Below are 60,921 nucleotides of genomic sequence, written 5' to 3'. Positions count from 1 at the left end.
AGTTAAGGGGACCCTCAGCTTAGTTATATGTATATATATATATACATTTTTTTAAAAAAGGATTATTTTTTTTAAATTTATCCTCCCCCCTCCCACCCATCCCCCGGTGTCTACTCTGTGTCCACTCACTGTCTGTTCTTCTGTGTCTGCTTGTATTCACATTAGTCAGCTCCAAGAACCCATCCTGAGACCTTCTGGAGTAGGAGAGAGGCAATTATTCTCTTGCGCCACCTCAGCTCCCCTGCTATGTCTTAATGTCTCTCCTCTGTGTCACCTTGTTACTTCAGATTTCCGAGTTGGCTGGCACTCCTGTGCGTGGTGGCTTTTTCCCACACAAGGCAGCCTTCCCATGCAGGGCGGCACTCCTGAGCAGGGCCGCATTCCGCATGGGTTGGCACCCCATGTGGGCCTACTTGCTGCGTGGGCCAGCTTGCCCTCACCAGGAGGGCCTGGGCATCGAACCCTGGACCTCCTACATAGTAGATCCAGCCCAGTTGGTTGTGCCACATCTGTTTCCCTATGTAGATATGCTTTGTATTTTTAAAAAAGATACTTAGATTATATAAATGTTACAATAAACATGTAGGGGACTCCCATATGCCCCCTCCCTACCCTTCCACACTTTCCCACATTAACAACGTCCTTCATTAGTGTGGTGTATTTGTTATAATAAATGTTTATTGGAGCATTGCCACTAAGCATGGATTATAGTTTACTTTGTAGTTTACACTCTCCTGTACAATTTTGTAAGTTATAACAAGATATCTAATGGCCCGTATCTGTCATTGCAATGTCATTCAGGACAGTTCCCAAGTCCCAGAAATGTCCCCATGTTCCACCTATTGTTCCCACTCCCTACCCTCAGAACCTCCAGTGGCCGCTGTCTGCACATCAATGATAATAGTTCCTCCATTGCTAGAATTACAATAAATCTACAGTAGAATTTCAGTAAGTCTACTCGAGTCCATTCACCTTAGCTAAGGAGGGTGGGCCTTCATCCATTATGGCCAAAGTCCTTACAATCAAAGGAAATTGGATGCAAAAAGAGAAGCCATGAGGAGCTGCCAGAATTTGGCATTAAGGAGACACCACCATGAGCATTGCCATGTGATGGAAAAGCTTTGGAATCCCAAAGACTAAAAGATACCGACGGGGCGAGGAAGCCCGCCTTGCAGCCTCTGAAACTGTGAGCCAATGCATTCCTGTCGGTAAGCCAGCTCATCGCATGGTCTAGGTTTCAGCAGCCAGGAAACAAGACAGGGGAGCTAGAGCCCTCCTTGCTGGGAGTCCACCAACAGACCCTGGCCTGCGCGGGTGTTTACTTGGGATCGTTTCTCTGAAGTTGGGATCAGGTCTCGTCTCCCTTACCCAGCTGCCTGTGACCCCAGCACAGAGGAGTCAACAACTGCTGACCAGGGGCAGCTGTGCCCTCTGCGGGAGGAATGCCGGCTGAGGGACGCCGTCCCCCTTCAGGGCATGGGCTCCCGAGCTGCAGCCCCTGTCAGCGGCATCTGGTTCCGTGATTCTCTAAGCAACACTTGGACTGGGACTCAGGACTCCATATCAGCTGCTGAACTTAGAACGTTTTATGTTAAAAAACTGCGTCTGTACGTCAGTCAAGCTGTGATGCTAACGGAGAATCAAAGAACTGAATTTCACCCATCTATCCTCCTGCACCTGCCATTCCCAGGTCATCAAGGAAGCCACTTCTCAATGAACACAGGGACTAAACATTCCACGCCTTCCATTGCCACAGGGCCCTAAAAGTCTCTGAACTATTGGCCTCCATCTGGTAAAAGGACAGGGGAAAAGAAACAAGGAGCGCCCCGAGGCCAAGTCCCCTTTGCAGACGGGGAAGCCTGGGGTGGGGCCCATGGCCCGCGGCATCAGAAGGGAGTCTCTGTGGCAGGAGTCGCTGGCATGTGAGGCCCAGCCTCTGTTATTTCTTCTTTCTTCTCCGGGAGAAACTCCAGCCCATTTCTCTTGGCAAAAACTCGGTTTATCTCCACAAATGTCTGGCCTTTGGTTTCAGGAATGACCATATAGATGTAAACAGCAGTGAGGAGGCAGATTCCGGCAAAGATGATGAAACAGTAGGGGCCGATGGCCTCCTAGACCAGGAAACAAAGAACACGGGCAGAAAATGGAGAGGAAATGGCAGGGGCGCTCCTGGGGGGGCCTCTGTAAGAAAGAGGCATCCAAGGCCGCCAGTTTAGCTTTACTCCTGGAGTTGTGGCAGATCTAGGAAATGGGGTCCCGCCTCAGAGGTCAGAAAGGACCCCCCATCCCTTTGGCCTTAGGGACGTGATGTCCTCTGGGCCGCGAGAGCCCTGAGCAGGTGTGCCCAGCGTCCAGGAAGAGAGGAAGGAGGCGGCAGGAGGGGGTCTGCTGCCCTCGGCACCTCCAGACCAGAGCCCACGTTTTGGCCCTTCCGCTTGGAGGCCTGGACTCCAGGCAGCCAGGGGGAAACTAGCACGTGGAGCCCAGCCCCACCGGGCAGGCCCTAGGGAGGTCTGAGAGGCCACCCGTGGTGACCTAGGAGGAAGGCACCCACTGCCCATTGCCTGGACCCCTTCCTGGGCACGGGTGGGGCAGCGTGTGGCACTCACTTGCACGGAAGGGAAGACCAGGCCGACAAGGAAGTTGGTGAGCCAGTGCACCGCCCCGTCCACCGTGAGCGCGGCCGGCCGCGAGGACTGCAGGAAGATCTCAGTCCTGACCACGGAGGGGACGGGACCTCGGGGCAAGGGCAAGGGACTGGGCTCAGGGGACACTGGCGGTCCACAGCTACCCTAGGCTCGAGGAAAGCAGCAGACACGCTAAGCAGGCTGCAGGAAGGAAGCCGGTGCCCTCCACGCCCTCGGGGCTCCTGGGCACCTCTGCAGCAGGTGCAGGGGTGGCAGCCACCACCTCAGAGGCCACCAAGGTCATCTCTGCCTGTGGATGTCCCTCAAGACGCCATTGGGTACCAGGAAGGCAGCCCACCCCTCCCCACGAGTTAGGGCCTTTGGGATAGAAGGCTGAGAGGTCCCTTTGGCAAAGCCTGGATGGAGAAACTTGAGCCTGATTCCCCTTGCTAAGTTCCTCCAAGGTCACGGGTGCTAAAAAGCCTTGTAGAAATGAAACGCTTTGGGAGCGGTGGGTCGCTGCATGCATGGGGCAAATGGACCTTCCCTTATAGGGACAGAGCATTTCCTCAAAGCCCCTCCTCTAGGCTGGTGTCCCCGAAATTCCTGGGGAGGCAGCTCGGGGTTAGAGCGCCGTGAGCTCCCGTGCCTGGCAGGTGCTGCCCCAGGGGCGGGTCTGGGAAAGGGCGGGCGCCGGGGCCACGCCGCCCGGGGGTCTGCCAATGCTTCTCTATATTTTCATTATCGTCCCCCAAGGAGCCTGCTCAAATGTCTGCAGACTTCTTCCCTAATCGCTGGCCCCCTCTGACATCTCACCCCCCCAGAAGCGCCGTCTGCGTACCCCACGGTCTCTGTGGCTTTGTACGAAGAGCAAGCTTGCCTGCCGTCCCCCAGGCGGAGATGGACTCCACCCCCTGGAGGTGCCCTGCCCTACTGGGAATGCGGGTTCCAGAGTGCGGGATGCACAGGGAGGGTGAGGCTGCCCTTGGATGGCCAGGCCTTTGGTAGAGGGCGAAGTCCCCGGACCCTGGGGAGGGGCATCCGTCAGGCTCTGCCCACCCGAGGGGCATCGGCCAGGGAAGTTCTGTCCTGCCTCCCTCCACTCACAAGGGGACCGGCAGCCAAGCAGCCCCTTGGGACCTGCTCAAATGCCACACATCCCGGGGCGCACCCACGGGCGGCGAGGGGCGCCCAGGCCCCTTCCCTCCGGGGATGTGCACCTCGGCGCCTGAGGCGCACCAGCGAGGCTTCCTGCGCACGGCCCCGATTCCTCAGCACCCTTAAACACGGCTGGGCCGGTCGTCGACACGTCCCTGGGCCCCGCACAGGACTAACGAAGCGGTTCCCGTCTGTGCGTGTGGAATGGGCCAGCCCCTTTATTTCCGGGCGCGCACGGCCTTCCCCAAAGAAGATTCCACGGGGAAGGGGGCACTGGAGGCACCTGCCCCGGCAGTGAGATCAAGGTTTGGAGGTTTGAGTCTCACTCAGTGGGGACAGGTGGCCTCAGGTCCCACGGGCTGCCTTCACCTGTAGCCCAGGTGAAGCCCCGGAGCGCTCGGCAAGGAGTGGCAGCTGGAGGTGAGGGCGGCAGTGTAACCTCAGGTGGCCCTGGGCGTGGAGGCTAAATCCACCTGCGGGTGGGGTGGAAGTAGCCCAGGTGCCCCAGGTGTTCTGTACGGGGCTCATCCTGCTGGGCTCTGCACCCGCTTTGCCAGGCCCCAGCAGCCACACCAGGCAGGGGCACAGGTACTCACTGGGCCCGATGGAATGTCCCGCGATGTAGGCGAAGACACAGATGACGCCAAGGTACGACAGCTCCGGGACCGTGCTCTGCGGACAGAAGCAGGGCTGCCTGAGTCAGGGGCCTGGCCTGGGAACTCCTAGTGCAGGTGGGCCCCTTCCTGCTCCAGGAAAGAACCGCCTGGAGCCTCGAGGCTCCGTGGGTGAGACAGGAAGGTGAGAGTCTGCAAGGAGCTTTCTCAGCCCTTCCCTAAGGAGAGCGCTTGTCTTGGACCAGTCCCTGTTCACCTCATGGTAATTCATTTCATCACAGCCCCCCGAGCCAGGACGCTGCTTTTCCCTCCTATGGATGAGGAAACGGAGCACAGAGGACCCTGGGCACAGGTCAGGCTCCATCCTCAGGGTCAAGCCATGGCCTGAGCCTGCCACCAACAGGTGCCAGAGTTGGGATCTGGACTCACTGGGGAGAGAAACTTCTAGGCACCGCCGTCTAGGGGGACTGGCTGACCTCCGTTCTCCCAAAGCGGGCATCTGCTCTGCTCCCAGCAGCCAGGGGCACAGCTCACCAGAAGCCAGGCTGGCAGACTGAGACCAGGCCAAACGGTGAGACCCAGATTGCCCACACAGTCCCCTCTGGAAGACAATGACGATAAATGCTGCACAGGGGCTGGCATAGGGTGGGTGGGAAAGTCGTATCCAAGCTGCCAGTGGAAGATGAACCAGGAGAAAGATGTGCTCCTGGGCAGAAGGGAATGGGAACCTGGGCGGCTGGAAAAGGAAAGCCACCGGAAGCTTCTGAGTAGAGGGACAACCTCTGAGTCATGTTTCGACGGAGGTAACGGGGGAAGCCAGGGTGGAAGCGGGCAGGATGGGGTGCATTTCAATACTTCAAGGAGAGAGGAGACGGCTGAGGCAAGTAGGTGGGTGGGTGCCAGGGAAAGCTTCAGGGAGAGCCGCCGGGACCCCCGGCCCATGGGACGTGGGAGCGAGAGAAAGAGAGTCGCCGGGAATGCCACTGGGGTCTTCAAAATGCCACCAGCAGTTGCCCCTGGAGTGAAGGATGCTCACTTTTATTTACTTCTTGTTGCAGGTGTATTGTCCCTGAATTTTCTACTAAGAATTTATATTCATTTTAAAGTAAAAAAAAAAAACGAATTTTCACAAGAAAACTCCAATTGGAGCAAAAATGAACCTTGGGCCTCTCCGCCGGCCTGGCCCTCGCCGGGCCCTGGCCTGCCTCTTCCTCGATGGTGACAACCAGTCCTCCCCACAGTGCCCGTGCCCCGCCCAGTGCTTAGGCCGACGTCGCTGTGAAGAGCTTGGAAAAGAAGGAAGGACAAGGCACGACCCTCATCCCAGGCCGCCCTCCCGTGTCCCGTGTCCTCGTGGGCGGGCGGGGTCCCGATGAGGTCTTTTAAATTGAAAGGGGTTGGGGGTCGTTGACTGCGGCTGAGCAGGGACACAGCGGTTTAAAACCACTTCGTAGTCCGGCCACCCTTGGCATTTTCAAAACTTTCCCAGAACGCGGGCCGTAACCCCTGGGGACACGGCGTGCTCAGGAGCGGGTTTGGGGTGCTGGGGCTGGAAAGCGCCTCGTTTCGCTGCTTCTCCCTCCAGGTCAGCCGCTCCTGGTCGCTGGGGTATTTTCAGTGTCAGGGAGGGACGAGTCTCTCCTGACCTGAGCTGGGGCTTCTGGAGGAGAGCGCTGCCGCGGGTTATAGCGCAGGGGGTGGGTTGTAACCCCCATCCAGAGGTCACCTGCCCTGCTGGCTCATCCCACCCCTGATCCGCCCGGGGCCTGTGCTCTCCTCCTTCAGGCAGGGCTCTTTCCCGGGCAAACGCGCTCTTTTGCATTATTTCTTATCCTAACTCCACTTTCTTCTGTTCTCGCACTTCTTGAATAGACTGACTTCGGATCTTCTCTTGGCCCTGAAATGCCCTGAATTCATCCGAGGCAGGGATCTCCTGGTGCAGTCATGCCACAGTTTACCCAGCGAGAGGTGCTTTCCCTGGGCAGCGCTGCCCTGGCTTCTTCCCCCACAGCTCGGGCTCTCCCGCGCCCACCACAGGCTGCGATGCGACAGGTGAGGGGTGCAAAATGTTTGTGCATAAAGGGGACATGGGGCCAGAGGTCGGGGACCAGCCCCCGGGTGTAGACGTGCTTGGGTCCCTACATGGCCATCCCCCGGCTCCCCCCCAGTGGCAGGAAAATGCGGTACAAACTTGGAAGAGCAGAGCCAGCGTGAGCACCAGGCAGGCCGAGCCGCAGATGCCGTAGCCGATCAGCAGCAGGAGGCGACGCCCCAGGAGCTCCACGATGCCCGCCTGCAGAGAGGGACAGGGGCAGGGCAGGGGCAGGGGCCGGGGGTGAGGGGCAAAGGTGGGGGTGGGGTTCAGGGACAAAGGCAGAGGGGCATGGGCAGGCACAGGGGACAGTGGCAGGGGCATGAGCAGCCTGTGGAAACCCGCGGCTGCCCCCGCCCCTCAGTCTCCCTTTCTGAGCCCCGCTGGCTGCACCCCCGGGCTGCTGCCCCTCCCCGCTGTGCCCCCACCCCTGCTTCAGTGGACGTTTGTGCCTGCCATGGGTCCCTGGCCTCACAGCGGGAGGTTCCCCCTCCCCACGTCCTTTGCACCCCTCTTCTTCTCGAGCGCACCTTCTTCTCAGCCACCTTCTCCGCTGCAGGCTCGGCCCTGCTCCCTCTTCTCAGCCTGGCCGGGACCTCTATGTGGGGAGCTGGCGCTCAACTAGCTGCATCGGGGGCCCCCCTGAGTTGGGTTTTTCTGCTTGTTGTCTGTTTTTCTGTTGTTCTGTTCTGGGGACCGAGCCTGGGGCCTCCCGTGTGGGAAGAGACGCTCAATGCTGAGCCACGTCTGCTCCTTCCCACCTTCTTTCCTCTCCTTGGACTTGCAGTATCTCCACTCGGCCCCACCCGACCACATCAGCACCCACCCCCCTCACCCCACCTCCCAACACCCTGCACCCCGGGATTCTCTCGGGCACTCAGGGGGCGCCGACAGGAGCAAAGCGGCCAGGCGGGCGTTTTCTACACAATAGCGGAGGGGTGGGCTCCATCTGCCTCGCCTGGAGCCTGCGGCTGCTCCTCGGGGCGTGGGGGGAGGGCCTGGGGATCCTGCCGGCAGGCCGGGGACTGAGGGAATTCGGGGGGGGGGGGGGTGGGCAGAGGAGGCCCTGCTCGCTACGCCTTGGCCGCCTCCTCCTCCTCAGCGTCCTGGCCACCCTGGCCTGCTGAGCCCCCAACTCTCCCCCTCAACCTTTCCAAATCCTCCGGAAGCCAGTCAGCCCATGTGGGGCCCAGACTGAAAATGCAGACGAGCAGCACGCAAACCTCTGAAAGGAGCTGAGCCCCCAGGCGAGCTGAGGAGCTGGGCTGAAGGTGGAAACAACGCAGCCATTCCCGACAGGAGCGCTGCTCAGGGGGTGTGCACACGGGCTGCCCCTCTGTGACGCAGCGGACGCCAGGGCAGGGGGCTTCAGATCGGGTGCGAAACTCCGAAATAACAGAATTACCCCAACAGAAAACAGCACCTACATCCGAGCTCTGCTGCTGCCACCGCCATGAAGGAGGCACTTGAGTGACTGCTCAAGGCCACGTCCCTGCCAGGCAGGCCCAGAGCCCCCGCGCGTCTAAGGGGCCTCGGGGGCCCCCATGTGCCTGCGGGAGCACCTGCTCCGAGACCCCCACTCACCGAGACGACCGTCATCACCACGTTGACCACGCCCGCGCCCACCGACACGTACTGGGAGTGGGTGGCCGCGACGCCAGCGGCCGTGTAGATGGTGTCAGCGTAGTAGTTGATCTGCAACAAAAGCACAGCGGCCGTGAGCGGGCAAGGCCCAGCGACAGCCGGACAGGAGACCACCAGGGCTGGAAGGGGGCAGCAGCCTGTGGGAAGAGCAGGCACCTGGAGGCAGCAGGCGTGGGGGGTGCCCGCAGCCCCCTACGGCTCCCCCCCTCTCCCAGCTGCAGTCTGTGCACCTGGGAAGTGGCGTCTGGACCGGATGTGGGAGGAGCCCTTAGGCTCGGACGCTCTGCTGGTCTGAGGTCTCAGGCCCCGCAGGGTGATTTCTCGCCTCATGCTGGGCCCAGGCGACCCCTAGCTCAGCTTCTCTTCTGGCCCAAACCCCAAGGTTGTTCTCACATACGGCACCTCCAAAATCCCCACGTGGGGGTCCAGGCCGGGTGGCCCACCTCCCTGGGATGAATTTTCACAAACCTTCAAAGGCTCAGAAGCCTCCTCCTTCCTGACACTGTCCTCAGCCTCAACTGGGTCAAGCGGTGGGAGCAAAAGTCACGGTGAGAGCAGAAGTCCCCACGTCAAAGGGGTCCCAGGTGGGCCCCTGACCCACGCTGGAGCAGGAACTGCCCTCCCCGGGAAAGCTGAAGTGGGACCAGGAGCCCCTGTCCCCATTGCAGAGGAGTGGGCTCTTAGGTAGAGGGGAAGGAATGAAGGGGGAGACGTTTCTTGTCCTGGACTGGGAAGCAAAGAGAAATGCTCTTGAGAGAGAACAATGCGAGCCCACGGGGCGCACAGAGGTGAGACAGCGCGGCTTTCCAGGAGGCCTCTGCCATCCTGTCGTGGTTCTGGGCTTTCCAGAAGCCCCCCTGCCCCCTTGGCCTTGAACTGATTCTGCAAATTAAGTCCGGTTTTGCTCAGGCTACTTGCATGCACGCTCTGGCACCTGCAGACAAATGCGCCCTTGGAACAAAGTGCCACTGCCCCTCGCCTCCAGCGCCTGGGCCCCAGGCGTCCCACCGCGTGCAGGCCAGCCCGCAGCTCCGCGGTCCTTCTACAGAGCGGGGCTTTGTGCTCAGCCATGATTTGGATCCTATTCGCAGTCGTCTGGCAAAACATCTGTGGAGTTTAGTTTCATCCCAACCACTTCCAAGTGGACCCTGAGTCCTGCGCGAGGACGGCCTCGGCCTCGCCCACCCCCGCCCGCCGTGCCCCGCGCCCCGCGCCCCTGCCTACCGCGTTGATGCCGGAAAGCTGCTGGCCGCCCATGAGCACGATGATGGAGAGGAGCTGCCAGCGCAGACCCCGGAAGGTGAGGAGGTTGAGCACCGACAGGCGGCCCTCGGCCTCCTCGGCCTGGTGCTCCAGGCGCATCTCCTCCACCTCCTCCTCCAGGTGCGCCCCGCCTCGCAGGCGCTGTAGGGCTGCGGGGGAGAGACCGTCACCACCGAGGCCCACTTGTTCTGCCAGGGCTGGGGGCTCCCCAGTGCTGGGCCCCGCGCCCCATCGCAGCCCCACCTCCCCTGAGCAGCTTCTCCGCTCAACGCGCCCATCAGCCCTGACCCCGACTCTGCTTTGGATCGTGTTCCAGCTGGCCCACCCCCCACAGGGCCCGGAATTGCCCCGGGGATGCCCCCGGGCCCTGTGGCACTTCTGTCCTTTAGGGCATCTCTGATCCCCTCACCTGTCCAGTTTGAGAAGCGTGGGGTGGAGGGCGAGGGGAGAAGGGGCAGCGAGGGGGCGGGAAGGCTTTGATGTGTGCTCGTACCTTGACGCGCGGCTGCTTCGTTTCCTTTCTGAATCAGAGTGTACCGCGGGCTCTCGGGGAAAAAGGGCAGGGAGAGGAGCTGGAGCAGGGCAGGAATCCCTGTGATGGCCAAGAGCACGGGCCAGCCTGGAAGGAACCAACGCCGTGACCCTGGGGCCCTGCCCCCCGCCCCGCCCTGCCGAGCACCTCCTCTCAGGGGGCCATTCGCCCCTGTTGTTCTGGCCCTCGGCAGGCACCAAGGACAGTAGGGACAACATGAGGCTGCCCAAGACCCATCCACAAAGGGGTTCGCCATTGATAGTGGAGAAAATAATTATCATCTACAGAATGTGCCATTAATTCGTTATTCAGGAAGAGCATTGCTCTTAGGAAGAGCAGATGATTTACAAGTTTGCTCCCAGCCTGCCTGGTTCAAGGTGGTGGAGTGAGCTGCTTCGGGGCTCCACCCCCACAGACACTTTGAATGACAAACAAGAACTGGCCGAAACATCTTTCTGAGAGCTTCAGGAAACAGGTAAAGGACTGCAGGAAGAGGGCGAACACAGAATCAAGAAAAAGGCCACTTCATAGCAGTGGGGTCTTATGGTGCCTTGAGTGCATGCCTTCTCCCCCACCAGCCAACACGCACTCCCAGTACAGATCCCGGGTCCCCGTTCTGCCAGTTCTAGAGGGAGCAGAGTAACCCTTGTGTACATGCTATTGGTATGAATACCAGGCACAGTCTTTCTGGGCGTGGCCTGAGGGTCTTACTACCCCAAACTTGCCCTCTGCCTACTAGTGGGGAGCAGAGTGCAGTGGGAGAGAAGTTCAGTGGCTGCTGGGGCAGGAGATGTCTGGCTGTCGGACATTCATCGCAGTACCTGGACCCTGACGAAACTGATTCCTAGGGAAGAGGGGAGCTGTGGGTAGTTGGGGGAATTCCTAGGGCCACACACACACATGCCTAAGACCAGACCCATGAGCAGAAAGGATCAGGGCAGCCCCTACTGGGATGTTTGGAGGGATTCTCCAAACTCATTGCCTGGATAAAATGGAAGGAGCACACTCCTACAGGCCAAACTGCAAAGACAGGGAAGGTATTTTCTTTTTTTCCTTCTCCTTTTCTCCCTTCTACTCTTCCTCCTCCTTTTCTTTCCTATATTTTTTGTTGTTGTTAGCTCCAGGCATTCAAGGAAAGCTCTGTCAAAACACTACCTGGAGGGGAACAAACAGCAAGATGGCAGAGGAGTCAGCTAGATAGCTAGAGTCAGCTCCTGCTACAGGGTAGTTAGTAATCACCCACAGCTCTCTGGAGCTAGCTGAAACAATGTTTGGGGGCTCCAGGAGACCAGAAGAGCATCTCACCACATCCTTGAAGGACTGTCCATCTGCAGAGAAGATTCATAAGTAGAATGCTCCATGCCATGGAGGTCAGTGCCCATCCTCCACTTGAGGTACAAGCTGCCTCAGGAGCTGTTCCGTGGCTGGAATTGAAAGCTCCACTTCCCAAAAACGGGGGAGGAAGAGACAGTTGGTCACCAACTTCAGTTACTGATGAGGAAGTTCAGTGGGCAAAATTATAATCCTGAGAATAGCTAAAGTTTGAGCCTGTCCAAGTCAGAAAGAGGCTGGTAACTGCCATCTTAACTCTCACCTGGCATAAGGGGAAGTGGGGCGGACTGAAAATTACAGTGCTGGTAGGGACAGGCTTCTTTCCATCCAGGTCAGATTGCAGGTCTAGCCTAAGCCCCAGCCCCACCTCTGGGAAGGAGGAAGCTGGGGGTACCTGTGCCAGCCTCTCCAGGAAGTTACTGGCCAAGCCGTGCAGGCCACTCTGGCAGTGCAAGCTGCCCCAGAACTATTCTGTGGCAGGAATTGGAAGCTCCATTTCCCAAGACTGGGAGAGGAGGAGAGAGTTGGATGCTGATTTTGGCTGCTGATTGGTTGACTCAGCTGGCTAGGGTGTAACCCTGGGAAGCTAGGGTGTGAGTGTCCAAGTCGGAAAGAGGCCAGGGGCTGCCATTTTTACTCTGCCCCCAGCCTGAGGGGAAGCCAGGACTGAAAATCGCAGTGATGGTAGGAGCTGGTTTCTTTCACCCAGATTGGCCTGTGGCCCTAGGCTAGCCTTTGGCAGGGAGAAAGCTAAGGAGACCTGTACCAGCCTATCCAGGTAACTACAGGTACCATTGGCTAGCACAGACTGAATAATTGGAAGTCTACCAGGGTAACTGCGGTCATCTTGGACCCGCACTGTAGAGATTGCTGCCCACACCTGCAGCTCCATCCCTGCCCCAAGCAGGGGAGAAAGGGGCATGAAGCCTCATCAGTCTCTCTGGGCAACTACAGTCTAGGCCTGCGCCACTTGGATTATTCCACACAGCTGTGACTCTGTCCTACCTCTGGCAAAGGAGAAAGGTGGGAGAAGTTTCATCAGTTCCTGGGGCAATGAGGGCAGCTTGAGCTTCCACAGCTTATAGCACCAACTACATCCTTGGCTCCTACACACAACCAGCAAGGGAGAATGGGTAGGAAGCCCTAAGCTAAAGAGAAAAAAAACTGCACCCAGAATAAATACTCTAGTACGCCAATGTCAAGACACCAACCAAAAATTACAATCCACACCAAGAAACAGGAGGCTATGGCCCATTAAAGGAACAAGATAAGCCTCCAGATGACATAAAGAAATTGAGACAACTAATCATAGATGTTCAAACAAATCTCCTTAGTAAATTCAATGAGATGGCTAAAGAGATTAAGGATATTGAGATAACGTTGGATAAACATGAAGAAGAATTTGAAAGCATACATAGAAAAATAGCTGGTAATATGGGAATGAAAGGCACAATAAATTTTAAAAACATTGGAATCATAAAATAGCAGATTTGAGGAGGTAGAAGAAAAGATTGGTGAGCTTGAAGAAATGGCCTCTGAAAGCGAACATACAAAAGAACAGATGAAGAATAGAATGCAAAAAATTGAAGAAGTCCTCAGGGAACTTAAAGACAGCAAAAGATGTGCAAATCTACATGTCATGTGTGTCCCAGAAGGAGGAGAGAAAAGGGGCAGAAGGAATATTTGAAGAAATAATGGTAGAAAATTTCCCAACCCTGTTGAAGGACATAGATATTGATGTCCAAGAAGCACAACATCCTCCCATCCGAAAAAAAATCTGAACAGACCAACTCTGAGACACATACTCATCAGAATGTCAAATGCCAAAGGCAAAGAGAGAATTCTGAGGACATGATTAACATATAAGGAATACCCAATAAGATGAAGTGCTGATTTCTCACCAGAAACCATGGAGGCAAGAAGACAGTGGTATGCTATATTTAAGATACTGTAAGAGAAAAACTTCCAGCCAATAATCTTATATTCAGCAAGATTTTCTTTAAAAAATGAGGGCGAGATTAGAATATTCACTGATAAACAGAAACTGAGAGAATTTCTAACCAAGAGACCAGATTTTCAGGAAATGCTAAAGGGTATGCTAGAGCCTGAAAGGAAAAGACAGGAGAGAAAGGCCTAGAAGAGAATTTAGAAATGAAGATTATATCAATAAAAGTAACCAAAAGTGTCAAAAGAGTGGTGAAAATAAAATATGAGGCATAAAACTCAAATAGTAACAAACCAATCATGTAAAGCACTTGTATTCAGAAAACTGCTACACAATGTCAAAAGAAATAAAAAAAGGCCTAAAATATGGAAGAACATTCCATGCTCATGGATTGGAAGACTAAATATCATAAAGAAGTCAATTCTACTCAAATTGATATACAGATTCAATGCAATCCTGATAAAAATTCCACAAGCATTTTTTAAAATTGAAAACATGATTATCAAATTTATTTGAAAGGGTAAGGGATCCTAAGCCAGAAACATCTTAAAAAGGAAAAGTAAACACTCATATCCAGACTTTATATTACCTAGCTATAGTGGTAAAAACAGCATGGTACTGGCATAAAGACAGACACATAGACCAACGGAACCAAATTTATGGTTCAGAAACAGGCCCTCACATGTATGGCCAAGTGATTTTTGACTAGCCTGTCAAGCCCACACAACTCAGGCAGAACAGTCCATTCAACAGATGGTGCTGAAATAACTGGATATCCATAGCCAAAAGAAGGAAAGAGAACCCTGTCTCACACCTTATCCAGAAATTAACTCAAAATGGATCTAAAACCTAAATATAAAAGCAAGAACCCTAAAGCTTCTAGAAGAAATTGCAGGAAAATATCTTCAAGCCCTGGTGGTACAGAGAAGAGGAGGACTGAGATGGACTACTGATGTTTAATGTATGTAGAAGTTTTAATTAGCTTTAATGTAAAAGTGTGGAAATGTATAGAGTGGATGGTAACAAGTAGTGAGTAACAGCTAATTTATAAATGGGGATGTGGCTGAAAATGGTAGTCTAGGGATGTAAATGCCAATTGACAGAATGTTAGAGAATAATCTAAGAAATGAATAGCACAGTAAACCACGAGGTAGATGAGAATTGTGGTTGATGGTATAGATGCAAAAGTGTCCTTTGTGAGCTAAAGCAAATGTACATCACTAGTGCAGGGTGGTGGGAATGTGGAGAAGCATGGGAAAAATATAACTGGAGTGAACTATGGACTGTGGTTAGCAGTGATAATGTAATATGCTTCCATCTGTGCCAAAGATGTACTGTGTAGATAATGGGGCAGCATGGAGAATGCGTGCCAAATGTACACTAAGGACATGGTAAAAATCAGATGATATTATTTTATCTGTAACAAATATTCTACCACAGTGTCATATGGTGATAGACGGATGTTGTTTGGGAATTGGGTACATGTGCATGATTGTTTTATAAGTTTACAACTTCTGTCATAAAAATATATTTTAAAAATAATAATAGGGTGGGTTGGAGAAATACACCAAATGTAAGATAAGGACTATAGTTAGTAGTAAGATTTTGACCATATTCTTTCATAATCTGTAATAAATGTCTTATGACAATGCAAGATGTTGGTGGAAGGTTGATGTATGGGACCCCTGTATAATGTTATGCATGTTTGCTTTGTAAGTCCACAACTTTTACTGTACACTTATTGTTTATGTATGTTCATATATAAATGATATAAAGATAATAATAATAATGGGTGAACTTGGGAAAATACTTTGGTTAGTAGTAATATTTTGACAATGTTCTTCAATCATTAATTTAAAATGTTTAACAACAATGCAAGGTATTGTGATAGGGTGAGTTATGAGAGTCCTATGATGCTATGTATGTTTGTCTTGTAACTTCACAACTATTACTATACACTTATTGTTTATGTATGTTTATGTATGAGTGATATACTTCAATAAATTTTTTTAAATGAAAAAGAAAAAAAGCACTAGCTGGAGGGGAACAGATGTGTCTCGAGGAGTTGAGTGCCAGCCTCCCACACCGAGGTCCCAGGTTTGGTTTCCAGTGCCGCCTACAGATGACAAACCACAAACAGACAAAGAGCAGACATTGAGCAAAAACAACAAACAGACAATTAATAAAAACAACAATTGGACAATGAGCAATGAGTAAAAACAAACAAGCAGGGAACAGATGTGGTTCAAGCAGTTGAGTGCCTGCCTCCCACATGGGAGGTTCCAGGATTGGTTCCTAGTGCTTCCCAAAGAAAAAACAAGGAGACAACAAGCAAAAAACAGGAGCAGACAATGAGCAAAAACAAGCATGGAGTGGATGTGGCACAAGCAGTTGAGGTCCCACCTCCCACATGGGAGGTCCTGGGTTTGGTTCCTGGTGTCTCCTAAAAGAAAACAGAAAATGAGAAGACAATGAGCAAAAAACAAGAAGCAGACAAGGAGCAGGCAATGAGCACAAACAATGAGCAAGAACAATGAGAAAAAAAGGAGCAAACAGATGAGCGAGCCATGTTCGGGGTGGGATGCACTAGCTGAATACAATCTTAAGGAACAAACATCTCAGAATCTAAATTCCAGTGATAATATATCAAAATAGCAAAATGTCCAGTTTCAACAAAAGATCACAAAACATGCAATGAAATGGGAAGTGATGGCCCAGGTTAAAGGAGAAGGTTAAAGCACTAGAAACCATCAATGAGGGGACCAGACCTAGGACCTACCAGACAAAGACTTAAAAAATATGGTCCTAACTATGCTCATAGAGCTAAAGGAAAACATGGACAAAGAATGAAAGGAAAACAAGAAAACAACAGAACAACACAAAGAGAATGTCTATATAGAGAAAGAAATTATGAAAAGGAACCAAAAGGAGCTGAAGACGCAGTAAGAGAAATTAAAAATTCCCTAGGGGAGTTCAAAACCTTATGCAAAGTGACTGAAGAAAGAATCAGTGAACTTGAAGATATGACAAGTGAAATCATCTAGTCTGATGAGCTGAAAGAGGAAAGGATGAAGAAAAGTCAACAGAGCCAGAAGAACCCACGGGACACTATCAAGCACACCAATATATACATTGTGGGAATCCCAGGAGGAGAAGAAAGAGAGAAAGGGGCAGAGAGAATATTCAAATAAGGGCTGAAAACTTCTTAGATTTAATGATGGTACCCTTAGGCTCAGTACTGGAGACTCTTCATGATATTGTGGGAATAAAAGACACAGATCCACCCACTAAAGAATTGGGGTGATTTGAACTTATGTTTATGAACAACAACCCTGCCTCCATCCATTCTGCAGGGTCTTAAGCTCGGCCGCATCCGGCTCCGTTTCTGATCCATTATCTCACACATCCTCTCTCCTTCCCCCTCCAGCCTCCCACTCGCCCTTGCTTCCTACTTCATGGAGACAGAGCAGTTAGAAAGAAGCGTCCCCAGGTCCACGGCCCCCAGGGAACATACCTGCTGTCTACCTGCCGCTTCTGCATTCCTTTCCCCCAGAAAAGCCCTCTGCTCCCCACCCCACACCCCTCCGGTTTATCTCCTTCCCTTTAGAGCCAAACTCCACCCAGTTGCCTCTCCTGCCCTCTCCCGTTCTTCTCTTTTGAACCCATTCCCCTGCCCCACACTGCCAAAGCTGCCCTTGTCCAGGTCGCCAGTGTCCACCGAGGTCCACACTCACCCACCCCAGACCACCCCCAGTCATCCTCTGCCTCCTCCCATGCAGCGTGGCCCTGGCTGAGCCAGTGCTGGCCCCAGGGCTCCTGCCGCTCGGCGCGTTCTCTGCCCGCTCTGGCCTCCGAGTGCTGCGGGGTTACCTGTGGGGTTCCCCAGGATGGCCTGCAGGCTGAAGATCTGGGCCAGGAAGACTCCCACGATGACGAACACCTCCGTCATGGTTCCCAGCATGCCCCGCAGGTGCTTGGGGGCCAGTTCTCCCAGGTACATGGGGAGGGCACTGTAGGATATGCCTTGGGGGGCGAGAGGGAAGTCAGGGGGTGCCCCACAGGCCCACCTCCGTGACTTGGGAACGGAGATTCCTGGAGCATCTCCGTGGGGTGCCCCAGCGATAGGCCTCGGTGCAGCACGCCGCCTCCCTCCCCCCTGGGTGCACGGCCATGGGCCACTCTTGACCTCGGGGTCCTCAGGCCCAGGCTACACCCCTGGGTGGGGTGAGGACCTCCGTTAGTGACGGGGAGGGGTCCAGCCACGGTGTGTCTCTTCCCTGGTGGGATTTTAAAGACAGCTCCTTTGCCGGGGTCATTCTGACTTTCCTATGACATGAACTGCCTGTGTGTCTACCTTTATACCAATAGGAGAAATCACTAAGGTCAAGGCGCCCCAATGGCCTGCTGGCTGAAGCCCCGAATTCTGTGTTCCTTTCGCTTGACGCCCCTTGTCCTCAGTTCAAACTGCACGTCCTCCTCAGAGGTGACCTTGTGAACCTTAGCAGCTCTGTACACCTCTGGGAACAAGGGTTTTTCAAGATCCTTCCTGATGGAAAATTTCATTTCACCAAGGGCAGGGGTCAGAGAGCACGAGGGTCGCAAGGGCCTGAGAGCAGAGCCAGGAGGCCCCTCCAAAGGGAGGGTTCCGGCCAGGGCACGGCTGCCCCGCCACTCCCTGCCTCTGGCCTTGGCCCGTGTCCTGGGCACGTCCCTCTCTGGGACCGTCCTCGGCCGGTGAGCCTGAGCTCAGGCTTGGCTGTCCGGCCGTCGCCCCCATACCTGCACAGACTCCCAGCAGCACTCGAGAGAAGATGATCAGCTCAAAGGCCTTGGCCACTTTGCTGACCCCCATGAGGACGGCGGGGATGATGGCGAAGACGCTGTTGACCAGGAGGGTCCCCTTTCTGCAACAACAGCAGAGTCCAGAGGGCGGGGCCTGAGGGGACAGGGCACCCGACCCCAGCTCCTGATCTCCAGGCCCGTCATGCTGGAGAACAACATGGGGCCTGGGCGGGGAATGGTGAGTGGGAGGAACGGGAGAGCAAAGATGAAGGGGCGGAAGCTCCAGGAAGGAGGGTCTGGGAGAGGGTGGGAGGGGCATTCTAACAACTGAAGCTGGTTAAAAATGGTAGGTAGGGAAGAAAAAGGAGTGGGCTGCCTTGGGAAGGAGTGAGCTCCCCGTCACTGGTGGTATTCAAGCATAGGTAGACTAGATCACTGTCAGGCATGTTGGCGAACAGTTGGAAACTTGGACTAGATGATCTCTAAGGTCCCTTCCAAGGCTGAAAAACCCTAACCCTATGGAGGAGACGTGAGAGGATCTGACAACAGGACCCCCTGGAGGCGCCCTGCTGCCCTCATGCCCCCACCTTCTCCTGCGCTCTGTGCCTCGATGCTTCCTTGCATCAATGGCTCCCTTGCCCCTACCCCCCAGCCTTGGGCAACAGAAGGGGCAAAGGGCACCCCCTTTCCAGGTCTGGGGGCCTCCAGGAGGTGCTCCCTGCCCTCACCCCTTCAGGGCTGGAGTTGGGGAGGAGGCTGGCAGCCCCAGGGCTCTGCACTGTCCCTTCTGAGTTCTCCATATGATGCCCACACCTGCCGCGGCCGCCGGGACCCCAGTGGACACAGGGGCGCTGAGTTAGCCAGCCCAGGGGGGTGGGGCCCCGATGCCAGGAGACGGCCTGGTGGGGTCTCCAGGCCAAAACGTAGACACCTCACCCGAGTGGGCTGGAGCGTTCTGCCTGCGCCCCGCTGAGGGCTCCCGGACAGGCAGTCCCGGCAGAGGCCTCCTCGGATGCCCCCGGAGCCCACACCTGGCGAGCAGGGCAGGGAGCCAGCCCCGAGGCCCAGAGAGCACCGACGGCGCACGTGCTCCCCACACACCACACGTGCACTCGAGCACACAGGATCACACACGCACGCACAGGTGTGCACAGACACACACATGCAGCCATGTGCACATGCACGCACAAGCACATGCATACGTGCACACACATACACACCCCATGTTGCCGGGAAGCTCGGGGCTGTCCGGAACCCACTCACACAGGGTGGGCCTCACTGCACCTGCTGGCTCTCAGCTTCCTCATCTGCAAAACCAGGGAGCTGTAAGATTTGTCCCTGAGGCCACAAGCTCTGTGACTAGGGCCTCAGTCCAGGAAGTGGGGGCCCAGCCTGGGCTCCCGCAGCAGCCCATTATCCAAATTGCCTAACTTGGCGCATCCAGGCCCGAGTGTAATTGTGAATTCCTCAGCAACCTGAAGCCCCAGGTGCCTCACCCAGCGTGTGACCTTGACTCACACTTTTCATTCCTGGGGACCTTGACCTGTGCATGCCTCCTTATCTCTCAAGCACCTGGCCCTAAACGTAAAGATTAGTGCAACCATGTCAGCCAAGCAAAGTGCAAAGAGCTCTACTCCTTTGCTAACGAGTTATGAGTCGATGGCAGGTGAAGTGACCCGGGCTGAAGCGGAACCTCAGAACCCCACCACCTGGGGAGGCGGCAGAGCAGGGGAGGTTGCAGCAGTTACAACCTGGGGCCACGGCCACGATCAGGGAGTGAAACCCCGTCAATGGGCATTTCTGAGACACCTGCCATAAGTGCTTCCAGGGCAGGTCAAGAGCGTTGACCTCCAGGGCTGCAGCACCTCCACGTGGGGGGTGGCAGGAGATGGTGTTGTTCCCCTGCCGCTGACAGGGGAGGAAACCCCAGGGAAACCCAGGGGCTCGCTTGAAGGTCATGACCACCCGGTAGGCAACCGCCAATGGAAGGTGTGGTGGGCTGCAGGGAATTTTCGGTGGGCGCGCAGCACCCCTCCTGTTTACCTGCCGCACTTGTCGACCATCAGGCCCACGACCAGCGAGCCGAGCAAGCCGCCCAAAGGAAACATGGACACGGTGCACGACCACAGGAGCAGCGTGAGCCGCGCGCCCATGGGCGTGCCGTGGCGCTCCACGTAGGTCTCGTTATAGAACGACTTCAGGACCTGGAAAACATCGTCCCGTCCCCAGGGGAGAATATTGTGTGGTTCACGAGAACGACGACGTTAAGTGTCCTGGAGCCCCGGCCTCGTCCAGGGGCGTTTCTGCCAGTGTCCCCCACACGTGACCCTACCGCTCCACTGTGACCCGAGAAAAGGTAATCGACTGTGTGATGGATTGAGCTGAGGAACCAGATGCACAACATCTTATTCCATCTGTGAAAGGATTCACTTTTCACAGCCTTACCCTGCCACAGGCAACAGAACAAAAATCGGTGCTCGTTGTGTGACTTTAGGAAGTTATGGAACCTCTCCCATCAGTTTCCTCATCTGGTACAGAGATAATGTGGGAGCATTAACTGTGATAAAGGGACGGAACATTGTTTGAATGAGACAGGACGATCCATCAATGGGATAGTTATCCATATCCCGATATATCCCACGAGCAGTCACTGCACATCTCGGGCACAGTCTGCTGAGTTAGGCGGAGCGACAAGCCGAGGGTGGCCCTATTTAAATAAACAGCGGGATCACGTACCCAGACGAGTGGGTCACGCCGCATCCCACTCGCTCGGGCCCCCGGGGACGTGGCGGCTGCACCGTCTGTGTCGCGCAGCCCTGTCCCCTCTTGGCCACACACTTCCTCAGTGCCCAACCGTGGCTCCCCCGACGTACCCCCACATGGTGCTTCCATCTGGAAAAATCCGAATAGACCAAGAAAAGGGAACCCCACCCCCCTCCCTGCAGCGAGGCCTTTCTTCTGCTCCATCTCTGCTCCCTCTCGCCTCTTCTCTCTTCAACCTGCTCCAGTCGAGCCTTTGTCTCTACTCTCACCTCAGCTGCTCCCGTCAAGGTCAGTCCTGCCCCCCACAAGGTCAACGTCGGCGCTGGGTTCTAGTCCTGCTCTGGACCACCGGCCACAGGCTCTGCCCTCCATCCTTGACTCTCTTCCTCTCCTAAGCCTTGGGGGCCCTCAGTGCCCCACCCCCAGGCCCCCCTGCCCTGCCTCCTTCACTTCTCCTCCCCCATCTTGATTTCTAAACATCCTGGGGAGGGCGGCAGGAGTGGGGCGCACGGAGGGGTGGAGCGCCCAGGGCTGCCCGGGCTGCATGGCACCCCCTGGGGAGGCGTCCAGTCTCCCCCTGGTCTCCAGGGAGCTGGGGGCACCGAAGGGGAAGACGGCAGCCTCGGGAAGGAAGAGGACAGCGGCTGTCCCTGCCCCATGGCCCGGCCACCCCTGCCCCTCGAGCCCACCTTGTGCGGCGTGTTGACCACCGCAATGTTGTAGCCGTACTGGAAGGCCGAGCCGAAGGCTGCGCTCAGCGTGGCCAGCACCAGGGTGGGCTGGAGCCGCTGCGGGAGACGAGGCCAAGTTCAGGGCTCGGCAGGGTGGGCCGGACCCTGGAGGAGGGTAAGGCTGGGTCTCCACTAGCCACCCCCCCGGCAGGAGTAAGGCTGGGCCAGGGAAGGTAGAGGCGGTGGCTGGGGGGGGGGGCAGTAGGGATGGGCCTCGTTGTCCACCCCCTTACCACACCTCCCACCCCCATCTTAACCCACACCCCCAGCTTCACCCCCATACTCACCTCTTATCCGTACACCCAGCCCAACCCCACCTTCCACCCCCACACCAATCCTCATGCCTATCCCTACCCCTGCCCTCACCCCTCCTCACCTGCACCCCCACCCTCCCTCCCAGGGATGCCGCAGTGGCCTGGGTATCTACAGCCCTTAGCCCTGCACACTCATTGCCGGCCCGAAAATCATGAGCAGAGCCATTCTTCAGACCCTTCTCCTTCTCCCAGCCCCGATCGGGGCACAGGATGGGTGGGGGTGGGCAGGAGGTGGGCGCTCCCTCCCTGAACTTCATGCTTGGGCAGCTGCTTTCTTCCTGCTGCTCTCCCAGCGCTGGCACCAGCCCCCTCCCAGGAGGCGCCTTCCAGGCAGGCTACCCCCTCCTAGCTTGGAGCCCCTCAGGAACCTTCTCCTCCCTCCCAAGCCCCCACATGGGTGAGAAGGAACAGGACAGTGACAACTGCCTAGGCTCGGCACTTACTGCTTTCTGGACCGGGGCAGCTGGGGCCAGCCCTCTCTCTTTCTCCTCCATGCTGGGAGCAGGTGTGCTGTGCCGCCAAGCCCACCTGCAGCTCTGCTCTGTGCTGACCCCGGGCACAACCAGCTCCTTCCCTCTCGGCCCCAGGGATTTATGACCCTTTGGCCTCTGCACCTGCTGACTTTCCCCAAGAGCACATTTTCATGAACGTGTGATAAGATTCACGTTGAGTCGAGGCTTTACAGTGCCAATCACACACAGCGTGGGCTCTCTCTCTGCATCACCCGACCAGGAACCAAATCCTGAAGCTCCCCAATTGCATCAAGGAAGGGAGACACATCTGACATCAGTCCCTGGAAATGAGAACTTTCAGAAAACAAGTCCAGTGTGTGTCTCCTGTGTCATTTCTCAGTGTATACTTGCTCTTCCAAATTTGGACAACTTGTCCATTTGGGGGAAAAAGCAAATGAAACACTTTAAAAGAAATAGTACTTTATTATTTCCAATTATTCTCAATTGTATTAAGTAAATCAATAAAATAATGGAATAAAGGGACTCATTTCAGAATGATCTCTACTGGCAAAAAAAAAAAAGAGTAAGGAACTACTGAATAAATTATGACAGGTGAACTGATTGGAATACAAGGCTGCCACTGAAAAGATTTTCATAATTAGGAAAATTAAGTAGACACGTGGAAACATGTAATGAGTTTCATGTTAAGTGACCAAAGCAGAATACATCATCACCCCGGTGAATTGAGTTTACAGGTAGACAATGGCAGGAGTGGACATCCCAGGGATGAGTGTATGAGGGTTTTTGCTATCATACTCCTTAAAATTTGTCCAGCCTCTTCCCATTGTCCAATGCCAAAGCCATTTCCACATTTTTTAGGTATTTGTTACATAGCAGTGGTACTGCCAGGAACCACAGTCTGTCTCAGTTTCCTATTGCTGCTATAACACATGAGCACAAATTCAGTAGCTGAAAACCACACACATTTATTGCCTTACAGATCTGGAGGTTAGGAGTCTAAAACGTGACTCATTGGGCTAAAATTAAGATGTAGGAAAGCCTGCCTTCCTTCTGGAGGCTCTAGGGGACAATGTGTGTCCTTGTCCTTTCCAGCTTTTAAAGGCTGCATGCATTCCTTGGCTCGTGGCCCCTTCCTCCAGTTCAATGCCAGCCACGTTGGGCAAGTCCTTGTCACACTGCAGTCATCTCTGAAGCCCCCTCTCGCACCTCCCTCTTCCCTTGTGAGAACGTGGGGCCCACTCTGATAATCCAGGACAATCTCTCAACTCCAGCCATCTGATTAGCAACCTTAATTCCATCTGTAATTTTAATTCCCTGTTACCATGTAACATAACATACCCAGAGGTTCCAGGGATGAAGGTGAGGGCATACTGTGTGTGGGGTGAGGGGGTGCAGGGTTATTCTCCCTATCACAATTATCTTTGCATTTGTTTCTTTTTTTTTTTTAAGATTTATTTTCTTTTTTCTTTCTCCTCAACCCCTCGTTGTTTGCACTTGCTTTGTCTGTTCAGCTTCCTTGTTTCTTTAGGAGGCACTAGGAACCCAACCTGGGACCTCAGATATGGGAAGGAGGTGCCTACTTACTTGATCCACTTCCATTCCTTGCTTTGCTGTGTCTCTCATTATGCTTTTCTTCTTGTGCCTCTTGTTGCGTCAGCTTGCCATGCCTGCCTATCCCGCCAGCTGGCTGTCTTCTTTAGGAGGCACTGGGTACTGAACCAGGGACCTCCCATGTGGTAGGTAGGAGCCCAATCACTAGAGCCACACCTGCTTCCCTTCCATTTGTTTCTAAAAACACTTGAATCCTAGTACATGGGATCTTTCAACTTTGAAGCTGATTGCATTCAGTACTCTTTTGGCCTGTCTCCTGTCTGATTAGGTCACAGTGCTCATATATGCTTAAATAGCCTTTGATTAAGTTCTGTGTCTCCCCTTCCTTTCTCCGACTCTGCCACAACAAAGTCAAGCTGGCAGCAAGCCAAGCTCCTTCATCCTCTCCCTGCTCCTTGGAACTTTTTCCCCGGGTCTCAGAGCAAATGTCATCTCCTCCGGAGGCTCCCTATAGAATCATCGTCTCTGAAGTTGCCTTATGCTGGCCAGGTACGCCCCAGTACTACTGTGAATTGACCTTGAATATTTGTTCACTTGCATTTCTGGCCATTAGATACATTAGATTCACTGCTTGGCATAGAGAAGGTACTCGGTAAATATTTGTTGAAATAGTGAATGTCCTTGATCCATGATGTGCATGGTGCTTCCGCCTCCACTACCTCCTGGAACATTGTATCTTCCAATCCTATACAAGTCTTGCCCATTCTTGAAAGTTTGTTTCCTTAAAGGTCATTCCAGTTCACATTCATTCATTCAACAAACATTCACTAAGTGCCAAGAAGTTCCAGGCTCTCTGCTGGGCAGTGGAGCTGCCCAGATGAGCAAGACAAGGCTCACAGCAGACCCCTAACTGAACACTCCGGGGGGAAAGCACGGCCTGGCCCAGCCTCGATGGTGGGCTTCCAGCCTCCAAGCTGTGAGCATATAAATGCTTGCTGTCTACCCAACCCATGGGGTGGGATTTCTCATAGCAGCTCTGGCAAACCAAGTCAGAGAGGAAAGAAAAATAAACTAAATCTAGGTTCTAAGATTTTTTCCTCGGCGTCTCTTGCAGTCCTGCGCTAGCTGTCTCCCTCCTGCCCTCTTCCCCTTCGAGCTGCTCTCCCTGAGGTCACTGAGTTCTCCCATCCCGGGATCATTTCCTTTTCTGGGCTCAGGCTTCTTTGGTGGCTCCTTTGGTGGCTTCTCTGGTGGTGTCACCCTCCCCCATCTGTTCAGCCTGTCACGCAGGGTCATCTCACGCAGACTCGACTTTCACCTACTTCGGGATCATTTGGAAGGACCTGATGTCCCGGCTTCTTCTTGGCCCCCCACGGTGGGAATGATGCTTTCAGGTGCCAGTCGGCTCTCGACAGGCTCAGGTGAAACAGCCACGGCCTTCCCGTTACGTTCCCCATAAACTCCCACGGCGTACACAGCTCCTGGACCTCCCTCTACCCCTTCCCTCTCTCCCTGCTCCAGCGCCAGCCACTGACGCACCACTGGGCTCTTGCTCTTGTCGTTTCCTTGGCCACTCATCCAGATTCTCCCGGGTGCTTCCCTCCTTCGTTCCAGGAGAACTTCCTCCACTTCCCCCTAACATCAGCAGTCCTTTACCTATCAGCCTTTATGCTACTTCTTTTTCCTTAGAGCCCCACTCCTCCCTGACATGGTGAAGCCCCAGTGCCTGGAACAGAGCTTGGCACATAGTAAGTGCTCAACAAATGTGTGGTATTTTCGCCAAATCAAATCTCTGCTTTCCAAGCCCCAGAGCCATATGACCAACTTCCTTTACCCATATTTACCATGAGCTCCTCCATCTCAACAGGTTCAAAATTTTACTATCTTTTCACTAAACCATTCATCTTTGGCCCATGTCAGAACCCTGGCACCGATGCCAGACTCCTCCTGATGGCTGAGGGGTTGCAGAGCCCACTGGGTCCCTCTGGACTCTCCCCTACTTCTCCCTGATCCCATCGTCTCCACTCGGGGCTGCATTATTTCTTGCCAGCTGTCCGAGCCCCACCCACTCCGCCTGGCTGCCACAGCACTTTCTGAAACTCAAAGATCATGAGCTCCGGGATTATCTGGAAAGATAAAGTCCAGACTCCTTTCTTGGCTCAAATGGGTCCACAGGAACTAGGACGCTTCCCCACCCCTCCCCAGCCCCTTTGCACTCTTCTGGTTTCTCTTCAAACTCATTGGAGCTCCCCTAGGCCCTCAACACCTCCACTTCCCATGTGCTTTTCCCTCACCTGGAGCATCCATTCTCATTACTTCTTCACCACTTTGAAAAATTCCCTTTTTCATTCATGCTTCCTCACCTCTCTCTGTGCCTGCATAATGTCAGGTCCAGAAATCTTACGTGTATCTACAAATATCTTCATAAGTAATGTCCCTATTTCTCCTTAAGCTGAACACAAGTTTATGTCTCTGTCTTTAGCTAGTACCACATGCATCATTCTAGACTCTTCCCTTGTTTATCTGTGAGTGGGATATTGGGCTCCCTCCATCTGTCCTGTTTACTTAACTGTCCAATCCCAGTGTGCACGAAATAGTCTCTTGCTGTATTTTACTTGTGGTTTTGTCTCAAGACCTGTGCTCATCCCAAGCATTTAAAAATAGCTAAGAAATGCCCATCAACAGATGACTAGATAAAATGTGGTATATACATAGAATGGAAAACTACTTAGCTATAAGAAGAAATACAGTACAAATACATGGGATAACTTGGGTGAATCTTGAGGACCTTATGTTGAGTGAAGCAAGCCAGGTATTGAGGGACAAATACTACATGACCTCTCTGATATGAAATAAGTAAACCAAGCTGTCTCAGAAAGCTAGAGACTGGATGACAGGCTTACAGGAAGTTGAAGGGAGAGGAAGGTTGCTAGCTGATGTCTACATGGGTGAAATCTATAAGCTGGAGGTAAGTATTTGTACAGGGAAAGGATAAGATGGGGGCATAGGGATAACTTTGGCTGGGGCATTGTGGGCTTGTGGGGGGCTAGGGTTAGGAAGAAGGGTCAGATGGCCCAAGGGCTGGGGGGGATCATTTGAACATGGGAGATTGTCAGGTATGTGGTTGAAACTATGATGTTGAGGAAACTCTTTAGAAAATATAATAAGAAAGGATTATCTGTTTAAGATGCTTAAGGGTGTGCATCTGGCACAGGGGCAGGCTTCTAGGGAGTGTGTGAGTGCTCATTTTGTCATAGTGTGTTATATCATTGAGTGGAGACCTATACAATGAGCATGAGGGTGTACCCACATCCTGAAGATGACTGATGTTCTCAAACAGGGAATTGTGTTTCTCGAGAGAATTGGTGGCTCCCAATGGGTTCAGGCAGTCTAGTATGTCAAGCCCTCCGCATTGCTGCAAGTATCTGTGAATCTGGTCCTTCAAGTAATGAAAATTGGTTATCACTGAGGGGAGGGGGAGAGAGGTATAGAATAGATGGACTCAGGGTAACTGGGGGGCAGGGGAAGCATTCCACAGGATAGTGCAGTGATGGATACAGGACATGTTAAATGACACCAAAAATGTATAGAAATCTATAGGCTAAAATATAAATCATAATGTAAAATACACAGTAACTAAAAATTTAGAAAATTATACAGTCTAAAATATAAAGCATAATGTAAACCCAAATGGAACCATGTTCGAAAGCTGTGTTTCAATATCTGTATAATAGCTGCAGCAAATATAACACGAACATGTAAAGGGATCATTACTGGGGAAGGGAGAAAAGGGTTTGATGTTGGATATATGGAAATCCCCTATATTGTATATGTGAATTACTGTGATCTAAAACTTTTGTAAAGACAAAATTAAAAATTAGAAAAAACAAAACAAAACAAGAATGTAGACAATGAAGAAGAAATGAAAAAAATTGCCTTGCCACTGTACATATAGGGAAACACCTATTGCAGTGATGAAATGCAATATGTCAAAAACAAATCTTTGTAATATTTTTCATTTTTTAATACCCCAAATTATTTTTACTCTATTTTAGTTTTTCTAAATTAGTATATATTCTATTTCTAATTTTTAAACCCATGACTATATTTCATTTTCCTATTAATTGAATTTGGCAATATATTAGGCTTCATTTTTTAAGATGTTTTGGACCACTGAGAGGTTCAACTATGGCAGGGGAGGAACACTGGTGTGGGGTTTATTGATGGGGGTGGCACATAGTTGGGAGGGAGTTCTCCAGGGCAGGTATATAGGGTGTATAAAAATGTTTGGATATATGTTGGGTATTTTCATAGTAGTTACAGCTACAAAAAACGATTGAGGGAGTGCTGAGTTCCTAGCTAGGGGAGCTCTATCACATTTTTCAATGGAACAGCAACAATCCCCCAAGTGTAAGGGCAAAGACCAGTGAAGGATGGTTCAATGATGAGCCCTTGGCACTGATGACTATGCTTATGAACCTGTGTGCCTAAAACTTCAACTAGGCCTAGAACTGTAGGGTGCCTAAGAATTACCTCTTGAGAACCTCCAGTTGCTCAACTGTGGCCACTCTCTAAGCCAAGCTCAGCATGTAAATGCATTACCATGCCCCCAGTGTGGGACATGACTCCTGGGGATGAGCCTCCCTGGCACTGAGGGATTACTACCAAGCACCAGCTGGTAATGTAATTAGGAAAAGACCTTGAATAAAAGGGTCAACTCAGACTAGCAGAATATCTCAGCCTACATGTAGGATCATGTGTTAAAAACTGCTTTTTGACTTGACTAAAAAGGGGAAATGGTTTATATGGCTAAGAGTCTTCAAAAAAGAGTCAGGAGGTCATCAGAAAGGTTGCACTTATACATGTCTCAGCAGGACCCCAGAGACAGCCAAAACAGATACAACCCCAGGTACTGGTTTTCATGAGGCCTATGGAGACCCACAGGTTCTATGGTCATGGCAAATGGCTCTGGAATTCAGTGCCGTGTCAGTTGGCCCTGCCTTGGAATGTGTGTTCCTGAGTACGATGGAGTTGGACTTCTCACATGCCTCTTTTGTCACTTTTACTGAACCTGTGGTTGGCGCTAGGGTTGGTGTATACTCAGGAGACTTGAATCTCTGGACTGGCCATGTGCCAGCTGGGCCCTGAGCCTCAGCAGTCTTACAACTCCTACCCTCTTGGTCATTGGACTTACCCAGGCCAGCTAACAGGGAGGTGAAGATGGTCAACCACCACACCAGGGAACTGAGAGTGCCTACAACTGCAAGCGGGAGAATTGCATCCATCATCCATGTGGAATCTAAGGCCCCTCTTGTTATAGAGGTGGTGTGGACATCACTATCCCAGAGTCCACAGGATGGAGGAATAAAGTATGGATTAGAGTGGACTTACTGATATTCTACTCTGGAACTGTTGTGATTAGTAATGGAAGAAATTGTAGCATTGATATGGAGAAAGTGGCCACGGTAGTTGCTGGGAGCAGGGAGAGGGAAGAAGAGATGTGATGTGGGGGCATTTTTGGGACTTGGAGTTGTCCTGAATGATGTTGCAGGGACAGATACTGGACATCCTGCCAAAACCCACTGGGTGGACTGGGGGAGAGTGTAAACTACAACGTGGACTGTTATCCATATGGTGCAGTGGTGCTCCAGGGTGTATTCGCCAAGTGCAGTGAATGTGCCATGGTGGTGGGGGGGCTTGTTGATGTGGGAGGAGTAGTGTGAGGGGGGTGGGGGTATATGGGAACCTCTTATATTTTTTTAATATAACATTAAAAAAAAATAAAGAGAAAAAAATAGCTCAGAGCACTGAACCCTGCAGGGCACGGATCTAAACGCTGTAAACATATAAATGCATACAATTCTCACCGCAACCCTGTGAGGCGTTTGTTATTAGCTCAGTTTAACAGATGAGGAAATGGAGGCACAGAACAGCTAAGCTCCCTGCCCAAGTTGCACAGCTAATATGTGGCAGAACCAAGGTTTGCGCCCAGGGAGCAGACGCCCGGGGTCTGGCCGCCCGCCCGCCTGTGAGAGCAGCGGCGTTAATGCAGAATGAAAAACCACCCCTCCGCCCTTGACTGACAGTCGGCCCTGAGCACTCCTGGCCCGAGACCTTGGCTTCGTCCCTCTCTGCGTCCCCCCCCCCCCCCACTCGACGCTGTGCACCTGGGCTGGGCCCTCACTACTCACGGGAGTCCTGACATCCGGGGCCGTGGAACCCCATCCCGCCCCCCCAGAAGCACTTCCCGCCTCCCACGGCTGCCGCCCGGCCTCTGCCTCTGCTTCCCTCCCTCACACCCAGCCAGGCCAGCAGCTGCCCCTCCACTTGCCCTTTCCACAGGTTTTACTCACCTTCTTCACACAGCCGCCCCCCCTAATTCGCATCTCTAAGAAAAGAGGTCTCCCCTTCGCTGTGGGGAGTGGGTGGTGCCGGCCCCTCCTGTCCCAGCTCACCTTCAGGACCCACTGGTGCCCCCTGTGCCCCTGGAGTGGGCAGAGACCTTCCTGAGCTCACTTTTTAAAAAAATTTATTCCCCACCCCTTGCTGCCCGCACTTGCTGTCTGCTCTCTGTGTCCATTGGCTGCGCGTTCTTCCACGTCTGCTTTCTTCTCTTCTCCTCTTCTCTTTAGGAGGCACCAGGAACCGATCCTGGAACCTCCAGTGTGCGAGAGGCGCTCAGGTCCTTGAGCCACCTCAGCTCCCGGGCTGCTGTCTCCCTCACTGTCTCTCCTCTGTGTCTCCCTTCGTTGTGTCATCTTGCTGTGCCAGCTCTGCACGTGTGGGCCGCCAGCTCGCCACTGCGCAGGCCAGCTCGCCACTGCGCAGGCCAGCTCACCTTCACCGGGAGGCTCCGGGAATTGAACCTGGGGCCTCCCATGTGGTAGACGAGAGCCCAGTCGCCTGAGCCACATCCGCGTCCCTGAGCTGACGTTTTAAAATCGCTCCCGCCTCAGCCCTCCCTTCTTCCCTTCCTCCGGCAGCATCTGGGCGCCGGGATTCCGGAGGACCCCTGCCCCAAGGAGACGTCGCCTTCCACTGGCTCGTGGGAAAGAAGCACATCCTGGTGAAAAGTATTGACATTCGTTTTATTGAATATAAAGAAGCAATTCCAGTTTCCTTTAACAACACAGTTTAGGAGTAATGATCTCTGACTTGGTTCATGTCTCCATGGGGACTTACTCCCCATCTTTCCAGATGTCATTATTTCCAGGACAGGTGTTTCTGGAGAAGGATTTGGTACGTGAATCCTGCTCTGTGGTAAGGCATGTGGCCCCGAGAGAGCTGCGGAACTGGAGAAGAGCTCATTTTTCTAGCAAAATTTGGACTTTCCCCTCACAATACTTACTCTTTTTCCTTGTTATATAAGTTGGTGTCACCAGGAACTACAAAATGGCTATCCTGGCGGGGCGAGGACCAGTTGTTCTTTGTAACTCAGAGTTGGTGCCTGGACAGTCCAAAGAGGAACAGCCTGACTCGAGGCACAGCCCAGAAGCCCCTGCCGGGCCGGGCTGGGGAGGCCAGAGAGGAGCCGGCGTGCTGCACTGGGAGTGTCCTGTTTCTGCATATTCACGGACAACTAGGAGTGAGAAAAGCCAGAGGGGGTCCCTGCCACCTGCTTCCCAGGGTCCTCTGCCCCCTAGCTACTTCCCGAAAGTAGATCAAAGATCTTCCAGTTCTTCCTTTTCCGGGTACACCTCTGGCACCTTATTCTTCTTGGCAAAAATGTGATTGATCTCCATAAATGTCCTGCCCTTGGTCTCGGGGACGATCAGGAAGATGTAAATGGTGGTGAGAAGACATATTGCGGCGAAAATGACGAAGCTGTAGGCACCCAGGCCGTTCTGGGGGAGAGGACCCGGGAGGGCGGTGTGGGTGGGGCTTCCGCGGCGCTCGGGGGCTGCCCAGGCGAGCTGCTCTCCCCGAACTGCTTGGGGACGCGGGGGTTTGGGGCCGTGGGTCCCACTTACTTGGATGAAGGGGAAAATCAAGCCCACGGTGAAGTTGCAGAGCCAGTGGACGCTGCCCCCCACCATGAAGGCAGAGGGCCGCGAGGCCTGCAGGAAGATCTCGGTGATGAACAGAGCAGGAATGGGACCTTGGGAAGGAAGCAGAGGAGGAGTCTTCCCTGAACGCAGAGCCAACCCGCAGGGAGCTCCAGGGGCCCAGGGTGGGAGGCACTGTGTCTGCAGGTCTGGACCGGAGGCTGTGGGAGGATGCAAATAGCATTTGCAAGGCTCTGTTTGCGAAACCGCGGACATCCTGTGATGTCCCTAAAATTGGCCAATGAGCCCCTCAGGCGCTAAGCCAGTCTCAGGTCTGCTTTCACTCTAACAGCGCTCCATCACCCCCCCCTCTAAAATGCAGGTGCCTCCTGAAGGAGGCCAGGGGGAAGCTTCCAGAGCTGACAGTGCAGGAGGGGGGTGGAGGAGGAGGGAACCAGGAAACCTTGGGGTACCTACTGGGTCCAAGGGCGTGTCCGATGACATAGGAGAAGACACAGACGATGCTGACATAAGGCATCCATGTTATCGTGTCCTGTGGGGAGAAAACACAGGTGACACACGCCTGCAGGACAGAGGCACCCGCGGCAGGGCAGCCAGGCGCCTCGGGCCCCAGGGACCAAGCGGTGATAACCAGGCGGTTCGGCTCTGCCCGGGCAGGGGAACAAGGACCGGGCTCCTCTGCAGTGAGGCAGTGTTGATGGGTGTTTGAAACTCACTGAAAGCAGGTGGGAGGCTCCCGGGGGACAGGGGGACATGGTCCCTGGAATGGTGGACCAAGCATAGGTGCTGAGGCACGCGTTCTGATCGGGTCTCCCTTCTACTGTGGGTTAGGTACAGGGCGACAAGGCCACTGCCCTCCCTGGCCGCAGACGTTGGTGGCCCAGGCTCCGGGCTCTCGAGTTCCCGCGCCCGCCGGCCTTTACCTGCAGCACCAGGGCGGCGGTCAGCACGCAGCAGGCCACGAAGCAGACAGAGAAGCCAAGCAGGAGCAGAATCCTCCTGCCCAGCACCTCCACCACGAACACCTGGAAGAGAAGGAGGTGGGGGTGGGGCTCAGAAGCAGGGCGCCCTGGCAAGGGGAGGGCCCGCTCTCCCCCTAGCCACAGTGCCATGCGGGCGGCGGCCCGAGCCCCTCCGCCAGGTGCCTTCAGGGCAGCGCTCACCTCCCCTCGCACCCCCTTCTGACGGGAGAGCCAGGTGGGCTGTCCAGCCTACACTGCATGCAGGTGAGTGTGTGCACCTGAGCGTGCGTGTGCAGGTGTGTGTGCACGTGAGTGTGCACAGGCCCCAGGACAACCAGCGGAAAGTCAGCCTGTGTCACTGGTCCGAGCTGCCCAGACCTCAGGGACTTTCCACCTCTCCGGCTTCTAGTCACACACCCCCAGATCTTAGGACCCGACAAGTGCTGGGGGCTGGGGAGATAGTGGGGTCAGCCCAGGAGCTCCTCCCGGCACGGAGGCCTGGCTGCATCCCGCAAGTGCCGCCGGGACGAGCTGCTGAGCTGTGGCGCTGGCAGGGCCGCTGGGCATGAGCTGCTCGGCCGTGGCGCTGGCAGGGCCACCGCGCGGTCCGATCCAGGGGCAGCCCTGCCCTGTGCCGCTGGGGCCCTGGGCCCAGGGAGGGCGGCCTGCCTCGGCTCGGCGGGGGCCTTCAGGCAGCGGGAGCTTCCCAAGTGGGGGGCTGGGGTGTCCATCTCTGGGGAGGCCCCACAGGGGACAAGCTGTTCTCTGAGGAGAGCTGAGGCCGGCTGGGGCGGACGACCCGGGGCCCTGTCGCCACCTTGGACCCCAGACTCCTTCCCTGTAGGAACCCCCCGCCCCGGCACCCTCGTCCCTGGGGGCGGCCTGGCCACTGGCTCTGGGGGCACTCACGGCCAAGAAGGTGATGAGCACGTTGACGGCCCCCGTGCCTGCCGTCACGTACTGGACGTCGGCCGGCTCCACGCCGGCTCGGAGGTAGATCTCGTCTGCGTAGTAGTAGATCTGGAACGAGCAATGGGGGCCGTGTGGAGGGACCGGTCCTTCCGGAGCGAGCCCCAGGGCCCTGGGGGCCGGGTGCACCTGGCCCCCCGCCCTGCCCACGCGGCCCCCGGGCCCAGCCCGCCCTCCCGGGAGGCTCCCCGTACCGCGTTGACCCCCGACAGCTGCTGGCCGCCCATGAGCACGATGACGGAGACGAGCTGCCAGCGCAGGGTCTTCATGCGGAAGAGCCTGGGCACCGAGATGCAGCCCGCGGCCTTCTCGGCCTCGGCCTCCTTCCGGATCTCCTCCACCTCCTCCTCCACGTCGTCCCAGCCCCGCAGCCGCGTCAGAGCTGGGCGAGACGGCGGGAGAAGGGGGACGTCTGAGGGCACGGCCCGGGGTCCCCGGGCGCAGCGCTGCCCGCCAGGCCCGCTGCCCGCCTCCCGGGGGAAAACCTTACCCCTCTTGGCGGCTGCTTCGTCCTCCTTCTGGGTCAGCAGGTACCTGGGGCTCTCGGGGAAGAAGGGCAGCAGGAGCAGCTGCAGGGCCGCGGGGATCCCCGTGAGGCCAAGGAGGACGGGCCAGCCTGCGGGAGACGCCACGTCCACTCGGCGCTGCCTTCCCGGCCAGCGGCCCCGCCGCCCCCCTCCGCCCCCGGGACAGGCCCACTCGAGGGCCTTTCCTCCCCGCGGGCAGGCCCTCCGCCTGCTCGCCCCTGTGCCCCTGTCACGGAGCCTGACAGCGACGCTCAGCAAATCCCAACCGGAGGGACAAGCACGAGCCCACCAGACCGGCCAAAATGAGGTGGTCCGCCGGGACCGCAGGCCGCGAGGATGTGGGCCAACGACAGCTCTCCACGCCGCTGGCGTGTCCTTCAGAGGATGTTCCAGCAAGACCTGCCGGCGGTTCAGCTCTCAGATAAATGCCCAGAGAAGCTCGTGCCGGGGCCACTGTGACCAAGAGCCAGGAAGGTCCGAGGGGCCCCGACTACAGACCGGAGATGAGGGGAAGGCCCACAGCAGTCGCGGGGGAGGAAAGTGTGCCGCGTTCATGAGGTGGAGCCTGCACCGTCCTGCCAGGGGCACCGGCCACGGCCATGGCAGGCACAGACGCAACAATCAGAACGTTGAGTGCACGAGTCTACACGACGCAGTTCCACTTCACGCAAGGTTCAGGAACCAGCCCAACTAGCCAGATCATTGCAAGAGGTGGGGAAACCACAGGGAAAAGCCAGGAAGCGATGACCACGCAGGACAGGCCTCGTTCAGGGGTGCGGGGCGTGACTGAGGGGCACACGTGGCTTCTGGGGGCTGGCATGACACCAGCTCTGGGCCTGGGGTGGGGTACAAAGGTTTCTCCTGTGTGCTTAAATGCACTTTTGGGGTTTTCTGAATTTTTCTTATCTATGCATATTTCACAATGAAAATGGTTAAAAGAGAGGTGAATGGGTGCCTGCCGTACCCGCCTGCTCTCCTAGGGCTCCCAGTGGACAGCTGCTGATGCCTGGGTACCAGGCCCTAGTTTAACTCATGTCATTGACCCCAGGCCGACCTGGGTGCTCGGGTCATCCTCATTTCACACATGGAGACACTGAGACATGGAGAAAGGAACACACAGCGATTTAGGAGCAAAGCTGAGACCAGAAGCAGCGTTCCTACCCTTGTGACAGAGACTGCTCAGTGAAGTTAAATCTCTGACCGCCTGACCACCAAGTTACCAGTGGTCTCATAGGAAACGGAGTCCACCTGGAGGGGAGGAGAAATAAACGACACAAGCCCACTTCTTTTTTTTTAAAGGAGGTACCGGGGATTGAACCTGGGACCTCGTACATGGGAAGCAGGCACTCAACCACTGAGCTACATCTGCTTCCCCTTGTCCACATTTAAACGTCCTTTCCCAAGTCATATTTCAACCTCTGCACCTTTCCCAGACCCAACATCTCCACCGCTCCTGGGGACAACCTGCCTCCCACTTCGTGGGACTAGGAAGGCCGCACAACTTCAAGTTCAGCTGCTGCCCCACCCACCCTGCACGGGCTGGATCACCACGTTCCCTGATCTCCTCTCCATCTCGGGACTGGACTTCTATCTCCCCTCCTTACCTCTCTTTGAGGCCATTACCATCTGGCCTCTACCCCACCGCCCCCCGAAAGTCTTCTCACTGAGTGCTGAAGATCTAGCTGCCACACCCAAATACTATCTCCCATTCTTGACCCTCCCTTGACTCACTGCAACCTTTGACAATGGACGATTCTCCTCTCGTGCCATGCTCTTCTGGAGGATTCTCTGGCACTATTCTCTTCTGGTCACTATTCTTCCTTGTTTATTGAGCACCTGTTACGCACCAGAGTTGTTCTAGGCACTGGGATTCAAAGGGGAACGAGCCCACGCCCTTGCGCTCCACACGCTCTGTCTAGAGAGCAGGGGCCGATGGCAGAAGGGCCACAGTGAGTGAGTGGGGGGGTAGCTTGAAAGTTCTAAAGAGACCCCTTTTCCTCCTCTCCCTTCCCTCTCTGTCCCTCCCACCCCTCACATCGTGGCGGTCCCTCTTCCTTCTCAGCAGCAGGGCATCTCCCTGGCCTGGGGTGCCAGCTGCTGCTCCACATCTGCTGGGGGCTCCCAGATCTCTCCTGAGGACCACACTGTGGGGGCGTGAAGCTCTATGTACCCCAGAAAACAGGTTCTTAAATGTAATCCATTCCTGTGGGTGTGGACCCATTGTAAAGAGGACCTTTTGATGGGGCTACTTCAGTTCAAGTGTGGCGCACCTCATTCAGGATGGGTCTCAGTCCTCTTACTGGAGTCCTCTATGAACAGAAAAAATACAGAGAGAGAGAGAAAGAGAGCGCATGCACCATGCAGGCAGAGGCTGAAATCGGTGACACTGGAAGAGGAGAGACGAGCAGATGCCGCCATGTGCCTTGCCATGTGGCTGAGGAGCCAAAGATGACTGGCGGCTGGTCTTTGGGAAGAAAGCATCATTTTGGTGATGTCTTGATTGGCATTTTATGACCACAAACCGTAAGCTAATAAATTTCTGTTGTTTAAGGCAAACCATTTCATGGTAATTTGCTTTAAGCAGCCAAAGAAATGAAAACGCCACCCTCAGCAATCTCTACCCGGATGTCCCTTGGTTCTGTAAACTTAGTGTGTCCCGAATGAAATTGTTTCCTGCCCCCCTGCCCCACCAAACCAACAGCATCTCCACCTGCCCAGCTATGTGGGGTAGAACTTTCTGTCTTATCTGCAGCCTCCCTCTCCCCACGACCCACGTTCATTTGTACAGCTCTCAACATTCAACACACCTTGTTAAATTTTGCTCGCTGTCCCTCAAGTCCATCCCCTCACCTCCTGTCCCAGCTCAGGGTCTGAGTGGCCACCAGGCTCCTGCCTGCTCTCCAGACCCTCCGTCCTCCCAAGCACTTAATCAAAACCAGGGCAGACCCCCCATTTAGATACCTCCAGGGTAGACTACTCTAAGGCTAATGTCTTCAAATCGCTGGGATCTGGTGAAAATGCCAGTTCTGATTCAGCGAGTCTGGGCTGGAACCGAGAGTCTGCATTTCTAACAAACTCCCGGGAGAAGCCACTGCTGCTGGTCCAAGGACCACCCTCTGAGCAGGTCTAGAGCCCAAGTCCAGCTTCCTTTGCTCGGCACTTAAAGCCGTTGGCAGCGCTGACTCTAACTGCTGGCTCCACTTGCACCTCCCTTCTGAGACCTCTACTGTCCAAAGGATAATTAAAAGGCCCTGGCGGTCTTGCGAGTGGGGGGTAGGAGCCAGGGCAGGGAGAGAGCCATGGTGAGCTGCAGAGGACGTGTTCAGCTCCAGGCGCTCCAAGTCTCAGGACAAACGTGCCCCTTGCTGCTGGTTTGCAGCCTCTGTAGCCCGCCACAATATTTGCAGTTCCCTAAATGCACAAAGAACTTTCACACTTCCATTGCCTCCGCCTGTGCCTGCGATGCCAGTCCCTGCTCAGTCCGGGCCCTCTCCACAGTCCATCTCCTTCGCACAGAACCAGCCCCTCCTGCCTGTGTAGACACAGCGCTCGCCAACCGGGGCTCTGCGGACCGCGTTGCTCTCCTGCTGCCTGTTTGGGTGCCCGGCCCTGTGAGCAACCTGGGCAGGAACCAGAGCTCAGCCACCTGTGGTCCCAGCTCCACACAAGGCTGTGGTAGCTCAATGTAGGTGTCCCGAAGGCAGGAAGGAGCGGTGGGAGGCGGGAGGGGGGTATGGTTAGACACGGGCCTGGGCAGCCAACCTGCCTGGGTGGGTGGCCTCGGGGGCCTTGGGCTAGTTATCAAACTCTCTGTGCCTCAGGCTCCACATCTGGGAAATGGGTACAATAGCAGGAGATGCTTCATCAGGCTATGGGGAGAAATAAGTTCATATGAGAGACGTGGCTCCTGGACACAGGAGCACATTATACATTTTGGCTGTTGTCATCATTAAGGACAGTTTTCCTTTCAGAGGTTTGAGACCTGATACAAAGGAAAAGGAGGTCACGTCAAACAGCGTAGAAGCGACAACAGCTATGAGTGGACTGTCCACCCACACGCCGGGCCTCGGCTCTCTTGGGAGGACGTTCCGGGACCTGGAGCCGGGTCTGGGCTGAAACCCCGGCCCTGAGCCTCGCCGGTGTCCCTTTCCCTGCCTGTGGAACGGGCCTAAGCACGGATCCCGGAAGTCTGAATACAGGGGCTGGCACGCTGGTGGCCGCTGTGGCCGTGCCACAGCCCCTGGACCCACAGTGTCCTAGCGGCCAAGAGCAGCGGATCCCCGACAGTCAGACAGTGGTGCCTCCTGGGGAAGCCACCTCCTCCGTTTCCATAAGAGGGACTAGAGGACGCCGGCCAGCCTGTCACCGCAGACCTGCTCGGGGCTCGCTGTGCTGCGAGCACCATGCCAGCATTGTGGGGTCAGGGCACCCAGGAGGGAGAAATGGCTGGTCCTGGAAACAGGCCGGGGCGGGGGGGGGGCCCGGGAGACGCACCTTCTTGGGTGGCAAGCACACTCCGGAGCCCGAAGATCTGGGCCACGAGGATGCCGATGGTGATGAAGAGCTGAGGCACCACCCCGATGGCTCCCCTCAGGTTTTTAGGGGACAGCTCCCCCAGGTACATGGGGACAACGTTGGAAGACAGACCTGGAGAGGGTTGAAACACAAACGCAGTCAGGAAAAGCCAGTCTGTCATGCACAAGTTGCCCTCTCAGATACATCTATTCTAGCATCGCAGTCATTGTATTCAATCCAGAACTTTCTCAAAACTCTTCGAATTCTCAGTTTCTTAAACTTTAGGCGAAGAGAAACCTGTCTGGCCAAAGAAGCCCATCTGGACTGGTGTAGCCAAGGCCAGGGGCTGGCTAGCGGGCACAGACTGGCCGCCGTCTCAGGGAGGAAAAGCCTACGTGGGCCGACACGCTCCTCCTGGCTTCCTGGGGAGACCCTGCTAGCTACAGGCCAAGCGCCCTTTCCCACCAGCTGAGCCTTCGCGTCAGCTTCTGGGAACAGTACCTTACATGATAAATCCAAGCATAGCTACATTTCCACACTTTGGAGCACAGGCTCTAGATTTTTACTGATAAATATATAAAACTTTAAATATATATTATGGAGTATCTGCCTTTCCAGGGCTTAAGTAATGCCTGTAGCACTTCCGAGTCCCCAGAATTTAAACTTGAAAGGTTTTCTGCCACACCAATGCCTGAGCCTGAGAAGAGGTGGAATGTAAGTTTACACTCATGAAGTGTTTGCACGTGAGCCAAGTTTCTATGTGAGTCTCCTAAAAGCCCAGGGACTGGCTGGGATTTCTGAGGCATCCCAGAGGAAGCTGAGAAGGCTGGCCACCAGCCACCAGTCAGGCATCCCCGCGCTGAGGCTCAGAAACACGCGGGGCCTGTGAGGGGGGCCGGGCCTCCGAGGTGGGAGAGGTGCGTGGAGCGGGGAGATGCTGACACTGGAGGGCCCCAAGGCCAAGTTCCCCTGTGCTGCGATTCTGCCCGAGGACATCTCTGGAGCATTTCAGATGAGATCGTGCAAGTTCACAATGGCCAAGCCCTTCTGCTCTTCAGGGCGCTGAGAGCCCGGCTTCAGGGCAGGCCTTGGGGTGGGGCCCGAGCAGGCGGCACCCATGGGGCTGTGGAGGGAAGGAAAGGCCTCCTGGGTGCTGAGTCCCTGGGCGCTGGCTCCATCCTCACCAGTCAGCCCAGGCCCTGGGGTCGCCTCTGTTTGGTGAAGGATGTGCCTGGAGAGTCCAGCAGTGGGAGGTCTGAAGGGCTAGCTTTACCTTACTGTTGGCGGGAAGCAACTACGTCATCTTAAAAATGACTCCACGGGGCTCGCAAAACCAGCCGGTTCTGATGGTTGAGCTGGAGCCGGGGGGCTTTTGAAGTCCAAGTTCCTTACAGGCAGGGAAAGCTTTCGGCGTTCTTGCCAAGAAATCGACCGTTACCCAGTCAGTCAACTGCGAGCATCTTCACGTCCAAGTTGTACTTATCATTGTGCCTTCTTGGTCAGAGTGGGGGTTTACTGTGATTTTAAAGTGAAATGCACGAATCCCGTCAATCTGGGGGCCTTTAAATGAGTCTAAATAGCATGACGCTGGATTATACACTGGCCCGACTTTTCGGGAGACATGGGCAAGAACTAACTGCAACTGGAAGACGCAGCAGCGAGAATTCTCACACGAGGGCCCGAGCTCCCAGGAGGCCCCCAGACCTTCTCGGAGGCCTGCACCATCAAACTCTTTTGGGAGCAATACTGAGGTCTTATTTGCTTTTCTCACTGTTGCTCTCTCACGCATGTCCAGTGGAGTTTTCCAGAGGCTACGTGACGTGACGTACCAGTGAAGAGAATGCAGAAGCAGGTTTCAGAGTCTATCAGTGTTCCATTGAACTGGACATTAAGAGGATTTGCAAAAATGTAAAACAATGTCACCCTTATCACCAAATTTTTCTTTGAAAAAACAGAGTTATTATTCGTAAAAGTATGTAATGGGCTTATCATTGTTATTTTTGAGTGACAATACATTTCTAGGTTGCAATTTCTAACACAGCAAATATTTATAGGTATAACCCACATGAGCAAAAACTCTTTAAAGCCCTCGATAATTTTAAGAGTATAAAGGGGTCCTGAGATCAAAATGTCTGAGAACTTAAGTGTAAAGGTTAGAATTCCTAACTGTAATTTTTTGTTAGCTATTGAAGCCTACTATTTCTCAGTGGAACCAATTCTGAATTGCAGTGTGACCAATAGAAAGGAGGCTGGACTTCCTGCTTCTGATGACTTTTTGGAATCATCTAGTTAGTTCATAAAGCTGACTACTAAGTGCAGATAAAACCTGGAAGGTAAGGCTCAGTCCATGATGGCAGAGACACGTACAGATGCTCAGGGAGAGCACCGACCAAGTCAGTTTGCTAAAGGGTCTATTGTGGTCCCCTTGAAATGAATGATCTCTTTTCCTCTTCAGGAAATGTGTTTTCTTCCTTTTCTCTCCTGTCCTGCTATTCTCTGCCACTTCCCCTAACATCAGGCTTCTTGACTTCTCCCTCTTGTCATTTCACTCCAGCTAAGGAGTCTGCTGGCATCAGCCAAATCCTCCTCCGTGCCCACCCCTGGGTTTGCAAGAAGCCGAGAGCCCAAAGTAAGGCCAGCTCCAGGACCAGGGGGGCGGCCTGTGAAATGATGCCACAGCCTGGCTTTAACTGCATCTTCCTTTATTTTGAAGCAACTGTGGGAGTTTTCTACAGCCACTGGAGCCCACCTGGGTGGTGGGGGTCTGGAGGGCAATGGCAGCTCTGCCCACAGCTCACCACCCACCAGTTGGTACCGCTCTCAGCAGGCGGTCCTTGATGGAGTCAGATGGTACCCATGAAAAGCCCTTTGCAAACTTTAAAGTGCCATATACAATTGAAAGGTTTTTGCTATCATTAACTCCTTTTTGGTAGAGGGTCTCAGTTTTTAGATCGTTCCTCAAGCTTTCTGACCTCATGCACGATAAAATATACAGAAATATATTTCACATTGCAGCCTGATTCGCACATACATGTGTAGATAAATAAGTGAAACTAAAGCTTCTAAAGATGATACTTGCCTTACTATATAGGATACATTCTATTCTATTTTGTTTTTAAAAAGAAAATGCTGCCAGCTAAACAGATTTCACCACCCATTGCCTGTCTACAACCTACAGTTTGGAAAACATTAAGATATAGGATCGGATGGCAAGGGCCCTTCTGAACCACGGATTCTGTTTTCAGCACTTTGCAAGAACTGCTTTCTTGGCAGGAAACATCACAGTAAAGTCCTGGCTGCCGTTTGCACTTGAGAATGACTGTGGGTCCAAGCAGCTATTTCACAACAGAGTCAGAGGTACAGCTTGAATCTGGCTGCTTTGGAGGCCCCAGAGTGGCTCAGATCCCCGGAAGCCTGCTCCTGCTTCTCCCTGATGAACCTACACGGCAGAAGGACAACGCAGGGTAGCCCTGTTTACCTGCACAGATTCCCACCAAAAGTCTGGAAATAATGATAATCTCAAACGACTTGGCTATTTGGCTGCATTCCATTAAGATCGCAGGCACGATAGAGAAGATGTTGTTAAACAGCAAGGTCCCTTTTCTGCAGAGGACAAAATATCAGTTAGCCTGTGTTAAGGACTCATGCATTCATTCAACAAATATTTACTGAGTGTCTACCCTGTCTAGGCTCCACCGGCTACAGGTTTGCTTTGCTGTCGTGTTTTAAGCTCTCTGTGACTTCAGACCAATACAGGTCAAGGGCATGACCTGGTGTGGGAATATCCTCTGCAGTAGAGCAAAGGGAAATGACTATAGTTCAGAGGGTGTCGGGGATGAGGACAAGTAAAGTGTAGCAGAGCATAGCATAGCAGAGCAGAGCAGGGCAGGGCAGGGCAGAGCAGGGCAGGGCATAGTATTTTACAAATATAGTCAGTCTTTTGAAACCACAAGATAATTTAGGATTTTAATGTAATCTCTAAACGAAAACTGGGTAAAAATATTGGAAGAAAAGAAAACTATAGGACAACCTCACTTATCAACATAGATGCAAAATTTCTAGGTGAAATATCAGCAAATTGAATTCAACGGCATATTTAAAATTCTTTCAATGTATTTCACCACATTAAAGATTATACTAGGAAAAATATATGATTATCTCATTAGAAGCAGCAAAACAAGAGGATAAAATTTAATACCCATTATGATAAAAAAACACAAAACCTTGACAAACTTTAAATAGAGGGGACTTCCTTAAGCTGTTGAAAACCTATAGCAAACATCAAACTTAACAAAACTTAAGAAGCATTTCCACTGAAGTGAGGAACAAGACGGGAGGTAGACTTGGGCCAGTAATAGCCCCAGAGAGCCTGACAGTAGCAAAATCAAAACTTGCCTGGAGGGGCCCCCTCTAGCTCCCCGGGAGTCCCTCTGTTAGGCCCATGATGGCGGAGGCCCACTTGACATGAAACAACCCATCAAAGCGAGAAGCAACATCCACAAAGCGCACAACTTCAGACAACAGAATTAGATAGAGGCTATAAAGTATGCTCAAATGACTAGTGTCAGAAGGTAAGGGATCAAAATGGTACTATAGGAAAGAATAAGAGATTATATAAAACAGCAACTATATAAAACAATAGAAAAAGTAGATTTTTAAAAACAAGTGAATATAACTTTTTGAAATGAAAAAAATAGAGCCATTGAAATAAAAAATGTAGCAGGTGTAATTAACTTCACTGAATTATATATTTTAATGTGGTTAAAAGGGGAAATTTTAGGTTAGATACATGCTACCAGAATAAAAAATTTTTAAATGCAAAATCATATGACTGTATAACACAGAGAACTCTAATGTAAGCCGTGAACTACAGTTTAATAATACAATCATAATAATATTCTTTCATCAATTATAATAAATACATCACATATTCATGTATGGGGTTAATAATAAGGCAGGAGTAAGCATATGGGAACTCTATTTTTGCACGATTTTTCTGTAAACCAACTTTTCTAAAAAAGAAAATAGAAAAATCTTAGAGGCTGAATCAAAGCGGAAGAGACGATGAATCAACTGGAAGGTAGCCCTGAGGAAACACCTAGAAAGCAACAGGGAGAGATAAGATGGAAAACACCAGAGACTGAAAGATGCGAAGGAATTCCCTGGCATTCTAGAAGGAAAGACTATAGAAAATGTGGGGAAAAGGCAATATTTGAGGAGATAACAGCAGAAAAATTCCCAGATTTGATGACAAAGACATGAAACTTCATACCAGGAACCAAAGTGAGTCTCAGGAGTAAATAAAACTAAATCCACACCTTGACCCGTCACAGTGAAAATCACCAAAGAACATACAAGATCTGAAGAAAACGGTGCGAGCCAGCTTGCCCACAGATGAGAATGCTCAGTATTGTAAGGATGTTGGTTTTCTTCAATTTAATCTTTAAATGTAAAGCAATTCCAATCAGAATCCCTTTTCAAGGATTTTGATAAACTGATTTAAAAATACCACAGAAAAGTAAAGGGGCCCTAAGATACATTTGAGAGGAACTGACTTTCCACATAGAAAAAATAAAGCAAAGTTATCTTTCTCTCACCACATACAAAGCAAACTTCCAGATCTCTATTTTTAGAAGGATAGAATATTCTTATGACTCTAGGTAAGGAAAGCTTTCTTAAGACACAAACAGCAAAACCCATCAATGAGGTTAAATGTGACCACTTGAAAATTTAAAACTTTGCATAAAAAAGATACTATATGCATGACTTAAAAATGAAACAACAGATTGAGAGGCATAGGCCTGATATAAAGAAGCAGAGGTTGGAGGTAACTAGCAAGTGCTCAGAAGCAGAAGGTCCAGGTTGGAGGCCCCCCCACCTCTCGGCTGTGTGACCCTGGGTAAGTTGCAGCATCTTTCTTTGCCTCCTATTCCTCATCTTTAGAATAGGGGTAGGAATAGAGCTTCCCTCTCTGGGAATCCTCATGCCTGAAAAGCACTTGGGGTAGTGCCGCGCACACAGGAGCCCATCGGGAAAGCTTAGTTGCTACTCAGGTTACTTAAGGAGCAACTTTCCTTAAGGAAACTGCAAGCTGCTCAAGAGTGTCCCGGCCTTCCCAAGCAGCCATGCCATAAGCAACTTTGGGCTCCGTCTGCTGAGCCACAGGGCAAGCCCCTCACTCCAGGAGCTGCTCGCAGTCCTGACTCTGAACTGAGTGGTGTCCAGCCCCACGGAGGCCAACGGGGACAAGTCCTTTGCTGAGTTGTGAAGTTCAATGTTAACCTCCCAGGAGGATCTTAGGCTCTCAGACCCCAAACCAGAGGCTATTTCGTTCTCATCTCAGATCCTTTATTCAGAAATACCGAAGAGACCAAGGTCTGGGCCCTGGTCTGGACTCTTGAGCTCTAACCTCTGACCAAGAACAAGCAACGTGGCCTCAGCCAGGCGCTATGTGCTCATCCATGAAGGGGAGGGGACGGACAGACGCACTCTAAACTCTATTTATAGCAAGGCTGCTCTCTAATTTCTGATGAATTTACACGAGGGAGCGTGATGTCCTGAGGAAACTTTTTTGGAATCAAAGACAGAATTTCTAACATTTCTAGAAATAGGGGCAATGATACGAGCCCTGCCCTTGGCATGCCGGATACAGGTGTCCCAGGGTCGTTTGTGTGGCTCATGTCACGGCACCCTGGGACCATACCATCTCCATTGACATGCCTGGATTCATCTTGGCCATTTCAGGGTTTTCAGGAATTTCATTTGGGCTGAACTTTGCATATTACCTGGTGCCAAGGTCAAGAAGAGAGTGGCAAGATCTCAGCTTACGAGGTGGAGTTTAAGACCTGGGTTGTGACTGGCATGTGGGCCACGCCGTTTCAACATCTGGCCCTCTAGGGGCAGGACAGTGGAGGAGAGCCTGTTCTTCTGTGTTTGGTAAGGAAAATAGAGTCAAGGCGAGAGAAGAGTGCTCAAGCATCACGGGCCGCTGTTGCGTGTCCTGCTCTTTCCGTGTCTACCCAAGAGCCCCAGCTACGTCCCCAGATCAATGTCGGGCTTCCTTTTTGATCGTATTAGAAAATAAAAATGACCACAGCGGTTATTACCCTAGTCTTAGGATAAATTGTATTTCCGTCTGAGGCTGGCCGAGGTCTTAAACTCTGATGTGGTCTAAGGGTTTCTAAGGGTTGAAAATGCCCCTTCTCTTACCTGCCAAGCTTATTCACCAGGGGGCCAACCAAGAGGGATCCGATAAAGCCTCCAAAGGGGAACATGGACACAGAAACGGACCACAGCAGCGTCAGCTGAAACTCACTCATGTGTTCACCATGTCTCCCATAGTAGGTCTCATTGTAAAAGTCCTTCATCATCTGGGGCACAAATCAAAACACAACCATATAATCCCATCTGGCTTTGCAGAAAGAACCATGTTTTAAGTTGTCAGGCCACCCCACGGGATAATGTGGGCACGCATTGGGTGGAGGAAAGGCCATTAGAACAAAATTTCATTAATGGCAAGTCCGCAGGTGCGCACGCCAGGAGGACGGCAAGGTCACTGACATGCAAGCTGTCCAGATTTCTCACGCAACTCCAATCTTCCAATCTGCTAGGTGACCCCTGCCTCCTCTGGGCACCCCTGCAAGTTGACAGGCCGCAGAGGCTCAGAGCCCCCTCCTGGAGCGCAGGTCACGGGCCTGTGCGTGCGCTCCTTGAGAAGCCAAGCCTCTGGGGGCCTGGCCCTCCCCCTGGCCCTGTGCTGGAAGGTTCCCTGGGGTCTGCACGCTATGTGCTGAGCTGTTTCCCTTCCCCACTGCTTGAGGACCCACTGTGGGCACCCACTTGTGCACAGCCCATGCTGGCCGGTCACGCCCAGCCCTGGGCTGCTGCAACCCCATTTCCCTGTTTATTAAGGGTGTATTAGGGTCCGCAGCTCTCACAGAGCAACCTACCTCTGCAGGGGAGTTGATGGCCGCCACGTTGTACCCATACTGGAAGGACGACCCAAAGGCAGCAACCAGCGTTGCCAGGGCAAGTACCAGTGTCAGCTTCTGTGGACGAGATCACGGCTCAGGGCAGGGAGCAGTGCCCGGGTCGAGGGGCTGCCTGCAGTGTCCATAGGGCACCTGGGCCACTCAGAACCAGAGCCGCCCATCTGCTGCCCTGGCAGCCGGCCTCGCCCTCTACCCACCAGGCCTGGACGGACTTTCTCAACCCCAGCATGACCCGCGCTTGGGGCTAAAGCCATCTCTGCAGCGGGGGCTTCCTAAGTGTTGTAGGGGGTTTAGGAGCATCAACCCACCGGTGCCAGGAGCACCCCCGTGGTGACCACCAACAGTGTCTCTAAACATTGCCAAATGCCCCCCAGGGGGCAAATCGCCCGTTGGGAACCACCAGGTCAGAAAGAACTGCGGAGCCCCATTTCCGTCACTCCACGGAGCATTGGGATCACTTCTCTGACATCACTGCCACCTCTGTGACTTTGCAAACTGCAGCACAGCACGGCCTCCACCAGCAACCCCCATGGGACCAAGGGGGAAAAGTGTGGGGGAAACGGTGTGAATTACTTAGCGCCATTGATGAATTTCCTTTAGCCCCTGGACTTTTGCTATAATAGGCTGGCTCAGTGGTTGAGCCCCTGCTTCCCAAATATGAGGTCCTGGGTTCAATTCCTGGTACCTTCCAAAAAAAAAAAGCTTTGCTCTTGGAATCCACAGATCTCATTTTGAACTTGGCCACTGCCACTTTCTAGCTTACCTTTTAAGGTCTTCCATTTCCTCATCTTTAAAATGAGGATAAGAATACTTTCTCACAGTTACTACGAGGATTAATTATGAATATGTGTCCAGCCATGGTGCCGAATCTACCGACTGGGGCGAATGGAGGCGCTGTTCCCTGCGGCCGCCTTAGAAGCACCTGCAGCCATTCATTCTAATGGTATTTCCCCCTTTCTCGTGTGACATAACCATTTCCATGCTCAACCCTCCCAGGACCTGAGAGGGACAGAGGTCTGCGCAGCTTCTTCTGGCTACTGCCCCACCAAATCTGAAGAGGAGCTCTTGAGGGAGGGACATGAGGAGGCAGGACACGGAGACACCACTGCCACTTGTGGTGCTCAGAAGAGAGGGGGTCAGCATCCTAGGAAAGGAGGACCTGCAAGAAGCTAGTGAAAGAGCAAAAATGGGTGGAGCGTAACCCTTCCTTTTGCCTGCAGTGGCCCTCTCCTTCCACCGCGCCGAATAACAAACGGTTAATTCAGCAGGAAGATTCTGGTTGGAAGAGGCAGCCCAGCAAGCAGCAGTGGGCTCTGGTCGCCAGGCTCGCCTGTCCCACCCCAAGCCCCGGTGCCAGGGCCCCAGGGAGCAGCAGTGGAGGAGGGGGTGACAGGGCAGGAAGGAAGGCAGCTTCCAGGGCTGCCCGGCATCTTCTGAAGGCCGGAAGTGCACGTGCACACACCACCTCCGAGGAGGACGACGGGGCAGACTTAATTCAGCTCCCACCTGAAGGGCCCTGGGCGTTCATTCATTCACTCATTCACGCTGAGCACCCACTATGAGACAGCACTGTTCCAAGTGCTGCGGACAGGGTGGCTGATGTTTCATTGGTCTAACACCTTCTTAGCTGCGGTGAGACGTAAACAGGACAACCCGTGGGAAGGTGCTCAGTGAACTCTGCAGCGGAGGTTCTCAATGGGGGGCAGGGGCTTTTTGCTCTCTAGGAGATGTTCCGTTCTATCAGCTGGGGGGCGGTGCCCCTGGCAGCTGGCAAGGAGAGGGATGGTGCTGCTAAACATCCTGTAACACACAGCACAGCGCCCCACCACGAAGAATTACCTGGCCCCAGATATCAGTGGTGCCACGGTGGAGAAAGGCAGAGCTAGAGGATGATAGGAAAGTCGTAATATTGAGGGGGGCCCACTACATGCCAGGAACTTTACTGGCATTATCTCCATTCATCATGAGGCGGCACCATTATTATTCCCATTTTACAGATGCGGAAAAACTGAGGCACAGAGGAGTTAAGTAACTTGCCCCAGGTGCCACAGCTCGAACAGGCATGAATCCCAGGTTCTCAACCCCCCACCTTGCTCTTGATCTCCAGGAGACGGAGCAGTATTCCCAGCCTGCTATGGCAAGGATCTCACGGCCACGTGGGTGCCCAGCGCGGCCCGTTGCCTGCATGAAAATAATATTTTGCACAAATATGTACAACGCCCTTCCTCCAACTATAAGCAGATGCTATTGTGGTGGATAAAATGCAAATGTTAATAAAGTCACATTATCTTTTTGTCGTTATGCATCTTCCAAAACCAAAGGATTCCAAAACAACAACAACAATTTTCTTGAAGGGGTAGCTACAAAATTCTTTTGTCTGTGAAAAGGAAGCCTCAGGAACTAGAAGTTAGGGTGTGACCTGATTCAAGTCCGGAGGGGCTTGCCGCTAGCAACACCCTGTCCAAGTCAAGTCCTTCTCACACCCGCTTAGCAGTTACTATTCACCTGGTTGAAAAAGATCCAGTAAAATGCTACTGCTCAAGACGTTCTGAAGTCAAATCGAAAACAAAATCTCACCAGCAGTGTGCAAGGATTTGGTTATAACATATTTGGTTTTGGAATCCCATTGCCTCAAGTCCTTACTGTGAAGGAAGTTGGGGCAAATAAACCCATTGAATCGCTTCAAAGTTATAGGTGCTTTTAAAGGCTGTTGCAGTAGAATTCCCAAAAGGCACCTGTCTCCGAACCTCTAGTCCTGTAAAAGTTCAGCTGCTGGGTGGACTCCGAGGGGCAGGTGTTTCCAAACAGTCCTCTAGTCCAGAGCTCCCACAGTGACATCACAAGCTCCCCAGGGGCTCCCCAAGGAAGGGCTAACAGGCCCTGGCAGCTTCTTTCCTGGAGAGCGTGCTTACCCCTTCCTTCTTGAGCGGATCCTGCGGCTCCATCTTTCCTCTGCAAGTGCGGGGTGCTGCTTGCCTCCTTTAGCCAAAATAGCAGATGCACTAGATGGAGAGGGAAGACATTCTGGCTGCACTTTGGCCCTGCAAGGTAATGGCCAATAGCACTTTTACAGCCAGTTTAAGTCGGATTAACCCCTTCAGGAACTCAGACTTCTGTCTTCTTTCTGCTTCTTCTTTTCCATGAAATGCCTGGAGTTTTGCCAAGCAAGTGGGTGCCCCCAGGACTGCAGGCACAGCGTCTTCCAAACCCAGACAGTCTGTGCCATTTCCTCACTGCAAAAGCTTCCACGAGTCAGGCTCATGGCCAGTGCATGGAAGGGTTATTTCCGTCACAGGCGCATGGAAAGTGACAGCTACCACAGACCTACTCCACACCAGGTAAACACAGGACAAGGGATTGCGCCACACGAGAGGCTTCTTAGTGTGGTCCCTGCCAAGGAGCCTACAGCCAAATCTCTCCTGGGGATTCTGCATGTGCCCAAATATCCATGCAACACTCTGTGTGTGTGTGTGTTAGAGAGAGTTTCGTATTTTCCTTTTTTAAGGAACTTAGAGTGGTTTTAGAGAAATTATTTTCTGTGTATTCATCACTATTGGGAAAGCAGTAAATATCTCCAACCCCTTTATTTTTAGGGCATGGAAAATGAGTCACAGCTACTGGCCAGGGTCCATCCACCCCATGGTCGGGCCACTACCAGGCCCTGTGCTTCACACGTGCTCAGGCCATCAGACATACCAGGTTAAACGGCCAAAATCCAGAGCAAAGTCCCACAAGGCCCTCAGGTTCCCCTCTTTGAGGGACTTGCTCCCTGTTTTCTGTGGCCCAAATCCAATTAATTCAGTAATGCCTGCTGTCTTCATGTTAAGCAGAGTTACTAGAGCCCTTTACGTGCTGGGTAATGTTTTTGGCATGAGTCACAAATTCAGGAGTTGTGAGCAGGTGTAGTAGATTGAGTTTCATGTACCCCAGGAAAAAAAAATGTTCTTAATCCATTTCTGTGTAAACATTCCATTGTAAACAGAACCTTCTAAAGATGTTATTTTTAGCTAAATTGTGGTCCAAGGGAATCCTAGTACTTAATCCTATTTTTGGAGGCTTTATGAAGAAAGTCTCGGGCAAGTCAATGGAACCTGGAAAAGAAAGGAGAGCTGTCTGCCAAATGCATTGCTATGCGAGGGAAGAGCCCAGGACCCACCTTCACTGGCACTGCCTTGCTGATGTCTGAACTTCTAGCTTCGAAGCCTGTTGATTAAGCCAGCCAGCTGGATGGCATTTGTGACAACTAAGACAGCAGGGTTGCACCGCTGTGGGAGGCTGTGAGGAGGATGACAGTGTAATGGCAAATGTATGGGGGTCCCTACGTCCCTACTCCCAAGGAGAACCTACCACTGACCATTTCCTTTCACCAGCTTCACTTGTTCCTTTCTTTTGTGTGGCACCACAATGCCGTGAATACAATGGAGGTTTGGCAAGACGGGAGGTTTGCAATTATTTTCAAAGAGTTTTAAAAAATACTCCAAAGAAAATGAACAGTAATTGGTGGGGGGTGGGAGGAAATCAACTAGCGGGTGTAAAGGGAAGGGGAGATCTCATGCAATCAAATAAAAAGAAATGTTAAAAGATTGCACATCCTCAGGCCTGGCGAGGGCAATGAACTTGAGACGTGCTTCTCGGCCCAGATCTTCCGTTTCACTCCTTGTGTCTTTGGGCGACCACCTTTCCGTGCCTGCCTCGACCTCCACAAATGGAGGGCATGAGGCAAACACACCCGGTTCCTGGGGGTCGCGGGGTTCATGGGCGCAGCCACGACGCCCCCCAAGCTCGCTGGTGTTGGACGCCGCAGGCCGGGGGCGGGCGGGGTGGCAGGAACGGGGCAGGGCCTGGGACAGGCGGGCTCTGCCCGCGCCCGGGAGGCGCCTTCCCGGGCCCTCCCGCCCGCTGCCTCAGGCCCCGGCCCGCCCCCCGAAGCCGCCTTTAGGCCCGGGTGGGGCCCTTTGGGCTCCGGCGGCCTCTGGGGGCTCCCTGCGTCGCCTTCCAGGGTCCTTCCTGGGCCCCTCGCGTCAGGCCGGAGTGCGGGCGGGCCAGGTTTTTGGGTCTCTGAACCTGCGTGTTCATTTACTAATGCAGCGGAGCTGAACACGGGAGCTGGACACGGCCGCCGCAATGCCCACCGGGCCCTGCGCGGCCCTGCCCTTCCCCTCCCCCCCCCTTCCCCGCCGTCCCCCGCCGTCCCCACCCCTCCCCCTCCAGCCCCTCACACAGCCCCCCCCCACCCCCCCCACCCCCCGCCCCCAGGTCTCTGCTGGGCCTGAGCTGGGAAGGGAACCTGTGAATCTTGGCCTTTTACTTTTCGCCTTGGTGCTTCCATAATAAATCAACACTGATTAACCCAAGGACTTTCTGGCTAATTGCAAGTAGCAGGTTGAGGCTTACGTTGGGAACCTGTACTAATGTTACCAAGAAACTGAGAACCAAAGAATCGCTTTAAAAGGGAAAGTGGATGGCTCTGGAGTTCAGGGCCATGTCAGTTGGCCCTACTTTGGAGTTTGTGTTTCTGAGTGTGATGGCATTGGACTCAGATGTGACCTTTCTACACATGCCTCTTCTGTCACTTTTACCAGACCTGTGGTTGGCGTTTGGGTTGGTGTATACTCAGGAAACCTGAATCTCTGGACTGCCCATGTGATAGCCAGGCCCTCAGCCTCAGCAGACTTGCGACTCCTACCCTCTGGTTTGTTGGCCTTACCCTGGCCAGCTGACAGGGAGGCGAAGAAGGTCAACCACCACACCAGGGAGCCAAGAGTGCCTACAGGTGCAAGCAGGAGAATTGCATCCAGCATCCACGTGGAATCTAAGCCCCCTCTTGATGTAGAGGGGGACTGACCTAACCATCCCAGGGTCCACAGGATGGAGGAATAGAGTATGGATTAGAGAGGACTTACTGGTGTTCTGCTGGGGAACTATTGTGATTAGTAAGAGAAGAAATTGCAGTAGTGATGTGGAGAAAGTGGCCACGGTGGCTGCTGATGGTAGGGAGATAGAAGAGATATGGCGTGGGGGCATTTTCAGGACTTGGAGTTGTCCTGGGTGGTGCTGCAGGGATGGATGCTGGACGTTGTGTGTCCTGCTGTGGCCCACTGGGGGAGAGTGTGGACTACAATGTGGACCACTGTCCATGTGCTGCAGCGGTGCTCCAGAATGTATTCGCCAGGTGCAGTGGGTGTGCTGCGATGATGGAAGAGGTTGTTGATGTGGGAGGGGTGGGGTGGGTGCGGTGGGGGGTATATGGGGACCTCATATATTTTGAATGTAACATTTAAAAGAAAATAAAGAAAAAAAAGGGAAAGTGGTTGGGAATGAGGAGTTAATGCTTAATGGGTACAGAGTTTCCATTTAGGGTAGCAGAAAAGTTCTGGTAAAGGATGGTAGTGAATGTAATTAACACCTCTGGATGGTAGACTTGAAAGTGATTAAAATAGGAAATGTGATGTTGCATATATCACTACCACGATAAAAATTTAAAAGAAAAAAATTTCAAGGGCCCAAAAAACAAAAAACAAACAAAAAAACCACCCACCCAGGTGCTGACAGGTCTTTCCTTGATCTTCTTATTTCCACTGTCTCTACAGTCTGAGTCATACCTGGGAAATTTAATTAGGGTTTTATCATTGAGGAAAAACAGGACCCAAAGCCAATTCTCTCTTTCTCAGGGGGCTGTGTCTCCTGTCCTTTCTAACCTTTCACATTAGGCTATGTTCAAATCGGGAAAATGGGAAGCAGACATTTGCCAAGGACTGTGGCATGAGGATTTGAATTCTGGATCTCAATTCCAAACTTGTATTACTGACAAAATGGAAATGCTAACGTTAGCATGCAATTCGTTGATCTCAGTCTATGGCAATGTGGGGGGTTGGGCCCCAGCGAGACCTTAGAAGACTTATCAGAATCTGAAAACAGTGATTATTCTGGGAAGTAAGATGTTGGATGATTTTCAGTCCTGGCATATATTTATAAATATATTTACTGTGCCCAGAACCATTCTCGAGTGGGGATAACAAAAGGGGGCAAATGTTTGCCTTGCCCTCGTGGGGTTTAGACTGTAGTTGGGGGAAACAGAATTTAGTCAAATAATCACATTGATGAATGTACAACTAAAAAAGGGCTCTGAAGGTGGGCAGAGAGGAGTTGGTCGGGTAAGGCTCCTTGGCAAAGTGACGTGAGCAGAGATGGAAAGAAGGATGAATAGAGCTTAGCCAGGCAAAGGGGGTGGGGGTGGGGATGAGGTGGTGGAGAGAGCTGACCAGACAGAAGGGACAGTATGTGCAAAGGCTCTGTGGTAGAAGAGAGCACGGCATCACCCAGAAACTGTGAGGTCAGTGTGGCTAAGGGCACAAAGCAAAGTGGAAGAGTGGTGGGAGGGGGCCGAGCTGGGGGCAGCCAGGACCATGCCTTGTAGGCCACGTTCAAGAGCTTGATTTTTGTGCCAGGAGCAGAGGGAAGGCACGAGGGTTTGGAAGAGTGATCAGATGTGTGTTTTTAAAAGTTCATGCAGGCTGCTCAGGGAACGGATTAGAGGTCAAGGGACCATGTAGGGAGATCAGGAGAAGTTTGTTGCTGTAGACATCTTGGGAACCTTGCTCTCTTCTTAATCCCTTTCTGCATCCTGCTGCCTGGAAAGTGGATGATACTAGCTTGGATTGTGAGGTTGAGGCCACTCAAGACAGAGCAGCAAGAGAGAAGGAGCTGGGTCCCTTAGTCAGTGGAGCTCCACACCTTCCCTGGACCACCTACCTGGACTTCACATGGAAGAAAAACATTCTCCCATTTTGTTTTCTGTCCTACAATTCTATTAGGTCAGGACACCAGAAAATACTCTAACCGAAAGTCTCTGGTTGTGCAAACGGTGCCATCTGTTCTACCTTAGTACATGCTTCTATATTATGAATTATCTCATAAAATTGGTAAGTAGACAATGGTGTCAGTATAACACTGAAATTTTGTGTTTTTGTGTGTTCTGACCATCCATTGATATAATGCTTAAGAAGATCAGGGGCAAGTACTGTCTCGGTTAAAGAGCAAGCCTTCGTAACATAACAAAGACCTTAAAGAAAAAAGCTGAAAATTCTGTAGAAACACTTCTCCCAGGCTGGTTTAGGAATTTCAAGAAGACATTGCTATCCAGACTCTTAATTTAAATGGTGGAGTTAGGAGGGCAATTGAAGAAGCTGCAAAGACATTTTCGTATAATGAATATATATATATATATTTTTAAGCTATTTTTTTAATAGATTTATTTTATTTATTTCTCTCTCCTTCCCTCCCACCGTTGTTTGCTCTCTGTGTCCATTTGCTGTATGTTCTTCTGTGTCCACTTGCATTATCTGGCAGCACTGGGAAACTGCGTCTCTTTTTTGTTGTTGTCGTTGCGTCATCTTGCTGTGGCTCCACTCCTGGGCGGGCTGCGCTTTTTTCATGCGGGGCAGCTCTCCATGCGGGGCACACTCCTTGTGCCTGGGGCTCCCCTATGCGGGGGCGCCCCTGTGTGGCATGGCACTCCTTGCACGCGGCAGCACTGCACATGGGCCAGTTCACCACACCGGTCAGGGGGCCCTGGGTATCGAACCCTGGACCCTCCACATGGTAGATAGACACTATCAGTTGACCCATGTCCACTTCCCAATATATTTTAAAAATTTATTTTAATTGAATCATGACTACAGCATAAAATGGCATTTTAAGTTTGGAAGAAGCTGCTCTCTGTTGGCAGCAAAGGTCCTGAGGACCCTCCCCTGGAGGGAGAAAGCATGAAGCCTCCTGCTGCTGTGCAACCAGTGCAGGCGCTGGTGGAGATTTCCTTGGCCTGCCGTTTTTATTAGGACGGCTTTGGCTTTTGTGTTCAGATTATAGATGACACAGAATTCAAGTGGTCCGTCCCAACCCACAAGCCCTGTCGTTGCTTTCTATTCAACGTGACAGAATGGGACGTTCTTTAGGCACAGCAGGAACGCCGGGATGTGCCTCAGAGGGCGCGGATGAGGCTGAGTTTGGGGTGGCTTGACGCGAGGGAGAGGCAGGGAGGCAGGCAATGGCTTCCCAGGCTGTCCCCTTTCCAGCTTGGGTAAGGAAGGGTCCTGAACACGTCCTGGGGCCTGCAGGGGGCAGCACTCCGTGTCCGGAGAAGTTGGGGGGAGGGGGGCAGGTGGTCTGGTTGGCTGATACAAGGTGTCCTTGGCCCAGCACCCAAATGTTGCCCTGACCACTCTGTGCCTTCCGTGGCCACCCACACCCCGCCCAGGCATGGCCCCTGACCATCGGAACCCAACTCTGCAGGGTGGGGACAGGCAGGGAGTGAAAACACGGTCCAGGTCAGCTTTCTTGCTCCATGAGCCAGTCCCGTGCTCTGCAAATCATTTATTTGTGCTCCAGTCCAAGACCCTATCAGACGCCTGCAAGCCAGGGAGGCAGCTGATCACACTCGGGCAGGCCTGGTACGTACGTTTCAGAGACGCTACGACGTGCTTCTGCTTTTTCTTACCAAGAACAGAGTTTGACCCGTCTATCAGAAAGTACATGTGCACAGGAAGGGCAGGTTCCAGGGAAATCACGGCCCCAACGCGTGAAGGCGAGGTTGCCAGGAGGTGCTTGGCGGCCGAGTGGCTGCTGCTGGTTACACATTACCCTGAAGAGACAACTCTTTCCAGTCACAGAATATGAGACCAGAGGCTGGAATCGACGTCCAGAATCAATGCAGGAGCCAGCTTGCAGGGGCTCGCCAGCGCCCACTGCTGACGGTTCAGGGATGTTGGGAGCAGGCTGTTACACAGAGCCAGTATGAAAAATTAAATTACATGAGCTTGCAATTAAATCGTATTAAAAACTAAGGTAACCTACTCCTACCTAAAAGAATTAAAGCAGGTACTTGTCCGCTAATGTTCATAGCAACATTATTCATAAGAGGCAAAAGGTGGAAACAACCCAAGTGTCCAGAGAAGGAATGAAGAGAAAAACAGAATGTGGTCTATGCATACAATGGGATACTATTCAGCTGAAAAAGGAACGACGTTCTGGTATATGCTAAGACATGGATGAATCTTGAAGACACAAAAGGACAAGTATTGTATGATCGCACTTACAGGAACCAATTATAATGAACAAACTCATGGAGTTAATCTCTAGAACACCGGTTACCAGGAGATAGAATGAGGGTAGAGAATGGGCAGCTGATGCTTAATTTATGCCGAATATTTAATGAGGCTGATTGGAAATATTTGGAAATGGATAGAGGTGATGGTAATGAATTATTGTGAGTGTAATAGTGCTGAATTATGCGTGTGATTGTGGTTGAAAAGGGAAGTTTAGGGTCATGTATGTCAAAAGAAGAAAAGCTAGAAGATGAAACATGGGGCTGTATAACATATGAAGCCTGTGGTCGATGATGCCTGTGGTTAATAGCACAAATAGAAGAATGTTCTTCCATGAACTAGAACAAATGTGTGCCACTATTATGAGGTGTTAAAAATGGAGTAGTATATGGGAAAAATACAACCAATACAAACTATGGGCTATAGTTAACAGCAATATTTTAATATTTTCATCAATTGTAGGAAAGGTACCACACAAATGATGTGTCAATAATAAGAGTGGGTTTAAGGGGTGTGGGGTTTCTAAAATTGATTGTGGTGATGAATGCACAGCTCTGTGATTACACTAAGAGCCACTGATTGTACACTTTTAATGGATTGTACGGTGTGTGGATAAAACTGCCTTTATTAATTAAAAAAAAGCTAAAATCACAAACTTCTTATAAGAAAGCATAAAAGTAAATCTTCAGGATCTTGGATTTGGCAAAGCATTCTTAGACATGATGCTACAAGCACAAGCAACAAAAGAAAAATAGATAAATTTGACTTTATCAAAGGACATTCATCAAAGGACATTACCAAGGAAATGAAAAGACAGCTAACAGAATGGAAGAAAATATTTGCAAGTCATATATCTAATAAGGGTCTAGTATCCAAAATATACAAAGAACTCTTACAATTCAACACAACAGCTCAGTTTAAAATTGGGTAAAGGACTAAACAGACATTTCTCCAAAGAAGACATACAAATAACCAATAAATACGTGGAAAAAATGCTCAACATCATTAGTCATTAGGGAAATACAAATCAAAACCACTCCTACTAAGATGGCTGCTACTGAAAGAAACAAAATAACAAGTGTTGACAAGGGTGTGGAGAAATAGGAACTTTGCTGGTGAGGAATGTAAATGGTGCAGCCACCATGGAAAACGGTTTGGTGGTTCCTCAAAAAGTTCAACATGGAACTACCATATGACGCAGCAATCCCTCTTCTAGGTATATACCCCAAAAGAATTGGAAGCAGGAACTCAGATATCTGTGTACCAACCTTCATAACAGCACTATTGACAATTGCCAAAAGGTGAGTACAACCCAAGGGTCATCAAGAGATGAATGGGGGAAACAGATGTGGCTCCTCCAATTGGGCTCCCATCTACCGTATAGGAAGTCCAGGGTTTGATGCCCAGGGCCTCCTGGTGAGGGCAAGCTGGCCCACGCGGTGAGCTGGCCCTCGTGGAGTGCCAGCCCACGTGAGAATGTCGCCCCACCCAGGGGTGCTGCCCTGTGTGGGAACGTTGCCCAGTGTGGGAAAGCCACCCTGCACAGGAGTGCTGGCCGATGTGGAGAGCTGGTGCAGCAAGATGCACAGAGGACACAGGAGACACAGAGGAGAGAAAATAAGAAGACGTAGCAGAACAGGGAGCTGAGATGGCGCAAGAGATTGATCGCCTCTCTCCCACTCCAGAAGGTGGCAGGATCAGTTCCTGAAGCCGCCTAATGAGAGTACAAGCAGACACAGAAGAATGCACGTGAATGGACACAGAGAGCAGACTATGGGGAGGAGGGGAGAAATAAAAAAAAAAAGAGAGATAAATGGACAAACGGAATGTGGTTACACAGAGTGGAAGATGATTCAGCCATAAAAGGAAGGACGTTCTGATGCTGCTACAATGAGCCTTGAGAACATTGTGCTGAGAGGACCTAGGCACCAAAGACCACACATTACCTGATCCCATTGACATGAAAGGTCCAGAACAGGGACCTTAGAGACAGAAGGCAGAAGCGGGGTAGCTAGGGGCTGGTGAGGGTGCAAGTGGGGGAGAGGGAGGAAGAGGGAGGGACTGCTCACTGGGTGAGGGGCTTCCTTCTGGGGCGATGAAAATGTTTTGGAACTAGATAGGGTTGGTGGTTGCGCAACAATGTGAATGCCCTACACGCCACTGAATCATTCACTTTAAAATGACTAATTTGTGTATGTGAATTTCACCTCTAAAAATAAAGGTAATAAGTACAGAAATACTCTTCATTGGTGCTTTAATGCACCTTCCTTTTCAACTCTGCTCTGTTACCTCAAGTTAATAGTGTTAATGGATACTTCTCCCCAAAATCATGATTCATACAAATAAAAAATAAATATGCATTAGATTTCACTTAAATCATTATTACAGATTTAAGCAAATATAATGATTAGTTATTATTAATGAAGGAACCAGGCAGATGTTATAACTGATTTGGCTCAACTGATAGAGCATCCACTTACCACATGGGAGGTCCAGGGTTCAAACCCAGGGCCTCCTGACCCATGTGATGAGCTGGCCCACGTGCAGTGCTGATGTGTGCCAGGAGTGCCGTGCCATGCAGGGGAGTCCCCCGTGTAGGGGAGCTCCACGTGCAAGGAGTGTGCCCCCGCAAGGAGAGCCACCCTGCATGAAAAAAGCACAGCCTGTCCAGGAGTGGCACCAGACACACAGAGAACTGATGCAGCAAGATGATGCAACAGAAAGAGACACAGATTCTGGGCGCCACTGACAAGAATGCAAGCAGACACAGAACACACAGTGAATGGACACAGAGAGCAGACAATGGGGGCGGGGGGGGGGGGAAGGGGAGAGAAATAAGTAAAAAATAAATCTTGAATAAAAAAAAAAGAGAATCCAAAGAACAGATACCTTTTTTAGGTCAGGAATGCTGAAATGAATTCGCAAATGTTTGCAAAGCTCAGGGAAGGGATGACCTTCCACCACGGCTGTGGGCAAGAATCCTTTTGCCTTGGCATCAGTTATCTACAATCTACAGAACTGTAAAATAGCTCAAAGGCAATAAAAGGGCAGAAGCACCCATAAAATCAGTATCAGATAACCCAGAAGGGCGTGCTCTAAGCAATGCCGTGTGCAGCTGAAACACACTTTTTCCCCTGCCATCTTTGAAATCGACCACGCTGGGAGTCTCATGGATTTCAGCAAATGCTATAAATTGGCGTTGCCCGCAGCCTGCCGTGGAACGTCTGCCAGCGCACCGCGGCCTCTGTGACTCACGCGGCACCGGCTGGTCAACACGCCTCCCACCTGGGCTCCTGAGAAATGGGCAGTGGACGCCAGGAGCCCGGCGGGGGCTGCCTAGCCCTCCGTGTTCCCTCACAGCAGAACTTGAGCTCCAAGTTGAGGCTTGTGTCTTGCTAGAGGAGCCTGGAGAAAAGAGGGACCCCCCCGGTCACATGAGCATCAGCCCAGGCCCTGGAAGGCCCTGGAAGGCCCTGGAAGGGGCCTCGCTGGCCAGTGGTTACGCAGTATCCCAGCCCCAGTGGGAGCCAGTTAGAAATGCAGAGCCCTGGGCCCCAGCCCGGTCCTGGTGAAATGGAGCCTGCAATTTCCCCAGCTCCACAGGCGATCTGCTCACGTCTGCCTTTGAGAAGGCCCAGTGTGTGCTTTTCCTAAACGCGCCTGTCAGCCAGGCCTCTGGGATCTGCGTCCAGCCGGGGCAGGGCGCTCCACCCCTGCCTTGCACATTGTCCCCAGGGTCTCCTTGGTGCTCCTGAGTGCCACTTCAGTGCCAAGTTCAGTGGTCAGCACTGGCCCCTCAACTCCCGCGTCCTGGAGTGGTGGGGGGATGGCATGGCCGAGGCGCCCCTTGGGCCCAGCAAACGCTGGCGCCGCGCGGCTTTTCCGGCTGGTCTCTGAGGAGCTCTCCCTGGTGACATGGCCCAGGCAAGCCCGGGGTGCCGCTGTCCTGCCAGGGAGAAGAGAAGCTACAGAAAGGCGGGGGGGGGGGGGGGGGGGGGCGTGTCGGCTCCCACCTTTGGCAAAATTC

The 60,921-nt window shown here is 52.6% G+C and overlaps 2 protein-coding genes across 4 annotated transcripts; both read right to left on the bottom strand.

Annotated features, from left to right (window-relative positions):
* Nucleotides 1–1,886: 1,886 nt before the first annotated feature.
* Nucleotides 1,887–22,054, bottom strand: SLC2A7 (solute carrier family 2 member 7). Its single transcript, XM_058304735.1, has 12 exons — nt 21,860–22,054; nt 21,442–21,540; nt 20,033–20,193; nt 17,987–18,111; nt 17,078–17,230; nt 9,892–10,017; nt 9,360–9,547; nt 8,076–8,186; nt 6,591–6,692; nt 4,382–4,457; nt 2,610–2,737; nt 1,887–2,111 (listed from the first exon to the last, which is right to left on the bottom strand). Exons 1-12 carry the CDS (start codon nt 22,052–22,054, stop codon nt 1,887–1,889), a joined length of 1,689 nt encoding a protein of 562 aa, XP_058160718.1.
* Nucleotides 22,055–30,888: 8,834 nt separating this feature from the next.
* Nucleotides 30,889–49,933, bottom strand: SLC2A5 (solute carrier family 2 member 5). 3 transcript variants are annotated; one of them, XM_058304467.2, is made up of 12 exons: nt 49,704–49,933; nt 46,750–46,848; nt 46,010–46,170; nt 42,279–42,403; nt 38,780–38,932; nt 34,249–34,374; nt 33,953–34,140; nt 33,699–33,809; nt 32,751–32,852; nt 32,284–32,359; nt 31,792–31,919; nt 30,889–31,665 (listed from the first exon to the last, which is right to left on the bottom strand). In XM_058304467.2, the coding sequence occupies exons 1-12, from the start codon at nt 49,734–49,736 to the stop codon at nt 31,483–31,485; spliced, it is 1,485 nt and encodes a 494-aa protein (XP_058160450.1). In that variant the 5' UTR covers nt 49,737–49,933; the 3' UTR covers nt 30,889–31,482. The 3 variants fall into 3 exon arrangements, with proteins under 3 accessions (XP_058160450.1, XP_058160452.1, XP_071073899.1); XM_058304469.2 differs by having other exon boundaries at nt 49,297–49,887; XM_071217798.1 differs by lacking the exons at nt 46,010–46,170; nt 46,750–46,848; nt 49,704–49,933 and adding an exon at nt 45,586–45,710.
* Between the last annotated feature and the right edge of the window lie 10,988 nt (nt 49,934–60,921).

This window comes from Dasypus novemcinctus, chromosome 9 (assembly GCF_030445035.2).
Source record: "Dasypus novemcinctus isolate mDasNov1 chromosome 9, mDasNov1.1.hap2, whole genome shotgun sequence".
NCBI classification, from domain to species: Eukaryota; Metazoa; Chordata; class Mammalia; order Cingulata; family Dasypodidae; genus Dasypus; species Dasypus novemcinctus.
Note: the sequence above shows the minus strand (reverse complement) of the source record. Positions and strands in the feature narration are given on the sequence as shown.

Bases quoted from the DNA above. Each gene is read 5' to 3' on its own strand.
- SLC2A7 (XM_058304735.1), bottom strand. From the start codon at position 22,054: ATGAAGTTCAGGGAGGGAGCGCCCACCTCCTGCCCACCCCCACCCATC. The intron at 18,112-20,032 runs GTAAACAGGAGG...CTGTTGTTGCAG, and splicing joins ATGGTCGACAAGTGCGGCAG to AAAGGGGACCCTCCTGGTCA. The intron at 4,458-6,590 runs GTTTGTACCGCA...TTCTGTCCGCAG, and splicing joins CGCTGGCTCTGCTCTTCCAA to AGCACGGTCCCGGAGCTGTC.
- SLC2A5 (XM_058304467.2), bottom strand. From the start codon at position 49,736: ATGGAGCCGCAGGATCCGCTCAAGAAGGAAGGG. The intron at 34,141-34,248 runs GTAAGGTTTTCC...CGTCTCGCCCAG, and splicing joins CGAAGCAGCCGCCAAGAGGG to CTCTGACGCGGCTGCGGGGC. The intron at 33,810-33,952 runs GTACGGGGAGCC...TGCTCGTTCCAG, and splicing joins AGCTGTCGGGGGTCAACGCG to ATCTACTACTACGCAGACGA.